Source organism: Rhinichthys klamathensis, unplaced genomic scaffold (assembly GCF_029890125.1).
Source record: "Rhinichthys klamathensis goyatoka isolate OS25496 unplaced genomic scaffold, OSU_Roscu_1.1 h1tg000068l_1, whole genome shotgun sequence".
Taxonomy (NCBI): domain Eukaryota; kingdom Metazoa; phylum Chordata; class Actinopteri; order Cypriniformes; family Leuciscidae; genus Rhinichthys; species Rhinichthys klamathensis.
The window spans coordinates 6,218,995-6,291,083 of record NW_026606611.1 but is presented as its reverse complement, the minus strand read 5'-3'; the positions used below and the strand labels follow the sequence as shown (position 1 = coordinate 6,291,083).

Sequence of the window (72,089 nt, the reverse complement as noted above, 5' to 3'; positions counted from 1 at the left end):
AAAAAAAAATACTATGGAAGTCAATGGTGCCAAAGTTCCAATCGTTCTTCAAAATGTCTTCCTTTGTGTTCAGCAGAAGAAAGAAACTCATACAGGTTCGCAACAACTTAAGGGGGGGTAAATGATGACATTTTTGGGTGGAGTATCCCTTTAAAATAAGACGAAACAAGAATTAAATAAAGATAAAACAACTGAAAATCAAGGTCTTTCTTATTTGAATTATTTGAAGAAATAATGTTCCCACTGTCTTGAAAAACCAGAGTCTATGAGGTATCCTAATTTTAAAGTGTGATAGACGTGTAAAATTCTTATAACATGGGCATTTTTATTATAATACACATTTTTCCAGTGATGGCAAGCTCTGAAATATTTTGCCAAGTAGATTTTGGGATAATTACACTGTTAAAAGTGATCAGTTGGCTTAACTTAAAAAAAAAGTGAGGAAACCCGTTGCCTTAAATCATTAAGTAAATAAACTTCATGGGTTTCCTCACTTTTTTTAGTTAAGTCAACTGATCACTTTTTACAGCTATAGTCAAATACATAAATATCCAGTAAATCACAAACAACTGGAAAAGTCATGAAAGCTTTAAACAAAACGTTGTCGTTACAGCAGATGTACGAGCAGAAACATATTAACCTACATGGGGGCCCTTTGAATATTGTTGTGAATGGGAGGCCTTGGAGTCAAAAAGGTGGAGAGAACCACTTCTTTAGGATGCAAAAATAAATACTATGCATACTGCAACAATACAATCACCAATGCAGTAATTAGCCCCTCACCCCTCCATTTTATATTAAGACGATGGCACACTAAATTATCTTTGTAGGTTTTTTTTTTACCACTGCTATGATCTCTGCGGTTATCTTTAGACAGCCTCTGGTCACCTCCACACCAATCATATAGGCTATGTGCTGTCCAGCTGTCCAGAAAGGCTTTGCTGTGTTGCTGGAATGTTTTGAGATGATCTCAGCCTCCTCCTCCTCCTCCATGTGGCAGGGTCATGAGATCACACAGGGTCTCCTCTTTCCCTGTCCTGTAATGTGGCTCAGCAATACAAGGGTTCACTGTAGACTGATTCATTCCATTAGGGTCACACAAGGGCATTCAGTATGACTCGTCTCACACGTCTAAACATAGCTGCCACTGAAATATATGTGGTTTAAGTTTAAGTGGTTATGAAGTGTGTTACACTGAGAGGTTCAGCTAGACTTTTTCTCTAGTAAAAGTATAGGCTACTATGACTCTCATCAAACATTTCTAGAACACATGTTAAGGGAATCCCGAGAGTGAAGGGCCACACGAGCACATTATATTGACCTTTTCCCTTAAGGCATCAGCCTCAGTAACCTGATCCTGTAACAACTAAAGTCTCTCAAATTTATTTCATTAAAATTCTCACAGCAGTTATTTTCCCCTATAAAAAAGCAGTATTGTGGCTGATATTTATACTTTTGTTGCTGCATTGTTAATGGATTTCTTTTCACGAAGAGTAGGACTGAAAAGATAGGCCTATACCGATCAGATTTGTTACAGGCAAGTTTCTTAATTATATTTATGGTTTTTGGCTTAATTGACTTGAAGACATACACCTGAACTGAATAAAAAATCACATTAGTGTCCATGATGACAGATTAGACTGTGCAAAACAAACACAAAGTCCAAAACAAAGGGAAACCAAAGGAACACCTATGTTTCCACTCTTCATTTGTTGTCATAGTAAATGATTATGTTGTACACCTGTTTCTAGTTTATTGTTTAATATCCATAGTATCCTGTTTCCTTATTTTCCTTGTTGTGTTGTCTTTGCTTTTGTGAAGCTGTTGCAGGTTTCCCTGCTTCTGTGTGTTTTGCCTTTTTGGATTTCCTCCTTTAATTTTTGTTTGTATAATAAAGTTAAGCAGCATATTGGTTCCACTTTTCATCTCCTTGCCAGCTATGAATAAAATTAATAAAAATTAAAAACATTTTGATAGTCAATGTTTTATACAGTTTATTTACTATAAATAAAGACAACTTTGAAAAACCTTAACCATTAAATGCATTAATGTTTCCCATTATTACATATTTGGGTCTTTAGCGACCCTGCAGATCTATCTAACATGGATCTCTTATACCTGTCGTGATACTATCTGATAGAGTAACAATTACAGGGGAATAAAATCAAGCCTTTTGTTACCTTTTGGTGCTTGTAAGGGTTCAGTTTGAGCAGGTGTTTTATACCATCATCAGTGTCCTCATCAGAACTCATTTCCCAGTACATTCAGCATCTCGTTCATATTCGCCATCTCAAACACATTCTCAAAACTATCATTTTCAACATCTTCAAAATCAATATTTTGATCACTGACAGCTTCTTCACCAGATCCACCATCAAATTACAATGATACTAATATTTGATTGTGTTTAGTACTTGGTCTGCAGTAAATCACTGAGCCATTTCAAGTTTTGCTGATGATAGTTCCTATTCTTTTGTTTTCTGCCTGCGGTAACTATGAGTGAAACTTCACTTCATCATTGTGTATCAGATATTTTCATCTTGTGGAATAAAGGTGAATTGCACTTATTTCAAATTCAAAGATTAGTCAGAGATTCTGTACAATTTTTCCAAAAAAGTTAATGGGAAAAAGGGCATTCTTTTATAATTTTAATGTTTTTTTCTTGTTATATTGTTTATAATTAATTGATTGAGAAATACTGTTGATGTCTAACTTTAAAAAATAAATGAGGAAGAGGGTAGTGAATGGCGTCCCGGGTCACTAAAGACCCGAGGTATGTGTTTAAGGTTTAATGTTTATTGTGATGTCTATATTTTCTGTTATGTACTAACAAAAGAAAATGCCCGAAAAAATGTATAAACACCCATAATAATTTCTGCAGTCATCAATGTGTTCTGCACATCAACACTCTGTTGTCTAATTCAGAAAATTAATTTCTTTTAAACGTTTTTTTTGTCAGTGTTATAAGCTTTTAGACAAACAGAAAAAAACAGGTTTAAACCTTAAGCCATGATTTTCAATTATATAATGCACTTTAAAGGCACACTGTGGAATTTTTGGCCACTAGGGTGCGCTCGACCTGTAATTTTCACGTCTAGTGCCCCTAGAGGCCACAAGCGCCGCAGCATTGTCGCAAAAGTCAACAAACAGTCAACCGGTCAACCTCCAGTGTCTTTATGTGTGTGCAGACGGCATTTGATTTGTATGTTGGAGAAAGTTAATCGATTCACTACTGACCAAAATAATAATATAAATATAAGATTAATAATATAAATCCTATAAAGAAAACAAATTGAATAAAAGTACCATACGCAGAAAACAATGTCTGATCAGGTAAGTCGCATTGACAAGGGTTGCCCAATCCTGCTCCTGCCGATCGTCTGTCCTGCACAGTTCATCTCCACTCCAACCCTAATCAAACACACCTGAAGCAAACAATTAACGTCTTCAGGATATCTTTGCAATGGGTTGGAGATGAAATCGAGTAGTCGGGAAATCGTGTAACAAAACTGATATAACTCACTACATATTTCCGTTATTTGTAGTCTTCAGTTTGTTTTTCCTTTTACACAAATACAAACATATATGAGCTGAAAGGAAAAAAAAAACATTTACATTTGTATACGGCAGTATGTTGTGACTTATATCAGTTTTGTTACACGAATTCGCAGTAAATATTACATTATATATACACTTTTATGCCGATGTTTATTTTAAACTCTCCCTTTTTCTTTTTTTGGTCTCCTCTGACAAAATCTTTGCTTTCTTCGCTTTCTTCCGAGTAGCTGTTGATTCAGTCATGACGACAACATACAGACGCCGGCAATCAAACGCGAGTTGAGCTCTCACGTTAGAATTTGAGGAAGTTGTGGGTGGTGGGGGAAGTGACGTATGCCGTAAAGCGGTTGAATTTTGTAGTTCTTTCGAAGTTACATAGTGCTGGTAAAAGCGATACAGACACCTTCAGGCTTCGGCAGACGTGTCATTCAACCTATTGTAAGTCGATGTACCATCTCAATGGGTTTTGGTAATATATTATAAAGGTTGAAAAGTTCCACAGTGTGCCTTTAACGGTGGTTTCACTTATTTCACTGTATGACAGCCCCTCTATCTAAACAGAAGTGAGCAATAATAATGAATGACGTGCATTTACTTGGAAAATTTTAAGTCACTTGAAGTATTAAGACCTATAAAAAATTAGATTAAAAGCCATATTACTCAGATACAGGCATAAACACAGACAATGTGGGAGGATGCAATCCAAGAAAAAATTGCAAAAATAAAATTAGGACATTTTGAGTACATTTTGAATTGTCTCCAGATTTCCGCCCAGCTGACCTCTTCAGCCGATTCATCGTCTGACTGGAAAGATGCTCTCGGATTGTTTATGGCAGGGATTCCTTGCAACTTATGGTGTAACCATGAGAATGTTCTCCTATATACAAAGCCACCTGTTATACATTTCTTTACTTTCATATACCGCAAGATCCAGTAACTCACTGTTTTCATGTCCATTTGGGATGTTTTCTTTTTAAATATTTTTTAGAGTCAGAGTTGTATTCTTGCTAAATTGTTTTCTGGCTTCAGTTAACCTGATCTTGGAAGCAGGAAGTAATGCCAGACAGTAAGGAGACCACTGGTATACCCCAAAGAGAGTGGAAAAACACACTTAATTGTTTCCCCTTAAGGTAACCCATTCCCCAGTCCCTGTGACTTGATATGGAAAGCTGCAGTGATACAGAATGCTCCATGGGCATTTTTCAATCCATTAAAATGATTCTGTTGACACACAAGTGTAGAATCACCAAAGGAAAGAATGATTAATTCAAAAAGTGTGAAAAGGGCAGGGAAAACACTGAGAAACGCATGCATGGAGTTTCAAAGGAGAGCTTGTAGCTCACACTAAATTAACACACAAAGGGATTGATATCAAATGTCTTGATGTGGAATGTAAAAATTCCACTTTCACTCATTTTTGTTACCTGGGCATCTGAAGCATTGAGGTATCAAAATTCAAAGGGCAAATGGATATTCCTTCTCCCTTTGGAGGTTTTAGTGCACAGGAATGTGCTCTTCCCTGGCTGAAGCTGAGCTGAACATTAAACACTAGGCCCCATGGCAACTCCTGGACATGGCCATAAAAAGTAATTGAAGAAACAGACCTCAACAAGGTAATGTGCCATACTCCATTTCTGACATGAAATAACAAATAAGAAATAGTGAGTAAATTAGACTGTCAATCAATGTTGAATTTTTTTTTTTTTTTTACTGAAGATATTTTTTATTAGACACTTTTTATTGGAGATTTTCTTATTGTTTGTGTAGAACACGCAGTGTATTAAACAGATGCCATTCACTGAAATGCTATTAAGATCAGATAAGAATTGGAGGCTGAATCGCATTATGTAGAATATAAAGACTTGTGGAAACATGAAAGATTTTATAAATGGTTCTCCAGAGAATGTATGCGATCAAAAAAAATGTCAAGAATCAGATTAAAAACTATCTCAACATACTCTTTGGCAAAGCAGGTAAATTATTCATGTTTTACTGTAAACGTCTAATTGTTATTTAAGTTTTCAAATTTGATATATCTACAAAATAAAATTATTAATTTAATCGCTGCAATACTACAAAATATGCAAAAAGATTCCTTTAAACTCATGCACTGAACAAAATTTAAGCAACTTTACTTTTTTTTTTTACAGTAATATATATTAATCAAAAATATTTCTGATGAGACTGATGTCTTTCTTGTTCAAACATGTTTGTCGGGCTGTATGTATGATATGATATTTGACGTGGCAGGCATCTGTGTTATGACCGTAACATGCAGCATCCTGGATCCCCGCTGCAAAGAAAGAAAATCGGAAAATAACCCCATTATGGTTTAGGTGTAACTCAGTAGATATTCTTGTTATTCAATAAACTTCAAAAAACAAAGTCAAGTATAAAAGTAAGACTTTACTGTAATGCACAGGCAGTGCAAGAAGGAAACCCCCTCCCCACAGCGGAATCACCTCTCTAAATACCACACAGCTAATGGAGCATCGGGCAAGAGGATATGAGGAGAGGTCATTAAGCACTGCTGCTAGATTTATGGGGTAACCCCAAAATAAACTTACTGTAAAATAAAATAAAAACAATAATATGTCCAAACACACCATCTCCTGCCTTTGACACTGTGTTTGTTTAAGATAATCTCTTGGACTATTGTCAAAATCTGCTGCGATTTTGTTTTGGGCGGCACAGTGGCTCAGTGGGTAGCACTGACTGTCGTCTTACAGCAAAGAGGTCTCTGGTTTGAGTCCTGGCTGAACCAGAAGGGCTTTCTGTGTGGAGTTTACATGTTCTTCCTGTCTCTGTGTGGGTTTCTTCTGAGTGCTCTGGTTTCCCCCATAATCATAAAAAACATTCAGTAGGTGAATTGGGGACGGTAAATTGTCTGTAGTAATGGGGAGGGTTGGGCAAGACCTGGAAACCTATACCCCGGAAAAATCATTCCCAAGAAAATTCATGGACAGTCTCTTGCATATGAGATGGTCCATAGATCACTAAGCGTCGGATACGGATGAAATGGTCAACGAATGAATTTAGTTTTGGAGATCTCCTACAATAGGTTGACATCCATCCAAAGTCAAAAATACTTACATTTTCTCATACGTAATATACAGTACATTGCACATCACCTCATTTCTCAAAGAGTCAGAAAACTGTTCATTAGAAGATTCAGGGGGCTTTTACACTGGGCTCGTTTGCTGCGGTCCGAGCACGTTTGTTCCCGGCGTGGGTTTTTGTGAGAGGAGTTTGATTTTGAGATAGCGGATTTTTGGTGATATAGTGACATTTAGTGCGATTTGTTTAGTTATATTTAGGCTTACATTTAAATTTACACATTGACTGATAGGCTAGAGATGGACAGAGTATGTAGTGACACATTACTGTAATAGACGCATAGCTAGAAATATAGACAGATAGATTAATAGATAGATACATATATATATACATAGATAGATTAAGATAGATAAATAGACAGACAGACAGACAGACAGACAGACAGACAGACAGACAGACAGATAGATAGATAGATAGATAGATAGATAGATAGATAGATAGATAGATAGATAGATAGATAGATAGATAGATAGATAGATAGATAGATAGATAGATAGATAGATAGATAGATAGATAGATAGATAGATAGATAGATAGATAGATAGAGATGCCGTACATCTGTGGTGTGGGAGCATTTTCATTTGGAAACCCCAAATAAAGTGAGATGTATGTATTGAGATCGGCAGCTACTGCAACAATTACATCATCCATGATGCGCCATTTTTAGGAGCACTCATTCTGCCATTTTGCAGGGTGCAGAGGATGGTAGCATTCCCCCTGTACCTAGGCCTGCTACTGACACTGCTGGGCCATCTAAGCAAGGTATGCATTGTTTGAAATATAATTATAATTGAAATATAATAACAAACTGTTGGGACACTGTTTACAAAAGGACAATAGGCCTGTGTCAACCTAACGTCCCACAACCTAACGTCCCAATCACAACTGCCAATCATGTTAAAAACAGCTTCACTATGAATATAATATAATATGTAATATTTTGTGAATATACATTTTATAGGTCTACATATGAGTACCCAATCTACAGCCAAGACATCATTTTCGTTTTCCTAATAGATTTCTGGATCAAAAATATCTTTGCATGCCAGCAACAAGTGTCCCTTGTGAGAGGATTTTTTCAAAGGCTGGAGAAATTATGTAGTTGGCTAAGTCCTTCGACAGCAGAAAAATTTATATTTTTGAATACAAATCTATAAAAACAGTGAGACATTGTGGCTTGATTTCTTTTATTAATATAATTTTTTTATGACCAAAATAACATTATGCACAGTGAGGAGCATACAGGTCACAAGCTTCACATATTAGAAAAATACAATAATAAAAAAAATAATAATAATTTTAATGGCTCGTTGTCAAGGTTGTTTCAGATCAACACCTGCAAGTGACCACTAGGTGTCCCCGTTGAGATGGGTGTCGGATTGTTTCCTCGATCTGCCCACCACTACGGTATCCCAGTACGCACCCGGGTCCCATGACAGCGTTCACATTAGCGATTTTTCATGTGAACCGTGCCCCGTTCCAAACTAAACTGCCAGTGTGAAAGCCCCCTAAGCCCCTCCTTTCACAAGCCTAATCTGGTCTCATTGGTCAGATGGCCCAGTTTGTTGTGATTGGTCGGCTGCTTATAGTGTGTCGGAAACGAAACGTCTATTATCATTATTATTGTCTATTACTATTTCAGCTCCGGAGGCTTCCTCAGTACATGAAACACAATGATACGAACAGTAACAATGGCGTCCGTTTTACCGTATCAATTCCTGTGCGAGTCCTCATCGCTCATCCTTTTTAAATGTATGCAAAGTGGATTCAGCGCTGATGTCAACAACATGAACACAACTCTTCCAGGCCAACAGTGTTTGAGGGCAGGTCAAAGTAGAGCTGCTCACCGCCAATGAAGACCATAGGCTGGCATTATGCAAATTTGTTACATTGTTAAGTAGATATGTAACAGTAAGTGATACTGAAATTACTGACAACTCGTTTCAGTAGATCAGAATCAATTCTTTCTTTTACGAGAAAATAACTTTATTTGTCATGCACTTTGATCTTTAAAATTTGGCAGACCTTTTACATTCCCAAACAGCTATATAACATACTTCTTCGTCGTCTTTGGGCAGCAAGCGTATTCCGTTATGATTGGCTGCATGGGATTATTTTGAATTCGCACCCTCTTTGAATGTACGTTGCCAGGTCTTCTTTGGCCTTCCTTGCCTTTGGCGTCCATTGGGCGCCATCCATTGTGATTGCCCCAGAACGTGACCTGCCAGTTTGATGCAACGCTCAGACAAAATGGGCAGACAAAGTCTGTGGGTTTTAGGCTTAGCCCTGCGCAGAATCTCTTCGTTAGTAACGCAGTCGTGGTATGTGACGTAGAAAATGCACCTGAGGCACCGCTGGTGGAACACGTCCAACTTGTGAACAACGTGCAGTGTTTTTACAGGTTTTGCAGTGTTGTGTTCATAAGTGAATTATACAGTGGACTACTATGTGGAAGAAGAAGCCTGAACTGTTGAAGTGTTGTGTTCTGACGTAATGTGTGTGAGAACGGAAATGAATAAAGTAAAGAAGATGGATGAAGATTGCTACTCCTGTCTCGTCTGTTTTATTGTTTAATAATTCCTGACAGACATTACAAGCTGGCATAGATTGCCATCGTTAACACAATGTAGAGGTGGATCTTGAGTGACATGCTAATGAATCACATTGGCTGCCTTGCCATTGCGTTGGTTTACGTCTGGCTCTGCTTTCCTGTTCTAGTATGTAAACCGGTCTATATCATTGAGCAGCTGGTTGCCAATGATGATTGGCATCGGTAGATCTTCATCTTCTCCGTTCATTTGCATCACTTGGGTTTTTTTATATTGATCCGCAGACCGATCTTAAGTGCACATCTTTCTAACCTGGTGGTAAGTTGCTATAGCTTCTCCTGCGACTCTGCTTGTAGTGCAATATCATCTGCAAAGTCCAGATCGGCCTTGGCGCCACTCATCTGGTACTTGTTCTTCTTCCCAATGTTTATTCATCAGCTGTGTCAGTGCTTGTATCACACTAGATCCGCCATGTTTCAGAAGTTCTGCGGGAATCTGGTGTCTTGTGCTATTACATTTTTTCACCGCTTTGCTCCACCTCATCAACTGTCATTGTGTCTGTTTTCACTTGCAGTTCTGGGGAGAAATCCCTGAGGTCAAAAACAAAAGTGCTCTTTGGCTCAGGCTGGTTCAAAGACTCTCGGAAATGCGCAAGCTGGTCTTGCTCTTTTTTCGTCAGCAGCATATTCACACACACACACACACACTACATAAAAGGTAATATTCGAATAAGCATCATTTAATGATTGGTTTTTCAGTGACACATTTATTAGTTTACAATAGTGGATTTGAAGATTATATAACTAACCTCATAACACACTAGATTAAAGAAGCTGTAAAAGTGTAACTGGCTGAACTAAATGTTGTTTTTAAATATTTTAATGCCCAAAGAAAAATCAAGTGTTTATTGTCCCATTTCCTCTAATGTGATCCAACTGGATTGGAAACTTGACCTATTTATTGTACAATTAAATGCTTATTGGAAACACATTTGAAAGAAAAGTGTTGCAGTAAGGAAAGAAAAGTAATGCAATTTGTGCTGCCATTGTGAGGGAAATGAGAGAAAAGTACATCGGTATATTATTATATATTCTGTTCTGTGATGAAAGTGAGTGCAAATGTTTCGAAGGGCCTAACACCTAAGCCAGACGTGATAACTGTTTTATTAAATCTGAAAGTAATGGAGTGCTGTCCAACATGTTTTGATTAAAGCTGGGGACACACATAACGACTGCAAGACCGATTATTAATGTAATTTGATACTTACGACTGATCAAGCCCAAACGTGCCGAGTAAGAGACAGTTGCGTTCAGTCAGTGTTCACAGTCATGTGTTTAAAATCTGCTCCAGTCATTGGAAACAGTCTGTAAGTGTGTTCAGTTCAGAGAATGTTTCAGCTAGTCGTTAAGTGTGTCCCCGGCTTACAAGTGTTTCTATGTTCTGTTCAAGTGAGGTGGAAGACATTTTGGAGAGGTTTATCAGGGAACGTTATAATTTCAGAATAGCTCATATTTCGTTTTGTGTAATTCATTCTTCTGTAGAGTTTTTAGAGGTCAGAGTTGAGGTTATTTACAGCATTATGCAAACCAACAAATCTCTAAAATGGAGGTTTGTTTTACCTTTAAAAGAAACAGCTCCCTTGCTACAATACCCCATCCAATTTAAGAATGCCACTAGCACAATATGGTAAATTATCAATGTATTATTCTTCTCTATGAAAAAAAAATGCTGGGTAAAAACCACCCAATTTGGGTAGTTTTTAAATGCAACTGCTGGTTAAATACAGGACAGAACAAATGCTGGATTTGTACCATCTCGTCCACTATGATGACGACAGCGTGTGTGTTTTTTCTTCTCTTCTCAGGGTAGGCATGCTTGTGTCTCCGCGTTGAGATCTTCCTGGAGACAGACCTCAAGGGACGTTCAAGAAATATTTAGACTGGGTTCTTCTAGTTCCCCCTTCACCATCTGCGAGAGAGAGGAGGAATTCAGCGCACCACCCGCAGCCATCGTCCCAACGGATGCTAAGCCCTAGCCTGACACGAACCAAGAGCCAGAGCCGATGCCTGTGCCCCAGATCGCCCTGGAGCCCAAGCCAACCATGTCAGATTGTCAGGTGCGTGAGCCGGCAACATCATACATCAGTGAGGGAATACTGTTGAAATAGGAGAAGATGGAATGGAGCCCTGTCCCTTCAGCTGAGGTGGTTGTAGATGCTTTAAACTCTGAGCCCCTGATTGATTTGGAAAATGATTGCACCCTGCCTTTTCCGTCAACCTGCACCAAGCCTGTTTCGTCACTCAGCACTACCCAGAGTTATTGATGTCTGTGTTTTCACCCTTCCTCCCACTCCCATCTCCTCTTCCTATTCCGAGTCGTCAGAGAGTGCCATTCCTGAAATGTCTGCCTGTCCTGTATCGGCCAAGGAGAAGTTCCTAAGAAGTCTGTCTGTTTTGGAAAGCTGTTTTGTAAACCACTGCCTGCACTGCCCAGTTCTTCAGGTGTTCATCTCCTGCTCTGTGCTTTGTGAATTCGCCTCAGACTAATTGTTCGCCAGTTCAGCCCTGGACTGTCGATCGGTTTGCTCTGCCTAGAACCTCTGTGCCCTTCAATGGCTGCTCGGCCCCACAGCTCCGCCTTGGTCTCCAGGACCTTCTGTGTTGACCGGTCTTGTCGGCACTTCGGCTCCGCCTGGGTCATCTGATCCGTCTCGGTCGGTAGTTCACCTGGTTCCAGCCACCAAGTCTTCACCATTGCTCCTCCTTCCCTTGACTCTGACATGGGCTTTCGTCCTGGGGTTCCTACTGGGGATTCCACCTTGGCTCCTCCCACTATCATCTCCGCCCTGGGTATTACCACCTTCAGCTCGTCCCTGGATTCTCCGGTTGTTTGCTCTGCCCTGGCTCCTGTGTTTGTCCCTTGTGCCTGCCCTGCACCCACTTCCTAAGCCCCCTCCCGCCCTCTTCTGTTGGACTCTGTAGGACGTGCCTTGCTGATTCTGGGTTTAATGTCTGTTTTGGGTGGGTTTCCTGGGTTTTGCTCTTGTTTTGGTTCCCGTTTCCTGTGGTTGAGTTTGGTTTTTCATTGATTGATTATGATCTGCACCTGTTCTCTATTTCGTTGATTAGTTTAACTTGTAAAAGTTTGTTCAGTTCATTGTCCATTCTCATCAGTATTATATTGGTTGGTCTGTTCTACATATTTTTGTATCCAGTATTCTAAGACGTGTTATTTTGAGTTTGTTTTCATTAAACATTCACTGCTTGAGATTAAATACAGCTTTTTATTACATTGTGCTTGCAACCAGCGCTGACACAGGCTGGATTGCACACTTAACCCAGATGGTTATTTAATTTTATCTCATGGTTATTACATTTATTGTTACTTACAGAAAAGTCCGTAAATCGCTATGAATTAACAGTGAAATAGAGTAGGCTATTGAGACACAAAATTACACAACATTTGACATGAAATCAAATGACTAGAACAGGTTAGATTGTTGTTGTTTTTTTTTTTATAGAAATCCAGTGTTTGTAACTTACAAATTGTAAGTCATGACAATTTCATTAAAATCGTTCAAATGAAAATAATATTTAAGACAAAAATGCATATAAAGAGGTCAGTTTTTATTCCATGTTTTATGGCCATCTTTACACTTTTACATTTTTTATGACTGTTTTAATAGTAGTGTATACAATTGAGTGTAAATATATATATATATATATATATATATATATATATATATATATATATATATATATATAGCCTATATATATTTATTTATTTGTACAAAAAACTTTTATAATGATTACAATGTATAAGAGCTTTATCATCATGGTCAAAAATTGTACTTTTAAGTGAAATGTGTCTGTGTCTGTAAAGTGAAAGTGTCGTGTTGCTGTCCTCTGTCTGAAGCCCCTCCCAGAGCACCAGAGCGAGGGGTCTCGGTATTTAAAGCCGGTCACTGCCGCTTCCAGCGCCGCTGTGGAGTGCGCGTGCACGGACGCAAAATGAAGCGCTTAACTTTGTTTGCTCTGGCTATCACATTAATCGCGACAGTTTTCGCCGCGAAATCCCCGTATCAAGCGGTTCTTCAGCACAGCAGGATAAGAGGAAGAACACATGGGTAAGGGCTGTTTTGCTGTGTTCGTACACCTGAGTCATTCATTGATCATTTTAAAGACTGATAGCCGTTCTGTTCCCTAAATAGGATTTAAAACAATGAGCACAATAAAGTCATATGACCCTCTGATTTATATGCACATATAAACATGGTTTTGAACAAAAGTAAAAAGTAGTAGGCTACTTTTTCTTTAATCCTGCACAATGCATTAAGCATTTGGTGAATGCGTGGAGCTTTTAAAAAATGGTGTGTTTATTTGAATTGGTTTGCAGCCCCAATGTCTGTGCTATGCAGAAGATTCAAGGAACGGATAAGAAGTACTTCACCAACTGCAAGCAATGGTATCACCGCAAAATCTGTGGCAAACCAACGTGAGTTACCACAGATATCTTAATATTGAAAATCTGAAATGATATCTATCTATCTATCTATCTATCTATCTATCTATCTATCTATCTATCTATCTATCTATCTATCTATCTATCTATCTATCTATCTATCTATCTATCAGACAGGTACATTTGTCAGGATAACATTATGCATTTTGCAAAAGATGTTCCAGTATTTTACTGTGCTGAAGTTTGAGCCAGTGTACCAGACATTATAAATATTTCTTCATAGGTAAAATAATACCATTGTCTTTTCAAGTTGCTAAGGAAAAATCTCTCAGAACATAACTAGATGGAAAATATTTCACCCATGTCATACCAGTCTTTTCCCCGCATTTATGGAACCAGATTGAAGTTTAAGTTAATGACTTATTGTCAGCATTTTCGTCTAAACTGCCAGAATGTGCTGAGAGATGAATATGTGATTAAACTTATATCACCTTGCCAACACAGTTTTCACAGGGGATTTAAAATGCATCATCGTTGTACTAAATAATATTTATTACGCTGAGATAAGTATATTCATAGCTTCTGATGACTTTGGTGAAGCATTTTCCAAATTGCAACCTTTTGAAATGATGAAGAGAAAATGTCTTGTTAAAGTGTTAATGACTGTTGTATGACACACTTTGACATCTTTCAGTCTCCATTTTCCACCAGCTGCATAGCTCATAAAGTTATAATTTTACACAATGGACAGATTCACTTTTTTTGGTAAAGGCCTCTTTTCTTTTGTATGAAACAGTGAACAGGGTATTTGAGTTCAAGTTGACGGTAGATATAGAAGAACGTTGTGTAGTAATGGTTACCATATGTCTCTTGGTAATTGGCTTCAGTCTTCACAGGGTTAAATTGCCTAACATCCTGAACAGTGCATTAATGCGAGGCTGACAAATCGGTGTGCCTTTCTGTCTAAAAGCTCCTCAGTGCTCCAAGACCTGGATTATACAATTACAACTTGTAGAAACACTGTTTGATTGACAGCCACTTAATGTCCCCGCAGGAGGGAAAGGTGTTATGAACATTCCACGGACAAATATATATTCAGGAGGAACCGCATGTTCAGTGTCTACAATACAAGAACACAAATGATACTTTTAAAAGACAAATAAAAACCATAGATTTAATGGGAGAGTTTAATGGTGAAGTTGCCGGCGTTTTGGTACAATACGTTCCATGATGGATGGTTTTTAAGAATGTTGGAATCTGGAATGGAGTCTGGAATGTTTATTTGGAAACATTATGTAAGAGATGAATGTTTCTTACATAAGGTGTGCATGCTAAAGTAGGTGCACCAACAAGTTTTGGGAGTTTTTTAGTTGCAGAAGTTTTGAATAATCCCATGTGTCCTGGCTGATGATACTTTGAATTACTGAATTACGGTTTACAACACCATATGTTATGCATAATACAGTACCATTCAAAAGTTTTAAATGTTTTTTTTAAATAAGTCTCTTATACTCGCCAAGGCTGCATTTATTTGATGAAAAATACAGTAAAAACGCTAATATTGTAAAATATTATTACATTTTAAAATGATTGATTTCTATTTAAATGTATTATTTAAATTTAATTTATTCCTGTGATGGCAAAGCTGAATGTTCAGCATCATTACTCCAGTCTTCAGTGTCACATGATCCTTCAGAAATCATTCCCATATGCTGATTTGGTGCTTGAGAAACATTTATTATTCCCTTTCAATTATGCTGCTTAATATTTTTGTGGAAACCATAGATTTTTGTTTGAATTGTTTTACCCTTTGATGAACAGAAAGTTCAAAAGAACAGCATTTATTTGAAATAGAAATCTTTTGTGACATTATAAATGTCTTTAATCTCACATTTGATCAGTGTGATGCATCCTTGCTGAATAAAAGCATTCATTTATTTAAAAAAAAACTTTTGAATGGTAGTACATCAAAAATTCAATTCTGTGAAAGAGTGACACGATTTTTCCCATTTGGTAAATATAAGGATGTTAGCATAGATCATTTAGAAAGACTTATACTTATACTTATTAATTCATTTATTTATGTAGCCTGATATTTGTTATTATTCATTATTTCTTTATTCAAATGAGTAAAAGCTGTCTGTTTGGCAACCCTGATCAAGAACAAAATTTAAGAGTGTACAGCGAAATCTTGAGATAGAGAAGGATTTGTTTTTTAAACAGAGTTTCTTTCATAGCAAGTCTCAAGAAAGAAAGAAGGAAGTCAGAGTTGGTGTGGGCGCTTGCTTCTAGGAAATGATTACAGTTGGGAGTCCTGTAGAAGGCCTTATATCCCCAAACGCACACAAATCATTGACCAGGTCTCAATGAGTTTTGCTGATGTCTTTCTGTGTGAAAAAAAAGAAAAAAGAAAGTCTTGCAGTGAAAGGATGTACCTTCCTCAGGAAACCCCAAGGTTGTGTTCTGTGACACTGAAGTTCACTTGATTTACAGAGTTTCGAGGTTTTGGGGTGGGAGGAATTTTGTGGGAATAACTGCACTCTTTGTATGACTGGTTTATAAAGGTCAGTACTGTGGAACATGATGTTTCCAGGTCACTTGAGGCGAGACTAATAACTTTCTTCAGCATATACTCCCTAGTGCACTCTTTTTGCTAGACACCCGGTTCAGGTGCTTTATTTTGATATAATGGTGATAATATGGTTTGATAACTTCAGCAAACCTTTAAAATGTTTGTGCTTTTAAAGATATAATTAATTCATTAAGATATTTAATCAAAGAAATTAGGAATGATTGTTGTCATCTCCTTTTTCCAATTTAAGAAGAAGTTATCCGAGAAATCATGTTGTCTCTTTTGATATCCTTTATAAATGGGAAGTGAGACGTTTTAGAAGACGCAAATGATAAATCAGCTGACCATTCATACACTGAAAATAGATTTCAACATAATCTAGTATAATACAACTTTCACAATACTTCTGGGAACCTCTTGTCACACCACTTGAAAGTGCACGATATGTATGCGGCCTAGCTGTTTATTTAGTCAGAAATCCATGGCTACCATCTTTGCTTATGTTGGCAGAAGACAAACAGGAGTTGAGTTACCATCTGTTTTGATAATCAGTTCAGTCTGCTTTCCTCTTCCGTGCGTTTTACAGGTCTACACCATGCCTGAATGTCAGGATTGTTGTCTTTGTTTAGATTTGCTTTCTAGTCTTCCACTCTCACACTCTTAAGATGCTGTGGGTTACTCAAGCTAGTATGCTAACAATTTGTTGCAATTGGTAAGTGAGCAACCTTTAAAAATATATAATTCAAAGGACTTTGTCTCTAAGTGGTCATACCACTCATACCACATCATCGATGTATCCTCAAGGATTCTTCGGCAAAATATGTTAAACAAATAAGTCAAAGAGCTGTTTTATAATACGTCAAGGAAACTATGTAATAGCAGATTCTTATGTTGCATAAGCATATTGTTAAAATAAGCACATATTTTACCTTTAAGTCTATAGGCTTTAACCCTCATGTGGTGTTCGGGTCAATTTGACCCGGAGAAGATTTTCTTTTTCCCGAAAATACTAGTTAATGTTGTCGCTTTGGACTGAAACTTAGTGACTTTGTTCCCAAACGGTATAACTAAATCTCAGTGTTTTTTTGAAAATTTTCTTATTTTTTTGTGGGAGTATTGTTACCTTGTTACACTTGTGGTGTTCCCGGTCAAAAATGACCGGCCTATAAAAAATAGCTTATAAGTCACTCATTATACCATATTTTCACCCAATCTTGGATTCAATCTTTTTGTCAACTTGTTCTCTTTCAATTAGGACTGGTTTTATATTTCTGTTTGAATCTGATTAATCGTGGGCCTCATTTGTCTGAGAGTAGGCATCTCATTTTTTGAGTAAAAAACAAATAATTTATGAGTAAATTTGGAAATATGAAAAAAAAATATGGAAAAAATGGCTACGGTTGATCACACTAGTCTACTCTAATGTTTCACCAGGAATTTTGTTTTGAAACTTTTGTTTTGTAAAAAATATGGCACATAGTCACACTTGTGGTGTTCCCGGTCAAAAATGACCGGCCTATAAAAAATAGCTTATAAATCATTCATTATACCATATTTTCACCCAATCTTGGATTCAATCTTTTTGTCAACTTGTTCTCTTTCAATTAGGACTGGTTTTATATTTCTATTTGCATCTGATTAATCGTGGGCCTCATTTATCTGAGAGTGGGCATCTAATTTTTTGAGTAAAAAACAAATAATTTATGAGTAAATTTGGAAATATGAAAAAAAAATATGAAAAAAATGGCTACTGTTAATCACACTAGTCTACTCTAATGTTTCACCAGGAATTTTGTTTTAAAACTTTTGTTTTGTAAAAAATATGGCACATAGTCACACTTGTGGTGTTCCCGGTCAAAAATGACCGGCCTATAAAAAATAGCTTATAAATCACTCATAATACCATATTTTCACCCAATCTTGGATTCAATCTTTTTGTCAACTTGTTCTCTTTCAATTAGGACTGGTTTTATATTTCTGTTTGCATCTGAATAATCGTGGGCCTCATTTATCTGAGAGTAGGCATGGTCAAAAATGGTCACAATGGCCGACCATTGAAAGTGAATGGGAGAGACTGAAAATAACAGAACAATTTAGTTTTCAGGAGCATTTTCATTATTTTCATGTACACATATGAGCATGTGTGCTTGCAAACATTGAGCCCTTGGACCTGTGCATGTATCGATACATTTATACACACGCTACCCAGACACACACACGTTAAAACACACAAACTTTTTTGAGTATTACACACATTCTTTTCCACAGAGAGAAATTTGATCCTACCCTAACCTGCATCTAATATACATTTATCCATCTGACATTACCACACACACACACACACACACACACACACACACACACAAACTGGCCGTGACTGCAGTGACCCGGCTTCAAAAGAATCTTTCTTTCATGGTCTTGTTTCATCACAGCTTCCAGACAAAATATTATGACATTTTGTTTTGGAACTGTGAGGTTCTCACACAGAACTAGACAATATTTACAAATATACATCATGTGATAGCACAGGCATATATAAAATGCCTCACAGCATTTTGCTTGTCATTCATTTGTGGCAGCACAATGGCAAAACAGCTCTGCACATGATGTTATTCATCAGATTTTTGACTCAGAAACTAGTGAGGAGGAGGACATGCAGGATGCATCTTGCAGTGAAGATGTTTCTGAAGAGGAAGGCCTTCAGAAGAAAACCTGCCTTGCCTCATAGGTGGGGATGAAGGCCAGGACAAAGTTCCATCTTTTGACCAGAATGAAACGGTAACCTCAGCTGGGCCCTCATCACTGGAAGACTGCTCCTCATCAGTTGTTTCAAGCTCCGTAGCCGATTCAGTGGTGCCTTCCTCTTTAGAAACATCTTCACTGCAAGATGCATCCTGAATTTCCTCCTCCTCACTAGTTTCTGAGTCAAAAATCTGATCACGGCCTGTGTGTGTGTGTGTGTGTGTGTGTGTGTGTGTGGTAATGTCAGATGGATAAATGTATATTAGATGCAGGTTAGGGTAGGATCAAATTTCTCTCTGTGGAAAAGAATGTGTGTAATATTTAAAAAAGTTTGTGTGTTTTAACATGTGTGTGTCTGGGTAGCGTGTGTATAAATGTATCGATACATGCACAGGTCCAAGGGCTCGATGTTTGCAAGCACACATGCTCATATGTGTACATGAAAATAATGAACATGCTCCTGAAAACTAAATTGTTCTGTTATTTTCAGTCTCTCCCATTCACTTTCAATGGTCGGCCATTGTGACCATTTTTGACCATGCCTACTCTCAGATGAATGAGGCCCACGATTATTCAGATGCAAACAGAAATATAAAACCAGTCCTAATTGAAAGAGAACAAGTTGCCAAAAAGATTGAATCCAAGATTGGGTGAAAATATGGTATAATGAGTGACTTATAAGCTATTTTATATAGGCCGGTCATTTTTGACCGGGAACACCACAAGTGTGACTATGTGCCATATTTTTTACAAAACAAAAGTTTCAAAACAAAATTCCTGGTGAAACATTAGAGTAGACAAGTGTGATCAACAGTAGCCATTTTTTTCATTTTTTTTTTTCATATTTCCAAATTTACTCATAAATTATTTGTTTTTTACTCAAAAAATGAGATGCCTACTCTCAGACAAATGAGGCCCACGATTAATCAGATGCAAACAGAAATATAAAACCAGTCCTAATTGAAAGAGAACAAGTTGACAAAAAGATTGAATCCAAGATTGGGTGAAAATATGGTATAATGAGTGACTTATAAGCTATTTTTTATAGGCCGGTCATTTTTGACCGGGAACACCACAAGTGTGACTATGTGCCATATTTTTTACAAAACAAAAGTTTCAAAACAAAATTCCTGGTGAAAATGTTAAGTTGACTAGTGTGATCAACAATACCAATTTTCTTCAGATTTTATTTAATATTTCCAAAATTATTCAAAAATTTAAAAAAAATTACTCAAAAAATGAAATGCCTACTCTCAAATAAATGAGGCCTATGATTATTCAGATGCAAATCAAAATATAAAACCAGTCCTAATTGAAAGAGAACATGTTGACAAAAAGATTGAATCCAAGATTGGGTGAAAATATGGTATAATGAGTGATTTATAAGGTTTTTTTTATGGCCCGGTCATTTTTGACCGGGAACACCACAGGTGTTATAGGGTTTTGAACACCACATGAGGGTTAAAAGGGATTTAGTGATCATTGTTTAGTCCCATACAAGCACTTTTTTGTCATGAAATAATGCAATGATTATTTCTTAGAAGAACAAACAAACAAAACAGACACAGACTCATTTTTTAGTATTGAATTATTAGTAGCGACCTAAAATGATTATGCATATAAAGATTAACCGCATTAGTAAGTGATCATAGCATTTAAAAGGTATGTGTCAATCTCTTGCACCTTTGTATGGTGGTTCCTAGGAATTTCCCATTGTTTTTATTGGCAGAACTACTGGTGTTAGAGTTCCCTCTTAGGAGTTTCCCCCTGGCCCATACTGTGCCTCTGGATTCTTCTGCATCTAAAGGAAATTCGATTTTATGACCCTCTAAGACCAACTCAAGCACAGACCTTATTTATCATGGAAATATCTGGCGAGAAATAAAATGAAGACAGTATAGCTTAAGCCATGCAGTTTAAAACACATCGAGGAGTGTGTTGGTTGTCTCCAATTCAGCCCTCGCAATAATAAAGAGAGAAATATAGACCTGATTTCCTGCAGAAGAACTCTTCAAAAAACTCTTGCACCGAATCTTCTGTAAAACTCAATGAAGTGTAGAGCAATGTTTTTTGACCTTGTTCAATCTTTTTGTAGGGTGATCAGCTATGAGTGCTGCCCTGGCTATGAGAAGGCCATTGGAGAAAAAGGCTGTCCAGCAGGTATGTAAATGGAATTGCGTGCATTAAAAGAGGTTTGTTATGATATTAGCAATAAAAAGTTGATTTGTTTTTTCACAGCTTTACCTCTGGCGAACATCTATAAAACCCTGGGTGTGGTTGGAGCCACTACTACTAAGATGTACTCTGAAAGAGCGAAATTGCAGGAGGAGATCGAAGGACCCGGCAGCTTCACATTCTTCGCTCCCAGCAATGAGGCTTGGGCTGCGCTTCCCACTGTGAGTTCCCAGCAATGCGTCTCCATAGACCATGTAGAACAAATAAAGTGTTCATAGCCTGTCGTATTCAGGCTATGTAGGCAAAGAGTTCCCAGAAAACGTTATGTATTGTCTACCAAACTGTAAAAATAGCAAGAAATATCAAGATTAGCTCAATGTGCTGTAGGAAATTCTGGATGCACTGGTGAGCAACGTCAACATTGAACTCCTCAACGCTCTGCACTACCACATGATCAACAGACGCTTGACGTCTGACGACCTCAAGCATGGCTCTTCGTTCTCCTCCATGTATCAGGACTTTGATGTTCACATCCATCATTATTCTAACGGAGTAAGTCAAATGTGAATGAAATCGGTTTGCTGCTTTAACCAAGTCTTGTTTAGATTTTCTCACTGGAAATGTGTTTACTTTATCTATAGTTAGTTAATACTATGTTGACTAGCGTTTTTGGTTCATAGTATACAGTAATAAAGTATTTACAAATCATTTGCAAACTATTAGTTTATAGTGAATTAATTGTTAATATATTATAGTCTCTACATTGTTAATATATGAATAGGTTATAGACAAATAGTGAGTTCTTCATTCATTGTCACTGTAATTAACCCAACTATTGTTTAATTAGCCCATATGTTTAGAGTTAGAGTTGTTTTTAATGCTTTGTTAACTTATTAACTGTAAATAGTTCTCACTTTAGATTAGGCCACTGAAAATGGGAAAATGTCATTAATTAATACTGCTTTAAACCAAGTATTTAGTGTTCCTTAAAAAGTGTACAATTACATTAAGTGTGCGTGCGTTCGTTTGTGCATGCGTGCGTGTGTGCTTAATGTATTTTTAAACTTTTTAAGGAACACTTAATACTTATGTAATTAATGTCTAATAAAGGTTGGTTTAAAGCACTTAACTAATGACATTTTCCGTGGTCTAATCTAAAGCGAGAACTATTTACTCCTACTTCCTCCTGTTAATCAATTAACAATTTCTTTACTACGAGCTAATTAAACAATAATAGTTGTGCTATTTACAGTGACAATGAATGTAGAACTCACTATTTGTATATAACCTATTAATATATTAACAATGTTGTGACTGCAATATTTTAACTATATATAAACTATGATAGTTTGTTCATGATTTGTAAGTACTTTATTACTGTATACTTATAAAGTGTTACCATGTTTGTTTTCTTTATTACAAATGATTTGTTGTGAAGTTGTCTGTACATTACCAAACCATATGTTTTGTTGCAGATTGTGACAGTGAACTGTGCGAGGCTTGTGAAGACAGACCAGCATGCCACCAATGGAATTGTGCATGTCGTTGACAGAGTCATCACCGCCATTACGAACAATGTCAACTCTTTGATTGACACCGATGATGACTTGGACACTCTACGGGTAGATTGAGGGAATTTACTGGTTCAGAATAGGCATTAAATTGAATGTAGTGTAAATGGTACAAAGTACATTGAATGAATTTTTTCCCTTTTCATTTAGACTGCCGTTGCTGCTGCTGGTCTCACAAATCTGTTGGAGAACGAGGGTACCTACACCATCTTTGCTCCTACCAATGAAGCCTTTGAGAAGATTCCTTCAGAAACACTGACCAGGATTTTGGGAGATCCTGTTGCTCTTAAAGGTACTTTTGTTCTTCTTCAGCATAAGGCACTTGTCACAACCCATTTTACTTCCATAATGTGATGCATTTCTGAGTGAAACGAGATATTCTATGAGGAAAAAAAAAATGTTGAGTGGGACAAAATTTATCCATTGGGAAGTGATTGGATTGTAAAAAGTTGGCATTATAGTGCATACCTGATTGGAGCCAGGTGGTGGGAGGAGGTAAGAGAGATTCATTTGTAACATCGGCCAAACAGAAAAATGTTTCAGAAGCAAGAAAGCTATTTCATTTTGCTAAAAGATTACGAAGATAAACTTTTTTTTTTTAGTAATAATGTGCACTTGTGAATCTCCCAGATGCTGCAACAGCAGTTTCATTTTATTCTTCCAGAACAATTATTATGGTATGTCTTTTACCAATTGCACAGCTGTGCTGATATTGATATGTGCTGTCACCTTGTCATCATTTTTTTGGACTCAATCCACTTTAGATCTGCTGAATTACCACATTCTGAAGAACTTGCACTGCTCTGAGTCCATTGTGGCTGGAACACCTCTGGAAACCCTGCAGGGCTCTGTGCTGGAAGTCGGCTGCGATGGTGCAGACATGACCATCAACGGCAAAGCCATCGTCATGCAGAAAGATAAACTTGGAACCAATGGAGTTGTTCACTACATCAATGAACTCCTCATCCCTGACTCAGGTATGATCTTCAGGAGACTTTTAGATGCTGTTTTATGACACATTTTTTAATTTTATTGCTCCCTTAAACACATACCTCGGGTCTTTAGTGACCTGGGACGTCATTCACTACCCTCCTCCTCATTCATTTTATGAAGTTAGACATCAACATTCTTAGTATTCCTAAATCAATTCATTCTAAACAATATATAAAAAAGAAAAATAATATATTAAAGAATGCCTGTTTTCCCAATAATTTTTTGTAAAACTTGAATTGGGTCACTAACGACCCCAGGTTTGTAACAGTGTAAGTATATTTTTTCTTCACAACATTAATTGAATATATTTGATGACTAAATAAGTGCAATTCACCTTTATTCCACAATGTGCCAATATCGGATACACAATGATGAATTGACCTTTCACTCATAGTTACCGCAGGCAGAAAACAAAAGAATAGGAAGTATCATCAGCAAAACTTGAAATGGCTCCATGATTTACTGCAGAATAAGAACTGAACACAATCAAATATTAGTGTCACTGTCACTTGAACACTGTCAATTGTTTTTAAAAATAGTTTTTTTTCTTTTCGGTGTCATGGACACTCTTATTTTTAGTTGACCTTTTAACCATGTTGTATTCAATGCTTTACTGTGCTTTCTTGTTTGTTTTAGCCAAGACCCTCCTGGAGCTTGCAGAGGGATCAGTAGTTACTACAGCCTCAAAGCTTTTTAAAGACGCTGGTCTTACTGATCATCTCATTGGTTCTGAGGCTGTGACCTTATTAGCCCCACTGGATGATGCTTTTAAAGGTTGGATCACTCCATTTTCATTAATCTAGCAAATGAGCTTTAAGAAACTCTGAAATAACTGTAATTGTATCATTTATGTGCAGACAAGAGCTTGCCCATGACACCCGACATGAAGAAACTGCTGAGAAACCACATTCTCAAGGAGAGGTTTTCCTCCAAGAGCCTTTACCATGGGCAGGAGTTGGAGACTCTTGGTGGATTGAAACTGAGAGTGTTTGTGTTCAGAAATGTAAGTCTTTACATGTCAATCCATCAAACACACATAAGAGCCACGTTTTTTTTTTTTTTTTAGCCATGTTGTAGCTGGCAGCGAGGGTGGTATAGTTCTGTCTGCGCTCTCACATTTCTGCTTTGTAATGGAATTCCCAGACCACCGGAAACCTCTCCTTTGGATCACCTTAACGTTTTCCACAGCCCACTTCATGCATCATCAGTCTTGTGAGAAAAGAGAGCTTTGAAACAAATGTGCTGATCTGTATTACCATTAACCTTAACCGTTTCACTTGCTTGGACGTTGCAGAACCTGTGCATTGAGAATGCTTGCATTGCTGCCCATGACAAAAATGGACGCTATGCGAATATGTTCGTCGTTGACAAGGTCCTGGCACCCCCCATGGGAACTGTCATGGACGTCCTGAAGGCAGATGATCGTTTTAGGTAAAAAGATCATAAACATATTCATATATTTAAAGAAAACTCCTTACAGTGAAGTCTTAAAGGGATAGTTCACCCAAAAACGAAAATTCTATCATTTACTCACCCTCAAGTTGTTCCAAACCTGTATGTCTTTGTTTCTTCTGCTGAACACAAAATAAGATATTCTAAAGAATATAGGTAATCAAACAGTTGCCATTGACTTTCTATAGTATGTTTTCCCTACAATGGAAGTCAATGGCTACCGTCAACTATCTGGTTACCAAACATTCTTCTCAAATATCTATCTAGCAGAAGAAATAAACACATACAGGTTTGGAACAACTTGAGAGTGAGTAAATTATGACAGAATTTTCTGAAATGTTAGCCGTTATTCACTGAATCTTCCCTTCCGCTGTTGCTCTGAAATCAAATATGGCATTTGGTCAGAAGACACATGAGAACAAATGGCGTTTGCTGTCAAAAGGCACCAGCACACCAAAGCTAATAAGTCGTATAGTCTACTTTTATGATGTTTTTACAGTTACTTTTTGGATCTTGACACCCAAACGACCTTGTCCTTATATGGAAAGAAATGTTGTCTTTGTCTTTGTATTCCACACAAGACAAAGTGGGTTTAGAATGACATAAGTAAATGATGGTTTTGTGGTTTATTAAATGATGACAGGTTTTTCATTTTCCTTTTAAGTAAGATGCTAATAACTGTTTAAGCCTATCTAGAGGTATTTAGAGAGAATAAACTTCAGTTAAAAAAAAAATGTAACCTCACATCAGTGGTGCTTTACACCAAATGCCCTATTAAAAAAAACTAGTAGAAAAAATGTTCCACCATAAAGGGTGTAATTGTTTTCACAGTCTTATTGAAAGAAAATATGCAGCTGTTTCTCACCCACATTCAAAGACCTCAATGTCAGTCTCTCAAAACGTTTTTCTTTTTTCTTCTCATAATGATAATGTAGTTGCATGTTCAAACTTGAGGCTGTAATTTCTTCAGATTTCCGATGACCTGGGTGGAATTTGACCTGTCAGTCTAACTGTCTTTATAGCCTAAAGATATACTCTAATAATGTGCTTTAATGAACTTTCATCCATACAGCACCTTGGTTGGCGCCATTCAGAGAGCAGGCCTGACTGAGCTCCTGAACAAAAAAGGGACCTACACCTTCTTCGCCCCCACCAATTCTGCTTTCAGTGCAATGCCCCCCGCCGACCTCAACAAACTCATGAGTAATGTCTTTCAAGTGCCACTCATGTTTCACCATATGTGTTCATAAAACAGATGTTCAGTGCATGATTACACACAAGCTGGTCAGATTTGGGAATTCTGTAAGGCAGCAGTATGAGTGTTTGTGAATGTGCAGCATATACTTACATCTGTTGTTTCCCTGCTACTGTATGTTGTACATAGGAGACCCCAAGGAGCTGGCAAACCTTCTGAAATACCACATTGGTGACGAGTTCCTGGTCAGCGGCGCTGTGACCTCACATACCAGAATGAAGCCCCTTGCAGGCGATAAACTGGAGTTAGGCACTGTCAGTACTCACTACTGCAATCAATCTTATCTTATTATTGAGTGAAGAAAATAAATGCTTTTTAGATTGTGTATCTTCGATAGAAGTAGAATATATGTACACTGCCGTTCAAACATTTTTATTTGATCAAAATGCAGTAAAACAGTATTATTTTGAAATATTATTACAATTTAAAATAACTGTTTTCTATTTTAATATATTTTAAAATGTAATGTATTCCTGTGATGGCAAAGCTGAATTTTCAGCATCATTACTCCAGTCTTCAGTATCACATGGTCCTTCAGAAATCATTCTAATATGCTGATTTGGTGCCTGAAAAACATTTCTCATTATTATCAATGTTGGAAAAATAGTTGTGTTGCTTAACATTTTTGTGTAAAGTGTGACACTTTTTTCAGGATTCTTTAAAGAATAGAAAATTTCTAGAAAAATCAAAAGAACAGCATTTATTTGAAATAGAAATCTTTTGTAAAATTATAGGTCTTTACTTTTGATCAATTTAATATATAATTTCTGAATAAAAGGATTAATTTCTTTAAAAAAAAAATCGTATTTACCCTAAACTTTTAAACGGTAGTGTATTGTATATATATAAAATTTCGGTCATTTACTCACAGTTGAAACTATATGCTGTTATTTTGCAGAACACACACACACACACAAAATCATGAATCATCAAAGAATTAATGAATCTGCTGAATCTTCACATTGAAGATTCATAACTGCCGTTCTGTAGAGAAGGTCTGTTTGAAGATTCTTTAAAATTCTCCTTTTGGAGAAAAAATAACATGTTTTTTTAATGAAGTCAGGGAGAGTAAATGATGACAGAATATTAATTTATGGGTAAAATATTCCTGATTTCATCTGATAATGAATGAATTATTTTTTGTATGACTTTCAGCGTAACTCCACCATATACGTGAACAGGGTGCCTGTTGTGGAGGGTGATCTGATGGCTACCAATGGAGTTGTACATGCTGTTAATGTAATCATAAAGCCACTGCGTAAGCCATTAGACACATTTTCTAAAACATTTTGATAATAAACATATCTTATTTCAGAGCTTCATAACAGTGTGACATGCCACTTTGTTTTAGCTCCTAAAACTGTGAGTGACCAGGCTGAAGGCTCGACAATCAGACGCACCTCTGCTGTTAGGGTTAGTAGTATAATGTCATACACAGTTTTTTTTACAATAGATCAGTGCCTCTATTTAATTAAAAGATTTTATAAATATTAATGATTGTCAAAATAAATGAAATATATCTTCTCAATTTTCCATCCCAGGCTGGGACTCATGTAATGAAAAATGGTATGCATTGTTCACTAACTTTAACTTTTTTTACCCCCACATAAATAAAGAGTCAGATATATTTCATATTTTGCTTGTGATTGTATTGAGATGAAAAAATAATGAATCTTAATATATTTCTTGTCACATTCCAGATGATCTCTTCCAGAAGGTCCTGAGAAGTCACAGCAGCAAAGCAATGTCTCGTGTTCAGTAAACGTAGCTCTGCAAAGTAAAACTGCAATTCATTTTAACCTCCACCCCTTTAAGAAGAAGGAAACACAGTTCAATGTCTTATTTTGCGCAGTGGAGAGATAATCAGAAGACTAAGACAATCCAGCCAACAAAATACAGAATTCTGAAAATGGAAAACAGTTTGCATTGCAAAGCATTGTAACTTTATCACATGCCAAAGACCCTTGGATGAACAGCAATGTTTTTTTTTTTAAATATCACAACTTGATGACAGCGATTTGTTACGGCACTTCATATGTTTTGGATATTCATTCGACTTCCGTTTTGGACTTTCAGTCTGAATTATTTGAATCAGATGTTGGTTCAACACTTTTTATTACCATTTTGTATTTCTTTGTATTGTTTTTGGTTGTTGTATTTGATATACCTGTAGCATGTTTGCATGGTTTAAGCTTGAACAAATGCTATTTGGGCACATGAAAACACAGACCAAATGTATGTCTTCATTTACCATGATCTACAGTGTAAAACCTGTAACTTGTGATATTTTGTAAAGAACCAAAGATCCCTTTCGGCATATTTCATAATAAAATGACCATTTTGTAGCCACAGAGTTATAGTTTACATAACTAGTCCAGTGCCCTTGAATGTAGTTGCTCTGTCTGTTATAAGCCAATTTGTCAGTTCACTGAGCTGACTTCACAATGTGGTGGATTGTCATAACGTGGTGATTAATCTGTGTGGTAATTAAAAGTCTCACTCAGATGATCATTTAAAAGTCTGCTTGCTCCTCTTATTTTTTTGACTAAAGAAGTTTTTTTTATGTTTCCTGTTTCTTTCTTAAAAGCACATTTTTATCAATCCAAAATATACCAGCATTGAGTGGCTTATTTTGCTTCCAGACCTGGATTTTACATTAAACATCACCCAGAGACCAAATATTGCTTTTTGCAAAAAGTAATAGAAAAGTCCATCATTCATTAATATTAAGTTTAAAAGTCAAGTAAATAATCTCTCCATGTTTGTAGTGTTGCCAGGTGCAGGTGGTTTTAGTGCTCTCTCTCTCTCTCTCTCTCTCTCTCTCTCTCTCTCTCTCTCTCTCTCTCTCTCTCTCTCTCTCTCTCTCTCTCTATATATATATATATATATATATATTAATTAATATATATTCAGTGAACCACTGGAATCTGAAAACGAGACAGTTAATGGGAGCTTCTGTAATGACTGAAAAAATATATATTTTTGCTGCTTGTTCAAATTGGTTAGTTAAAATGAGCTCCAGCAACACAATTGCTATTTGTCCTAACTTAATTTGATTATGTTCAATCCACTTAAATATGTGTAAAATGTAAGTGTACTTAATCAGTTTGTGTTGGGATTACATTATTGATTTGTGTCGCATTAACTGAAACTGGCTGGTGCTTGTTAGTTCCCAGCATGCTTTCCATATGGCTGAATCAGAGAGTAAATGTTGAAATTAAGTGTTATTTTATGTGTTTTTGAGCAAGATGAGAAAAGGAGGAGACTTGATAGTGTGTGTGTTTAATGGTCAATTATGTTGGAATTATTAGAACCATTTAAATTACACTGGGTTTTCCATTGTGGAGAAGAGTGGAGCATTTGCTAGGCTGTGGACTGATACAGCAAATATTAGAACTGCCTTGCTTAAGGAGTACTTAATGCTTAACATATTAGATGCTAATGTGTGATATCGCTTGTTAAAAGTTTGATTACTTGCTAGGGCAGTCTTGTAATTCAGACGTGTGGCATTAGAATATATGAAATTAAATGCATGAATCATGACAGGGAGCTCTACAAAATTCACTTTGAGACTACTTTATTGATTCACTTAAAAATGACTTCATTCCATGATATTGAACAGATTATGTTTGTTTAACTTATTTGATTCATGTGGGACAGATGCACAAGATTTAATCATGTAAATCCAACACAATTTTGTTTTCAGTGTGGGAGGGGCATTCTCATTCTAGAGAACATCTGATTGGACAAAAACCTGAGGTGCAGGATGAGTCATCAATTCTTTGTTCCTATTTCCCAGAAGAGAAATAGGCTTACTATACATTTGAAATGCATATATCTTCTAAAGGTGAATTTTGTCAGAAGATGTTGTTTATGGCTGTACAGTAGATGACCTTAAAGCTAATGGACTAAAAGCAATACAACTTTTATTTACATTTCATGGGGTCTATTAAAAGTTGTTAAACCTATTTAATTTGCTATAAACTCATAATTCTATAGTTCATTGCATTTCATTATTTCCATTTAGCTATAATCAGAACAGACCTGCCATTTTTGGATGCCAACCAACAACTGGAATCTGAAAACGTGACTGCCAATGGGAGCTTCCGTAATGACTTAACATGAAAAGATGCCTGTTTAAACGTGCCATTTCGCTTCACTGTGCTTGTTATATCACCGCATACACTAGTTTGAGGATGTTAAACGGAGCTTTTGTACCCCGCAGTGGTCCTGGGATGGGATGTCTCGAGTTTCCCACGGAGCTGGAGTAGGAAACATATGTGCACAGTAGGCCTACCCTTTCTCAGCTGGCATCCCAAACGAAACATTCCAGCAGCGTTTTACTTCCAGCAAGACACTGGCAGACTGTTTTGTGTCGGAGATCGAGGGCGGTGAGGTTTAGTGCTACTGAAACCTGCTGGCAAACACGCTTGTTAAGTTATTACAGTTTGCAGTATTTAGCAACCAAAGGTCAGTGTGCTGAAAAAAATACTGAAGATACGCTCATCTCCTCTTAGAAATGTTTAACCACGAAGTTAAAATCATTACAACACTGCGCGGAAACAAATGTCAAGTCTAATAAGTCTGTATTAAATCCAGGATTATGCCTGAGACCTTTATAAATCATTTGATGTCTGTTTTCCTTTTGTATCAATCCAGAGTAATCAGACATGTTTTGTCCACTATTTTGACCGCCTGCATTTAAATCAATCAGATAACCAGTTTAAGAGTTGTTATATAGCGATATCAGTGGTGATTTACGATTCTCTCCACTCAAATTGAATTCTAGTACACCTACGCATGGCTATTGTATGATATCTATCTCCTTTCTAATGGAAAACACATGTGTGGCCATTGATGGCTCAATATAATGTGTTCTTTCACTCTCAAATCAAAAAATGTGCTTCATATTTGGTCACATCTACATTTACTGGTACTATTTAAGTCAAAAATATTATTTCATTTGTCTGATTCTATCTGACTTCATTTGGTTATACACCAAGCAGTGATTTTTAAGGGTTAGATCAAGTATAAATTTAATGTAACAACCACAGACGCTATTCTCTTTTTACAGTGTATTGATCTAACTATCCAGCAGAGACACAAAGTATGCCAAAATGTGATTGTTTGACAACTTGAACCTCGCTTGGAATATGCACAATTAAGGCAGAGCTTACTTTCAAACATAAGTGGAACTTATGGCAGTCGTTTCATGCTAGTAGTCATGAGTTACAAATTAAATCTTTGTATTGCGTGCAGCTGTTCTCTTTTAGCCTGAGTGATAGAGGGAGAGGCTTACAGTAACAGAAACCAGCCAGCTTCAGTGTTCCTTCAAAAAGGCAGTGACATAAAAGAGACAAACTGTTTAGATGTTTGAAAGAAAAAAGAATAAGTCCTTCTTCTGTCCTTATAGACAGACACAGATGTTTTGTGATCTGGGTGGATGACTTTGACATAATGCATGACCTGCTCTACATATGTTGCCCTCTGATTTGGCCTTTTGCTGTGTGGGCTTGACCCACAATAGCTCCCTTATATCACATTCAGGACACCCAGTGAGAACAGATTGTAGAACCAGGTTTCCAGTATCCATAAAACTCTCAGCTTTGTGAAAGCCTGAACCCTGTATGAACAAAATCTGCGAGGACAAGGGGGAGACGCAAAGTAAAACAGGAACAGAAATTAAACTTAATCGCCTTAAACTGCACAAAAAACATCTCGCTCCACTCAGGAAGAGTAATGGTTCATTCAATACCACTTAATAAACTTGTGGCCTCTGACATTGTTGTTTGTTACTTCCAGAGGTGGGTAGAGTATCCAAAAACTGTACTCAAGTAAAAGTACAAGTACTTATAGAAATATTTACTCAAAGTAAAAGTAAAAGTAATAATCTTAAAAGTTACTTGAGTAAGAGTAAAAAAGTATCCAATGAAAAAACTACTCAAGTAGTTAGTTACTAGTTACTTTGGAACACATAGGCCTATATATATATATATATATATATATATATATATATATATATATATATATATATATATATATATATATACTGTATATGTAACATGATATTATTTAGATATTTTTTATTGCCTGTCCTTTGGTTTGTATAATAGTATAGTAACTTATACAACTCCATTTGGATTATTAGACAATGTCGGAATAAAGTGACTCTATGAAGTTTTGCATTCAAGGGATGGGAACCATTGACAGATTAGAAAGTGTTAAAACTCTGCATATGTGCTCGCAGTCATGTCATGCCCAACATAAACAATGATCAAATGCACTGATCTTCTTCTGTCTGTTCTCCAAAATGAATTTAAATGTAGGCTATATTTATGAAAGCATCTTTAAACTGGTTAACTGAGTCACATAAGGCAGGCAAAGGCATTCGTTTTCAAGTCGAGTTCGCACGCCACTGCGCAATACACACTCATTGTGTGTGTGTACACATTCATAAACTGGACGATGATAGCTTATTTAATGTATAAAGTAATGTATATGTCCGAAAAAAAGGGTAATGTCATATTTTGTAGTAGTGCGATATGGCGTAATAATCTGTTTGGTTGTAAAATGTATTACCTGAATGAAATCAAATGTATCGTCGTGTGGAATAATTCATTCACACACAGCTTACGAAGTAGCTAACATACGAAGATGTTCAACTAATAAAGATCTTCATCGCTGGCAAAAAATATGATGCATTTGCAGATTTACTTTCTAGACTGTACTGTAGACCGCCACTTCATACAACGCGAGAGGGGGTTCAGCGAAAAATCGGCAGCTGGCAGCAGGAAGTAGCTGCCACTGGCAGCAGGAAGTAGCTGCCGTTGACAGCTGACCGTACCTGCCAATAAAACCGGACGTCAGCTGCCGCTATAACCGGAAATCGGAGGTGTATGCCGCTTTTAGCCAGGCAAATAATTATTATATTAATTTATATATAATTTTTGTACTTATTTACATTTTATTAGTAATTATTTTATATAATTTGATTAAAATCAAGTTACGAAGATCATAGAAATAATAAGAAACAAAAAAACAAGCTACACTTGAAATTATGCATTTGTACGTGTATAAATATAACTTATGAATGAGTATACATGTTTGTTAAATAATGAAATATATACATGCATAAATTAATTCCTATGTACATAAACATTCATTAAACTTAATGAAAGTCCTGTCTAAAAGAAAAAAAGAACATTGTCTTATCAATGACCTTTATTTAAAATCATATTTTGCTATCATTAAGTTCAGTTTTACATTTGCAGTACTTAAATACATTCTTGTATTTGTTTAATAAAGCAGCTGTAACTTTTGAAACAGGCTTGATATTTGGGGCATGAATGACATCAGTACATACATGTTGGCTACTTCTGATTGGCTAAGAGAAAAGTCTAAACAATTCTACACTTATGGATAGATAGAAGATAAGCCGACATTAATCAAGATAATTGTCATCCGAGTCCAAGACTTGGTTCGGTGATGACCTCGGAGGTCGTAGAAATGCATCTCGGGGTCTGTTGTTGCATATCACAAGACCTGCACAGATCATTCAACACACACACAAAAGCACAAGGGAATCGCAGTTCCTCCAAGGTTGTAGAGGGCCTAAGCTCATCATTATAAGGACAGACTACCAAAACATACTGATAAAACACTCCTTCCTCAGATAGTACGGACAATGATCACTTTATTCATTAAAGAAATACACATACAATTCTGTGAATCCGATCACATAAGTTAACTTGGTCAGCAGAAAACAGACTGATGAGGGTCTTCCTCAGACTTGAGCTCTTCTATTAGCTTATTAGCAAAGTTAGAAAGAAAGAATTTTAGTTAAGTTAAAGATTAGTTAGAAAAAAAGAAAGATTAGTTATAATAATAATAATAATTTATTGTCATTCCAGTGATACAACAAAATTACATTAGGGCATCAGTCGACAGTGCAATTTCATGAGGTATAAGAGATCAACAAGGGCATATTTTGTAAACAGGACACAGCGGCAGATATCAACCAAGAAAAAAAGAAAAAAAAGAAGGTGTATGAGGCGGAGAATCAATAGTAACCAGGAAAAGAGAGTATACTTGTATGTGCTGCAGCGATGCAAAGTCCGGTCACAATTATTGCAATGTTGGATAATATGCATAATAGACGGATAAACGAGATTAACAATAGCAAGGAAACAGGGAAAGCGACATAAAACAAACAAGGAAAGGGCATATGAGGCAAAGAATCACTATTAACCAGAAAATGTGTATAATTGTGTGTGCTGCAACAATGCAAAGTCCAGTTCACAGTTATTGTAGTTGTTGGGTAGTGTTAAGTGAGTGGATTAAGTGAGAGGAGGAGGTAGCCGGGGATGGTGTTATTCAGCAGTCTAACTGCCTGAGAATAGAGGCTGTTGGCCAGTCTGGCTTGAAGGGACCTGTACCTCCTACCCGATTGTAGCAGGACGAACAAGCCGTGTGCTGGATGGAACCGATCTCATGATGTTGTGTCCTACGCAGTTAGATGAGTTAGATGATTAAGTAGGCTTTTAGACTGGAACTGGTAGAGTGAACGAATTTGCACTCTCCAGCAGCTGACACCAATCACTGCAAAACCCTGGATGGGTGTTTTCCGAGTAAAAACCTTGCATTTCTCCTCGTTTTCCTCTTCCAACATAACCTAGAGGATTCATAAGAAAATTGTGAGATTAATATCCAAATTACCTTATTAACAGTGCACATGGATGCAGCCACATGAATGACTATTCTTATTGCATTTTGTCATTAAGCACATTTTCATTCATAATTGATGCACCTGGTAAGCAGTTCTTGTAAATGTCATTGCAGTGTCTGCAGGGCTGCAGTGTGTACATCTGATAATATTCTTGACATGTCTTCTCTCTCCAATTTGTTACACCTGAATATTTCAATTTGAGGAGCATAAAAATGAGCATGATTAAAAAGAGAATAATTGAAGACATAATTACATTTACATTTATTCATTTAGCTGACGCTTTTATCCAAAGCGACTTACAATTGCTATATATGTCAGAGGTCGCACGTCTCTGGAGCAACATACCAATACATTTCTCAGTTACCATTTTAAAACCACATTTCAATCAAATGTGTAAAAGAAAGTAAATACAAACATACTGTCAAGCCAGCAGAAGTGTGCCCTCCTCCTAAACGAGTCTGTATCCACCAGACTTCTGAATTTAGAACAAACTAAAGACAGATTTAACAAACCGGAATCACCCTCCTCAAGGACCACGTGAAGAAGAATTTCAGACAGGACAGCGTCTGGCAACTATTGGGTATTACAAACAAACCAAAAAATGAATACTGCCATTTCCAAACATCATGACCTAACCTCCCTTAAAACAAAATGTGCATCCTATGGGTGCAGGTAATACATGAAAACATTTAATTTAACAATAAGATATGTCATAAAGCTACTAGTTTGTGAGAAAATAAAGGCTTGAAATCTGTTCGTTCTTTGCTTCTGTCATATTGAATGTACTACTACCATCAAGATTTCGATGTTCTGTACTTGTCCTGCCTCCTCACTGATCGACATGGCTGATGTGCGCTTCTTCTTTCTAAAAACAAAACAAAAACAACATGCATTTCATTACCAAACATTACTTAGCCAAAATAGTTTTTATTTACATATTCTATCTATACCTTCCATTTGTCATTTTTGACAATAGCAGATTCACCCACCACCGCCTGATATGGGCCATATCATTCTGAAAAGCAAAAGATAAATTTGGAAATGGATGTTTAAAATGTCCAAAAATAATACCTTTCCTAAAAAAATATTAAGAGAAGGGATAGTGCTTACCTGGGTGAAGTCAAACTCCCAGTTAAACACCTTGTACAGTGCATACTGTCAGACAGATAACACATTTTTAAAGGGGTGGTTGATTATGATTTCACTTTTCTAACTTTAGTTAGTGTAATGTTGCTGTTTGAGCATAAACAACATCTGCAATATGAATAAGTTACGACGATCAAAGTTCAAAGCAAAGGGAATTTTCTTTATACAGAAATCACTTTTTGAGGACTACAACAAACAACTGGTAGGGAATACACAAGCTTCCTCCTGGGCAATATGCTATAAAAATTATCTGTAAGGTATTTTTAGCTAAAATTTTCACATACACGCTCAGGGGAAATCAGAGACTTACTTTACATATTGTAAAAAGGGGTATTATACACCCCTTTGATAATTACAAATATAGATCAAATTATTCACTTGTCAATCCCTGAAAAAAAGAAAGAAACTCTATTTTCATTGGGAACAGCCTGATAGTCTTTTGATGACAATTATGGATGTTGGGTTATCCTTAAGATAAATGTTATGGGGGGAAAAAAAACACCGTAATTACTTACCATTAGCATGAATACTCCACAGTCCACAGATCCTAACTGTGCTGGAACACCCTAGAAAAGAAATCAAAATGGAAAAATTTACATTTTATTTATGCACTAAAGATGGCAAATAAATCAATTGTTGTAACATGAAATCAATACCTTATTTTTAACAAGCTTCCAAGATCCTGGAACCATCTTTATTGCAATTGAGCTTAAAAAGAAGGGAAAAAGTTAATTATTTTATACACACGAGAGAGAGAGAACAAGAGGGAAAGAGAGAGAGGGAGAGGGAGAGAGGGGTATAGACAGGTATAGTCACATGACAGTTACCAGAACTAGGGAGCAGGTGTATTTTTTTTTTTTTTTTTTTATGCCACTGTCTATGCCCATCTAAAGCCAGAGAACAAAGTGTTGAACTGAACCACTGGACTTTAAAACTTTGAAACCCAGTTTCACAGACAGGGTTTAGATTATGCCAGGATTAGGCCTTAGTTCAATTAGGACATTGAAGTAGCTTTTATAAACAAGCCTTAGAAGTTTTTTTTACTGTTGTGAATATTAAAAGAAACAATGGCACTGACATTTTAAGAAGTTGCTTTCAGTTAAACCTGCATTTTAGTCTGGGACTAGTTTGAGACTTGTCTGTAAAACTGGGGGTGAAAGTTATATGGAACAATGAACAGTTCCATTATATTTTGTATAGATTTATATAAAATTAAACAAATATTAACAATATATACAGTATATAGAATGCATAAAACTTCAACTGGAACACAGAACAGTTTTTTGCCCCACGGAACTCCATGGAATGGAATTATACAGTATGTAAACCTGAACATTGATACACAGTCAGTATCTCCATAACCTCTAGGGTCAGTGGAGTCGAGGACATGTATCCTTTTAAGTTTCGGGAGTAATACCTGCAGAATACACAAAGCAAACTTCCTACAATATAGCCTGCCTGTGTGTAGGTTGGTTATTTCTTGTTTTAATTTTTAAGTATACAATTTTTATTAAGATAAAGAGGGAATACAATTAATGTCTAATTATGATTACCATAGAAATGAACAATATCAAATATGGCTGTCAGGCAAAACCTTGGATGAAAACAATGATTAAGATATTTCCAAAATTAAACGAATGGTATTTGAAGAAATCAACAACTTACACACAGGGTCCAGTGACCTGATTTGCATATAGGAAATAGGATGCAGTCTTTTGAGGATGCATCAGTCTGTTGGAGTGAACAGAGGAACAACAAACAGAGCATATTGTTGGAATGTGGCAATTCATCTGAGAAATTACAATAAGTTAAACTACTTTAAGTTAAATAAGATAACTTAAAATTGATACTTCTCCCCAAATTTTAAATTATGTCATCATTTACTCACCCTCAACCTGTCCCTTTAAAGGAGGATATCAAACCTACTTTCTAAAACTACTTACCGGCAGGGACAGAAATGGATCACAATTCAAAGGTGGTTGCCAAGTGGCCACCACATATGAATCAAGAACATGAACATCCTTGCCCTGTAAAAAAAGAAAAAACACGTTACAACTTAATTTTAAAAGCACAAATATGTAATATCATTAATACTTTATATTACACAGGTTTGTCAATGACACCCATAATACCTTCTCTCCAGCAATGTGGGATAACTGAGAAAGGCAACAGTTCATCACCTATTGCATAAGGATCAGGAATGTTAGGTAAAAAAAATAGATCACAAGTTACTTAAAATATATTAAAATAAAGTTGTGTAACATATCCACTAACTGTTGCCTCCACTTCCTGGTTCAATCCTAAAGACATCAAGTCAGATCTTTTCAACACTGTTTTACCCACGGCACCTATGATTTCATCTGGTGATTGGGTCCCATCCAAAACATGATCAAACTAAAACAGTAACAATAGAACAGACTAATTTTAGTCAAATGTTAGTTGTCAAATGTCAATGTCAAATTTTAGATAAAATCTAAAATCAAGACAGTTTATAATACATTTGAACATTGTGTTCCTTATGTGAAAACATACCAGTGGGTTTGGGTGGTTTTGCAACTGGAAATCTGAGGTTTCCTTCCTGGCACGTATGTTTGTCCGTCCCCAGCAATCTGTGTCAGGCTCTGGTGAACTTGGTGGAACTACAAAATACAGAAGTTTAGAATATGGTGAAGTAATATGATTAAAATGGATTTATGGTTTTCATTCCATCAGGTATTTTGTATTAAAACATGGCACATTTGGGATATTGGCTACCAAATAATGATTTATATAAAAACCTAAACCTGATATTTACAATTACTGAAGTGATTCAAGTCAACTTTACCTTCTTGAAGTTCTGTGGTACTACCTGTAGAGCACACAAAAAACATTAATGGCTAATTGAAACAATCTAAAGGGCATTAGAGGCAATATTGAAAATCAGTAATCACTAAAACTACCTTCATTCCTGAATGTCAATTTCCCATGTAGGCCAATGTGGATTGAATGCTTTGCCTGCATCTTCAAAGTTTTTGTGTATTTTTCATTAACTCTTTTGTTGTGAAGATGAAAGTACAGTCGTAGGGAGAACATATAATGTTCATCCCTCATTTGACACAAAGAATATCTGCTGGAAGACAACTCCCGGTTTAGCTGTTCAGCTACGGAGGAATTAACAAGAGAAGCTAAGTGTGGTGCAAATTTCAAACTTCTCAAAACCTCCTCTTGTCTGCTTTGATTTTTTTGATGGAACCGATCATACAAAGAGAATCTTGCATTGGTTCCTGTCACAGGATGCAGTGAGGACAAAGTGTCAGAAGAATAGGTGGCCTCATTTTCAGAGACTTTTCTTGATGAGAAGCCAACACTTGTCACCCATGGGAACCGGACTTCAAGTCGTTTTTCCGCTGCTGCCTGGATGTGTGCAGCAGTGTTTTCACAAAGTCGTCCATCATATGGCTGGAAAAAACGTTGGTTGGTGCGATTATTAACGTGTCTTGCAACACGTCCAGCAATGTCGGACACATACACTGTGGGAGGGTGTTTAAAGCTCAAAAGAGCATCTCCATGATCACGGGCTGACTCTTGCCACCACAGTGCTGACTGGTAGTACACCACAGAGTGTGGGCAGGTCATGTGCAAAACACCACCTCCATTTGGCAAAACAAAGAAAAATGGTGTAAAATTTTAAAATTAAACATCCTCAAAACATTTCATATGCATGACAAAAAAGAAAGAAAGAAATGTAAATACAATTTAAAGGGTTGGTTAGTTCCCCCAAAATCGGGAATTTCTGTCATCATTTACTCACCCTCATGTCGTTCCAAACCCGTAACAAATTAAGATATTTTTGATGAAATCTTAGAGGATTCTGCACCATCCATAGACAGCAATATCATTGCAACATTCAAGGCCCAAAATGGTAGTGAAAAACACTTTAAAATAGTTTAACCTTAACGGTTCAACCTTAATATTATGAAGAGAAAAGAATACATAGTGCGCAAAAAACAAATATAACATCTTTATTCAACAATTTATTTTCTGTTTGTCTCCCGACATGGTAAACAGTGCAGCACTTCTGGGATCCACGGCAGAATGCCATCTAATTATTAGCCGACACGGTTCACGTGATCACCACGACACATGCGTGTGATGCTGACGCAGGAGACGGCCAATAGTGACGCGGCATTCTGAAGTAGAACCCGGAAGCTTTGCACCGTTCACACTACGTGAATAGCTGACACAGAAGAGAAGATAATCATTATTTTTTGAAATAAATTATTTTTGGGTTTGCGCACAAAAAGTATTCTCATTGCTTCGTAACATTAAGGTTGAACTACTGGAGACAGACTTTTTACTACCTTTCAGGGCATTGAAAGTGGTTATTGCATTGCATTCTATGGAGGGGTCAGAAACCTCTCGGATTTCATAAAAAATATCTTAATTTGTATTCCAAAGATAAACAAAGGTCTTACGGGTTTAGAACGACACAAGGGTCAGTGATTAATGACAACATTTCCCTAAATGGGTGAACTAACCCTTTAACATATGACAATGTCTTACCACCAGCCTTTTGAAGCTTAACAAACATTTTGGGGTACAAATCCTTGTACAGGAGTAGCTCCTCAAGTCTGTTAATTAAGTCAGTGGTACTACCCACGTGTGATACTCCCAGGGCATTGCAGGCTTTCACCAAGGCTTCTTTCTTTGGCTAAATATAAAAGTCATGGTTAATAAAGAAAAAAAAAATGGTAGAAAACATCATTACAGAATAAGGTACACTACATACAGTTTTGGACTCCAGCACTTGCAAAATGGCTTCTTCATCTATCTCCAAGCCACAGCTAGAGGTGAAAGCACGATCTTTCTGAGACAGACCTTTGTACACTTCTGTCTTTGGAACAATATCGCTTACCCTAGAGCAGTTACCCAGCCATGGAGTAAAGGCAGTGTATGTCAAGGGATGTGAATAAGGATTGGCAAATGTGTTGCCTAAAACGCAAAAAGGAAAATAAAACTTTCATTTCAGGATGTAAGCTATGGGTGCCCCCACTCCACCCCCAAAATAGCACTTACCATCACAGAACCCAGAAGCAGTCATTTCCTTCTCAAGTGTCTCCCATCTTGTTCTCACATTGACTTGAGTATCCTCTTGGCAGATTTTGTCCAAATTTGGCCGTTTAAACAGATGTGCTAATACACAACCAAGACAATGAGCAAAGCAGCAAATATATATCAAGACCAGTCATTATATGCACTCACAATTAACAATACACTCTCACTTACCAGGTAAATCAAATGCAATTTTCCAGTTTCCATCTGCAACCAAAACTGGAGGGCTGTGGCCACATCGAACACATGAATAGTCATAGGAGTACTCCCTCAGAGCAGAGAAATGATAAAATGCCTTTCGTATCAAATTGTGTGGAAGAGTGATGTTGGCATGATCCTCCATTGTTTGCAAAAAACGTCCAAGGGCAATATGATTCTATAAACACACACACAGACACACACCTGACATGTAGAATTATTTGTAAAATTCAAGTCATGTTTTTAAGTCACTCACTGCCAGTCCAGATGTCAGAAGAGAACAGAGGGGAATGGTCAAAAAGGTCCTGTTTTCATAATTGTGGAAACCAGACTGATATTCTTGAAACCTCACTGGACATCTACAAACAAGGCAGTCCTTCACATACACTGGCACATCTGGAGAAGACAGAAATTGTTTAAAAGATTAAATGTTAAACACATTGTGGAAAATACATGAAAAAGAGATCTATACATTTCTGAAATTAACCTCGAGTCACTGAAGATATTCCATACACTGTCCCATGCCGTGTAATTAGTACCCTCTCCCCCAAAGCTGGTGGAGTGGGACCAGGGCAATAAGGACAGTTGGACTCCAGGGGTTCAAAGAAGTCTGGTATTTGGCGTTCTTTTGTTGACAAATCCTGTGGAAGGTTTTCTGGCACCCTCTTTAGCCGCCACAAATAATCTGTCAACTTCTGTATGTCAGTAGAAGCCAGTGTTGCCACTTCTGTCTCTGCAACATCTCTGACCCTTTCATCCACATCACTGTCTTCACCATTTGGGTCAGTTTGACAGGAAAGGAGGTGGGGTTTCTCTTGAAACAGCCACCACATGCACATGTATCTGTGGACGCAGCTTCTCATTCTATTGCGGCACTGGCAGTGCCACTTGCCCAGATGGCTATCAAAAGAGACTCTGGTCCTTTCGAACTGACACCAGCTGTCTCTTACCCCAGTAAACACAGAAAAATAAACTAACCTGACAGAGGTATGCTCATGCCAAAAAATGGGGAAAACACAATCCACACCACCAGCAATACTTTTGTTTCTTAGCTGCACACATTCATCTTGTCGGGTTTTGGACAGCAGGCCACTGTCAACCATTGACTGCAAAGAGTCTTCCCTAAGTGCTGCTGGTGCAGAATAGCACACAGCTCTATTGGTTCTCTGAAGGTGATCGCATTCAATGCCTGGATTGCCACTTTCTACTCCAATCCTCATAAAATCTCGACACAGAGGTGACTCACAGCCAATAGACCCCGAGACGACTTGTTTCTTTATGTGAACAGGGACTCTAGGTCCATGGGCATCTTTTGGGGTGACAAAAATCCCATTTCGTTCATCAATACAAATGACAGGTGGCTGTTCCTTGACCTGCTGCCCTGCCTTTGGTTTTTCTGATGATGGCATTTCTGAGGGACAATATAAACATGTTAAAGTAAACAAAGATCAACAAATATTAAACATTCTTAAATACCAGTATCAAAGGTACATACTGTCTGGCTTGTTGGTAATTTTGCATGTAACTGAAAGATCTGCAAAAAGGACAAAAGATGAGGTGAGTTAATCATAACATGAAATAAAAATGAAACAAAACTTTAAAATTTAACTAATTACATTGCACATACTATGATTATGTAGGTGCTTTTTAAAGTCAGGGGCACGACACAAGATGTGCTGACACTTAGGGCAATGCCAATGGCACCTATTTTTTTGTCGGGCATTCAAACAAAAGCAAGGAACACAATATTTTTCTAGAAAGACAAGAGAATGTTAATACATTTTAACTTACAACAAACATGTTAAATGCATGCGTGCTTTGTACAATGCTTACGGATGCCATTGTCCTCAAAATATATGGCATGCTTTACATGCTTTTCCTGAAAGTGCTCAGGACTCGACATCACCCCAGTTGTACAGTAGGGACAACTGCCTGTCCCAGAAAAGACGACATCTTTTCCAAAAGCAAAGGGTATTCCTACACATGCAGTGTATACGAGAAAATAACATATCTCAAATAGCAACACAAATTCATTCACATATAAAGGTAGAACATTTTAGAAGTCTAATTACATCTTTAACATGGGCAGGTATTTGCATGTTCTGCTCAAATGAACTTTAGTTAGTAAGATTTTGGTAAATAATTGGCTTCTTACCTGCCATAATTGATTGGCAGTTACACAAGAGGTGTAGAGCAGGGTGTACACAGAGTAAGAAAAAGAAAGGTAGTTCTTAAAAGAACTGTTTTGTCCAAAAATGCAATAGTAATAAAAAAATCAATAAATGGTTGGATATCAGACAATCCCCTGAAAAATTAAATACACAAAAAACGACATGGTTATTAGTGTTGCACGTGTAACGTTAGGCTGAGCTTGTCAATAATTCCAATAAATCAGCATTACCTTTATTCTAATCAATAGATTAAGTTACCATGTTAACAAACGCTAATATTTAATGGTGATGGTAATAATAACGTTGTATTTAAAGTTAATGGTAGCCCCTCACAAACCAGGACCACACAGTGCACAAGCTGCGTTTCTACAATAGGCACAGATACACTGTCTCTAACATAAAAAGTTAAAATTTACAGAGCAACAAATATTTATAATCTGATAATTCATTTACGAACTTACCACGCCAAAAACAGCCGCCATTGCTGAAAATTCGCGGGCGCCACCAATGAAAATGGCCTGCTGTCGAAGTTACATATGATTGGTTGCTGCTACGTTGGACGACACTGATTGGCTGCCACGAACTGGCAGGTCCCTCCTAATTTGGCAGGGCTTCCGGCTGTCAACGGCAGCTACTTCCTGCTGCCAGTGACAGCTACTTCCTGCTGCCAGCTGCCGATTTTTTAGCTGAACCCCGATGTTCTTAAATCTTCCTGTTACGACTCCGAGACGATTCAGTGCGTGCAGGAAACTGAACAGATCATTCAAACTGATTCGCGAACCGATTTAGACAGATCTGCCCAACTTGTTTGATGAAGTCTTTGAACAGAATCGACTCAAAAGAGTGATTCATTTGTGAATTGAGCATCGCTCATGCCCAGAAAAAAGAGAGAGCGCGCGCTTAGAATAAACTACGCTTTTAACAACATATTGCATTGAAATAAAGTAACGAGAGGAACGTCGCCAAACGTAACGAAGTAAAAGTACAGTTTTTTCATTAGAAATCTACTCGAGTTAAAGTAAAAGTACCCACAATTAAATCTACTCTTAAAAGTACAAATTTTCCAAAAAAATACTCAAGTAAATGTAACGAAGTAAATGTACTTCGTTACTACCCACCTCTGGTTACTTCAGGTGTCTTCAGTCGTTGAAAAATATTTTCCAAAATAAACTGTGAAAAATAGTACTGTATCTTAATATGCATTACTGTTGTGTGTTTTAAAGCACAGTTTTTAGTAAATCTTTAAAGAATCTTTTACATCAAGTTGAAAGATTTGTTGTTGTTTTTTAAGAGAAAGACTGACCCCTGGTGATTACTTCAGGATGTGTCTTCATGATGTCCCATCCAACAAGAAACACAGAAAACCTGGATGTTAGAGCAATAAAAAATGTTTTTATTTGGAGTAATAAATGTGATTTGAAGCTACTGGATTTCCGTTACTGATATAAACATATACAAATATAAACATGTAAACATAAAACAAATTTAAGTATTCAAAATATTTATTATTTTATAATTATTAGTGTTCTTGTGATTAAAAAAATTAAAAAATAAATGTTTTTTATTGGAGGGGGCTACAAGGATAAGGTGTAACAATGGTCAGCCTAAGTGGACGGGTCATCAGGGGCGATTATAGGATTTCAGTATTAGGGAGGCTCAGTCCCCAATGAGGGTATGATTTAAAAAAGTATCATTATATATTGTTTGTATAGGGTAGGCATGAACAATACACTAGGCTCTACACTACAATCAAGTCAATCCCTGAATATTGAATTAATTTCGAATTTAAAAAAACAGCTAATATTCAATAACATTCATTAAGAATATAGAGAAAATGTATATTAATGTAATTGTTTAGATTGGCAATGTGTGGGTAAAATATTTTTTTCAACACATGTAATGTTTAAAAAAGATTTAACTACATTTGTGCAGTAAAATGCACTTGAAGTTATTGACATTTCTCATTTTCCTTCATGGAGCTAACATGGACAATGTCATGGATAACATCACCTGGTGGAAAATAAACACATTAACATGAAAATGACATGAAATTACCACTATAACCGGATGGCTGCAGTGGACCACTTATAGCTAATTTGCCATTTACTCTACTTTTATAGTGTGTTGTGGATTTATTATAAATTGAATATTGTAACAAATACTTTGCAATTCTATTGCACTGAAGTAAGCCTGAAGTATAGCAAGAGTAGGAAAAGACAGTCTCATGCCATTTAGATGAAAGGAATTTTATTAAATAATTCAATAAATACATATTTATTTATATTTTTGAAGTGCTCACGCATCATATTATGAAAACTGCATTTATGACAAAGAACTACACAGATGCAGACATCATAACAATCTATCAATAAATGCACACACCTTGTCCTCTGCTTTTGACACTGGCCCTGCGCTACAGATTCAAGAACAAGCTGAATAACGCAGCCTAAAACGGGGATGAGCCGAGCCCTAAGCCTACCGTCGGAGCTTTAAAAGGGAGTAAGGGACTGAGGCGATCATGAATTAGTGTAGGCTACATATTACATACTAGTTAATCGCAAATGTTTAGGGGGCCTTGGTGGAAATTTAAGTGGTCCTCCTAAAATGGCCCTAGTGACACCCCTGCAGGTCATCTTGTATAGGACATTTAATAAAAAAAGCCAGTCCAAAGAGTGCATAAGTGGGATCACAACATCAGGGGAACAGAATGTCAACACAATGTTCAGATAAATGTGAATCATGTGAATTTGAATCCAAACTTACCCCTTGGCTCATTCACAATTTCATAACCCTATTTGAGATGCTTCCTCATTCACTTCTTGAAAAAACAGAGAAACCCTGAGAAAAACTCGGTGTCAGTTAAAGGTGTTTTCACATCTGTGCAGTCAGTCGAAAGCAACTTTATTATAATAAGGGTTAAGGTTACCATATAGTGTGAAACTTACTTTTAAAACACTTTCTTATTATTTATCCAAGAACTAGAGGTGTTACTAAATGCTAGATTATACATACTTATAATAAACTTAAATGTATTTGATTATAGATATATTCGTACAACCACTAGTAGACAGACAGACAGACAGACAGACAGACACAGACAGATAGACAGATAGACAGATAGATAGATAGATAGATAGATAGATAGATAGATAGATAGATAGATAGATAGATAGATAGATAGATAGACAGACACAGACATATAGACAGATAGATAGATAGATAGATAGATAGATAGATAGATAGATAGATAGATAGATAGATAGATAGATAGATAGATAGATAGATAGATAGATAGATAGATAGATGGCCTACTGTGGACTTTAATATAGGCCTAAATGTTTCTACTCGCCCAATAATACAGATGGGCTAACTAATTAATTTGAATATGACCTCGTGTGTATGCGCGAGTAAGCAAACACCGCGTAACTCACTCTCTATTGGCTGTTGCACTACTGAAGTTTTAAAAGCCAGACAGAGTGGAGCCAAGTTTCGTGACGTCACCTGACCGTAGCACAACTTCAAGACTGCCCAGGCATAACATAGCAACCAACTGTATCCTTCCGCCTTTATATCTAGAGTAGACTGTAGACATGAATGTATGTGGTATTCGCTCATGACACGTTTGATTGTATGCTGTGCACACATAAGTTGTTTTGTCATATAATTTTCACATAAATAGATAACAAAAATTAAGCCTATAGCGCCTAATGTTGAAAGTAATAAAATGACAGAAGCCCTTTTTAAAATATCAAAATAATAACATGCCTAAAATAATACTGTGTTAGAAATGCATTTCTGTCTGTTTTTATAAATTGCCAACCATAAAACCAGGGGTAAATTAACTACAATTTATTCACTTCGTTCTGTCAGTAGGCTATTGATGACTTTATTATTTTTGATTGGATAATTCAATGATATCTGTCTGTTGGAAACATGAAAACCATAAGCTATATATGGGGCCCCACACAGCAATAAATGCACATACTAGGAAACTGTGAATGCTGAGTTACCTGTATCACTTACAATTACTTTCGCCATCATATAGCCTAGTCAGTGCCTTATGATCTAATTACAACAGGCATTTTCCTCGAGTAAATGCCTTCTGATGTTGTCCATCTTTCAGCCACAATAGAGAAACCATCATACTCACATAATACTATACTCCATTTATCACAGACATCTTTCTTTTGATCATCATCTCAAGTGCATCTGCAGGCACTGAGCTAACAGTGTGAGAGGAAGAAGAGTGGTCGGTTGTCAAATGGGCGGATGGATATGCACTAATGTGCTTCGCCTCCAGTCTGTTTGACGCCAGGACGGGTGAGAGAGAGAGAGAGAGACGAGGGAAAGAGAGGCAGGAAAGAAGGGAAAAGACTCCTTCATGTCGGTGTCTGTTAAACAGAGCAAAGGTCGACAGACTCTACACCATTTCATGAAAGGTATGCAATCTAATGATAATACATCCAGCCGATAAAGACGGTTCAGCGGTCACTTATCAACTTTATTCCAGTAAGGGATGGTGGCTTTTCCGCAGGGGGTGTTGAGAAGTGATTGAAAAAGTTTCCTTGCTGGGTTTTTCTTTTAATTTGTGTACGAATGAGGTGAGGAAAACACGTGAACGAAGTGTATTGACATTTTATACAAATAACATTTTAAATATGTATAACATGTTATATGCAGCATTTTGAGGTTGTAATTGTTATTTGGGTTTAATTAAACCGCAAATGTAACTGGCTAACTGGCTATGTAGCAACTCGGCTAGCAGTAAGTTAAGTTTTTACACAATAGAGAAAAACAAACGAAACAAAAATGTAACCAATAATATATCGTTATGATTTTTCGAAAGTTTTGCGAACGGATAATGTTATCAAAAAATAAAAGCGGTTTGAATTTAAAATTAATACCCATGTTTTGAACTCAATTCCACAAAGTTGCGGCTAAAATGTAGCTTAGCTTCACTCCTCTCGTTTATTGAGCCAATAAGTTAACGTTACATAGTTACGGTTTAAATCTGATCCGCACATATCTACATACAAAACCCCACGAGGATCAAATAAACAACAGTGTATTTAATAATAATTGGTGTGTAGTAGAAGAAAGTGACTGTTCGCATTCTTGTGTGGAGAGATGTGCGTGTCGTGGCGTGTCTTTCTGGCTGTGTCTCAAAACCCAGTATGCTGCCCACTCAGACAGCATTATGGGGCTTTATAATCTCAAAAACTGGTGTTGTTCTTCCTTGGCTCAAACTTTCTAAACGTGCTTGTGATGCCCCAAGATGCTGTCTAGATGGGCAGCTAACTCGGTTCTGAGGGACAGTTAGTGAGTCTGTCTGATATTAACCCCTTGAAAGCACATTCAAAGAGCTTTGTTTATCGTTTAGCGATCAAATCGTTCATGGGTGAGGGATAAAGTAAAGTTTACGTTTTTTCTCTTTGGTCGAGCATTTGAGCTGGTGTGATGAGCTTTTATCATTGAATCATCCACATTTGAAGTATTTGGGAATATCCATGGTGTCCTTCCCAAAGTTCATCATTGAAGCAGTTGTGAAGATGAAGATTGTTGTCAAGATATAAATAGGTGTTTTTTGTTTGTTCTGAGGTTTAAATATGTGGTCTGAGACTTGTTTATTGCTGGAGCGTTCCTTGAACCTATTAGATAAAGAGCTTCAAAAAGGTTTTCCCTGGCCTTGATGCACAACGACAGATGCTACACTTTAAGTTTTTTTTTTTTTTAAGTATCAATGTCAATCCTTTGTAGAAACAGCATTTGAAAGTCATCAGCTTGTTTTTGACCTTGACAGAGGGGAGGTTTAGAAACGGTCAGCTTGTAACATGTTAACAGAGATGGAGTGCATTTAAAGAGCAGCATCACCATGTTCCTGGCTTTCATGCATCACATAGTAAGATTCTGATTTGTAAGTGTAATATTTTTTTAAAAAAATTCGTTTGTTTTTTTGCATGGTGTTGCATAAATATCTATATTTTACGTCTGTCTTAATTTACTTAAAGGGACAGTTGTTCACCCTCAAGTTGTTGCAAACATGAATTTCTTTCTTCTGCTGAACACAAAAGCAGATATTTTGATGGACCCCATTGACTTCTATAGTTTTCCCATACTATGGAAGTCAATGGGGACCCGTCAACTGTCTGGTTACAAACATTCTTCAAAATATCTTCTTTTATGTTACACACAAGAAAGAAACTCCTACAGGTTTGGAACAACTTGAGGGTGAGTAAACGATGACAGAACTGTCTTACTTAAAGGTCTTACTCCGCTCACTTTTTAAAGAAAACAGTCTGGGTTGGTAAACATTTTGAACAAGATTAACAATGTACATATACAAAACAATAAATAGCCAGTGAATGAAAATAAACCTTACAGACAATGGGTCTCTCATTCACTAATAATTGCGTGGATTATTTGTTTTTATTCTGACTAATTCACAACACGTGCATACGCACATTACGCACATGGATTTGTGCTTACGTTAATGAATTTGGAGTATTCTAAATGAGCGACCGCGTGTCCGAGGTTAGAAATTTTAATATAACATGATGCCAAAACGATGTCCATATAAGGGCTTTCCTTTTGTCTCTCTCAGTAAACATGATGCTCAATAGGACGCACTCTCGCAGCAAGATCTTCGGGCAATGCCAAGTGTACCATCCTCTAAACAAGTTATCACACAAAAACCTATTACAAATATAGACCTCTGATTAACCAGCTGTGTATCTGCATTTTGCACAGCTATAGCTATATCGACGATATTAGTTCGTATTTCAACATGTCAGGGGAAAACTTACGGACACATTATCCTCTCGTGCAGTTACAGATACAGCATTTTACTGTACTTCTGTATGAGATGAGAACACATTTTTATAATTTCTTGGGTCAAGAATGAGTCGGAGATTGCTATATATTTCCTCCTTCCTATAGCTACCACAAAAAGCTCGCTCTGTCTGGATGCGCAGTAAGGAAGCTTTCCTGTCATATAGCCTATCGCTATAGGCACACTTTAATAAGGCCAAAGAAAGCAGGTTAATGTTTACATGCCGGGAGAAATCGGGGGTATGGGACAAAAATCGAGCTGTGTCATTCGGTTTATGCTTAAACCGTTTATTAATTTAATAAGCCGTTGCCTTATTAAGCATAATCGAGTTAAGAGTGTGCATGTAAAAGTGAAAGCAAAAACTGACTGAGCTTTTGGCATCTGCCTCTGCATTATAGGCGCTTTCTCTGAGACGACGAGAGGAATATACCTCAACATAAGCTGTTAACGGTAGCCTATCAACTATCTTAATGTACTCGCTTAATAATTTTCTTGTTGACCATACTTAATGACAGTGAAACAATGAGAAGAATCAGTATTTCTTGTTAAACAAGTTTTAAAGCTACGTTTGATTTCCACACCTAAAGACTGTTATTAGTGATATTATTATTATTAAAATAATTTGTAAATGTATTGTTACTAGTGTCATTAAATGCTTTGTTAATGAGCCGTGAAAACAACAAAATGCTGATGAACAACGCTGCCATTTTTATCTTAAACAACAGTTTTGTAGTCTGTTTTAAATAACATTTTCTTTGAGGAGTATTCAATCCTCATGTGCGTGTCACAAGTGTGGTTATGTGGTGATTAGGGAAGGCACACATACAGTATATATATAATGAAATATATTTAAGATGTAACATGTAGGCTATGTTTAAGATTTCATCTAAACCTGTTTGTAAGACCACCCCGAGATTTTTGTGAACGTGTGGTTTCAGTTGTTCCTACATTTAGAACGCATGTTATTAATGAATCATGATTTGTTCGTAAAAATGTTCGTACGCACAAATCATTATTTGCTCACGGTTAGTGAATGAGACTCATTGAGTATGCCACATTATCAAGCATTTGTTTAGTAGATGATAATATGATATTTGGTTAAAAAATCTGGTTGTATTTTGCTCCTACAGTTTTAGCCTGTTCTTAGCGCCTAGTTTTTGCAACAGCAGAATTTGTTTCCATAGAGTCTCTGAATATCTGCCAACGTGTAACATCTGTCACATAGATGTTCATGTGAGTGCTCACATCTGTTGTCGATCTTGAGCTGTTACCTGATCATGAATAATATATCTGTTGAATTTAATGTAATCCATTGAAGATGTATATCATTACAAATGTGTTTTTCTCTGCATTCTTGATCGTATTTGAGCCAGTGAGAACAATAGGGTGGTTATTGTTGTGCGCAGCATAAAGAGGGTCTATCTATTAGTGTCGACGATGTAAGGCTCCAGGGATGGAGAGACTGGATGGTGTCAAGCAATTAAACAGCCCCCCTCGTAACGACTGCATCTTTGTCTTGGATGGGTGTGACCCTATTTACAAAAAGAGAAATGGTCTTGTTCTGGGTTTGTAAGAAAGCCTTATTTGTCTGATCATAGTCAAACTGATAAAATTGTAAGGCTGTGCTTTTGTCTTGCCTCTGTCCTGCTCTTAAATGTCACTGAAATGTTAGATGGCTCTTTCAATCTGGCTATTATACCTAATTGTATACGTAATTTGATTTTAAGGATAATGCATGGGTTGAAGCCCACTAGAGGCATTGCGACTGCAAGACACGACAGTCCTTGTAATAAATCAATTGATCCAGTAGAGAATAAAAGTGCCTCTTCCTTGGTCTGGAGCTCTACATTAGTGTCAAAATGTGACTCCATTATGATTTAGAAGGCTGACTTCATGTGTAATTTCGCAAATGGCACTGCCCTTGAATGTATATCATAATTATGAAGCAGCATTAAGATGCTGTTATGTTGCAGTTGTGGTCAGAATCTTAACATTATTTTCATTATTTGGGATGAAGCAGATGACTGTCAATTTTCATTTTAATGACATTATTAGACTCACGCCAAACATTTCTTCTTCGCTTTTTAAAGCAAAATTGCTTCCTCGCCATGAAATAAGAGCACAGAAAGAGTAAAAGCTTTAAGTGGGAGGCTTTAGTGACTGCTAGAAAATCAATACGGGTAATGCTTTCTGTGCTGCTTATTTTGCAAGTGGAGCAGCTGAGTGTGAAGGCAGGATGGAGATAGGGAACAGGGAAGTGTGTGTTTGTGTATTGAGCCTCTATATTGCTGATCTGAGTCCTGTACTTCCTATTGTTAAAGCTTTGTTATCATCAGTCCCTCAGCAATAAAGGCAGAGTGTGCTGGTTACAAGCTGATTGCTCGTTTCTGCTGATTAGCAAGACGTTTTGGTGTGTGCCGTGACGTCCCATTGAACATAATCTCAGGAAGATTTCAGGAATTCAATCTCTAGTTTTATTTTTACCATTATCGAATGTTTGCCATTGATCAGACTTGGAACAGTTTAAAATAATGAATTGTAATATGTTACGCTCTTGGCACAATTTGCCAGCATAACATTCATTACCACAAAAAAAATCTTCTGTTTTTTTTAAACATAGCCTAGTACATGGGCAGCTTATTGACCAAATGTTGACATGTTGCTGTTTTGTAGGTATAGCGTCAAATTATACATGCTTCCATCAGTCTAGTATGAAAATACACTTGCCTCCAGTGAAATGCAGGTACTATTTCCACAGTAATGAGTAGTTTTTTGCTCATGTCATGTGACTTAGGCTACCTACTTAATATTACACATCTCCAGTAAACATTGTAAGCAAGCACTGGTCTTACTGCAAATGCAATTTTTTTTAGCAAATTTTAAATAAGTACATTTGAATGTTTATTTTTAAAACTTTAAACCCTTGAAATGCATATCCCCATATACTTGCTAGTAACTGCCATACTATTGCTCCAATTTTTGAAGTAACCGTTTTTCTAACTTTGGGATCAATTTAAAAAAAATAATTTAGCACATTCATTCAGAAGGATGCATTAAATTGATCAAAAGAGACAGTGAAGACTTTTATTTATTACAAAAGATAGCCATTTCAAAGAAATGCTGTTCTTTTGAATGTTCTATTCAAAGAATCCTGAAAAACGTTTCACTGTTTTCAAAAAACATTAAGCAGCACAACTGTTTTCAGCATTAATAATAAATGTTTCTTAAGCTCCAAATCAGCATATTAGAATGATTTCTGAAGGATCATGTGATACAGAAGTAATGATGCTGGCTTTGCCATCACAGGAATAAAGCATCAGTGCACACTGTGTCTGCACAGCCATTTTCAGATCTCTCCAGAGATCGGGTTCAAGTCTGTGCTCTGGCTGGGCCACTCAAGGACATTCACAGAGTTGGCCCATAGCCACTCCTTTGTTATCTTGGCTGTGTGCTTAGGGTCGTTGTCCTGAGGTCTAGAGCGCTCTGGAGCAGGTTTTCAACAAGGATGTCTCTGTACATTGCTCCATTCATCTTTCCCTCAATCCTGACTAGTCTCTATCCACAGCATGATGCTGCTGCCACCATGCTTCACTGTAGGGATGGTATTGGCCAAGTGATGAGTGGTGCCTGGTTTCCTCCAGACGTGACGCTTGCCATTCAGGCCAAAGAGTTCAATCTTTGTTTCATCAGACCAGAGAATTTTGTTTCTCATGGTCTGAGAGTCCTTCAGAAGCCTTTTGGCAAACTCCAGGCGAGCTGTCATGTGCCTTTTACGGAGGAGTGGCTTCCGTCTGGCCACTCTACCATACAGGCCTGATATGTGGAGCGCTGCAGAGATGGTTGTTCTTCTGGAAGGTTCTCCTCTCTCCACAGAGAAACGCTGGAGCTCTGTCAGAGCTGACTAAGGCCCTTCTCCCCCAATCGCTCGGTTTGGCCGGGCGGCCAGCTCTAGAGTCCTGGTGGTTCCAAACTTCTTCCATTATGGATGATGAAGGCCACTGTGCTCATTGGGACCTTCAATGCTGCAGAACTTTTTCTGTACCCTTTCCCAGATCTGTGCCTCGATACAATCCTGTCTCGGAGGTCTACAAACAATTCCATGGCTTGGTTTGTGCTCTGACGTATACTGTTAACTGTGGGACCTTATATAGACAGGTGTGTGCCTTTCCAAATCATGTCATATCAACTGAATTTACCTCAGGTGGACTCCAATCAAGTTGTAGAAACATCTCAAGGATGATCAGTGGAAACGGGATGCACCTGAGCTCAATTTTGAGTGTCATGGCAAAGGCTGATGTGATTTATTTTTTCCCGTTTTTTATTTTTAATAAATTTACAAAGATTTCAAACAAACTTCTTTCACGTTGTCATTGTGGGGTATTGTTTGTAGAATTTTTGAGGAAAATAATGAATTTAATTCATTTTGGAATAAGGCTGTAACATAACAATGTGGAAAAAGTGAAGCGCTGTGAGTACTTTCTGGATGCACTGTATATGAATGTCACAGCACAAAATGGTGCATGCGCACAGCTAGTGTTAAGGCTGTTTCACACTCACAGGAGACGAGTCTCAAGTGTCTAGGTCATTTTCAAAGAGAATGCATTTTTTTTCCATTCCACTGCACATTTTTTAATCGTTTTTCTATGTAAACGGTAGGGTTGGGTACCGAAACTCGGTGCCAATAGGGAACCGGTTCCGACGTAAACGGTAGTAACCAGACCGAATAAGAACGAAAATTTCGGTGCCTGATTTCGGTGCCTAACTTCATTAGGCACACACGCGCACACACACACACACAAGGTCTCTCGCTCGCTCTCTCTCCGCCGTGCGTGTGCTACACAGTTTGGAGCGCAGTTTCTTCTGTCTCGCATGCGCGCTCTTTCTCACAAGGTTTGGCTGCATTTCAGGTGTAAAATTACGTGTCAGAACGCCCTCTGGGTGTGCCGATAGTCTGAATCCCATATAGAATCAAGCCAATTCATTGGCTGATGGCGCGGGCGCCGCCTCGACGCACTTACGTCGTCATATTATGTTGGCGCGCGCGCGCCATCTGCTCCGTCCTCAGATTTCTCTGCCGAAAAAGGAAGCTGGTCGGCAGCGCGAGGAGCTTGGCAGCGTCCCGTTCCCAATTGAGAGATGTTACACCAGTAACCAGAGATGTTCTCTTTCATAGGTTCACTCAACGCTGCGTAGCTAAGAAGCAGTGGATTTGTAGGCTGCTGTATCACGTGCCGTTTGAACTGACGCGCTACAGCGATCTGTCACATTTCAAAGAGCCAAAACGTTATTTATTGTGTGAATCTCGTAAAAATATTGACAGAATCTGACAGCTGTGGATTTGTTCCATATCAAAAGTAACCTTCTCTGTCTTGTCTGTCAGTGTCCTCTTTGTCCGCGATTTTTCTGTGTAAAAAGGGTCATTTGCGTGAGTCTCACGGTCAATGCGTGAGAGTTGGCAGCTCTGCCTGCTAGTAATCTCTATTAATCTCCAGTATTATTACATTGTTTGATACAATATTGTTTCATTTGATATTATGTAAATATTAATTTTTATTTTATATTGGTTTTATTATTACCATATGTTACTTGTATTTATATTGTTTAAAGATTTAAGTTAATATTGTGTCCAGTTTGGCCCTGTAAATTAAAGGGTATTATTTTTTGATAAAGTGTGTGCGGTTTCATTTTCTTAAGTACCGATTTAAGAACCGTTTAAGCACCGGAACCGTTTAAAAAATACCGAGTAGGTACTGGAATCGGATAAAACCCAAACGATACCCAACCCTAGTAAACGGACATGTCTTTTGCAGTATCTCGTGCATAACGGCATCATAATCATGCAATCAAGTTAAAGTAAGTTAAAAAAAAATTAAACACGCCTCTACAAAAATAGTTTTATCTGCAGATATGGCCTGTCGCTCATATGAACATCTGAGTACTAAGTAGGGTTTGTGTTTTTCAGCAATAGTGTGCACCCTTACTTCACTGAGAAAAGAGGGTCAGGTAAAAATCTGTAGAAGGAAAAAACTTAAGTCCCTTCTGTGCATTTGCAGGTGTTTTTTCCTACTTGTTAATTGTTATCTTTTTGTTAGAAAATGTTAATTTATTATTATTATTTTTTTTATAATAAGTTTATTTATTTATTTATTTTTTGACAGCATTTTCAGTATATAAATATTCTTAAGAATTAAAATAATTGTTGACCATAATATCGTTTATTTCAATTATTTCTGGGACAATATATCGCCCACCTAAATGACCCACTGGCCTACCTAAACCATTGATTTCGTGTGGAGCATTAATACTGTAAACAACTCGTAACCTGCATGCATGTTAATAATTAAAGCACTGCGCTTTACTCTGAAACCTGCAACGTATATATTTATTTAACTGAATTGCAGCCTTTGTGATCTAATAATGTGGTTCATGGATTCTCGTCCGTGGAATGCGACACTTCAAATTGACTACGCGGGCAAATTGAAATTGAGTTTAAAAAAAAAAAAGTACTCAAATTTATTCTCGGAATATTGACAGCCCTAATTGAACCCCTTTTTACATTTTATCTTACGAACTGCAAAATTTGATTTGTACTCCTGGTGGAAGACAATGACATGTCAATTAAAGCTTGTGCTATTAATGTCAGAGCTTGTTTGAGTGCTCCTGCTTCCGTTGTATATACGTGCCTGTACGTAAACAGGGCTTGAACAATATAGGGGCAGCTCTGCTGTACTAACACTGATGGCGAAATGTGAAGAGATTACCTACTTTACCTACTTTTTGTAGATGTTCGGCTGTTGCTCGCCCATCTTAACTGTACCTTTCACTAATAATGAAGTGATCCATCATTCTCATTTTACAGAACGCATAGTGTGGTTTTGACAGGACAAACACCGTAGTGGTCTGGGAGTGCTTTGAATAGTAACATTTTGTCCCGAAGAGCCAATGGGCTGATGTTTGGCAGCTGAAGAGGTCAAGGGGAAGGGATGTGGCTACAGGAAGTGCCTCTCAGAGGTTTTATATCCTCTCTGTCCTGGTTACATTTGCAACATTTTCAACAGCTGTGCTGTGCTCCCGCTCACTCTCACCCTGGGAGCTCCCTGGGTGGGGCAGTGGGAGGCTGTTGCTTACAGATCCAACACAATGAGTCTGTTGTAGTTCACCATAACACATGGAAGATGGGTACATCCTAACAGTTATCTGCAAGACCCCAGATGTGCACGTACGTGTGTTGTTTTTATAAATTGATAGATAGTAGCTTTTTTGTGCACATCCTTTGGACACTGTGATTTTATTTATTTTTTAAGATGGCTATAGGCCTAATTATCATTGTGGGGACAGTGGGCACTAATATTGTGGTTTTAAATGTTTGCTCAAAAACTCGTAAGGAGTCTAATTGTATTGTCAAAACAGTGAATTTTTGACAACTGTGTAGAGCTGAATAGCTGGAAGGTAATTTTTCGTCATCCATAAAAGGCTATGTACTTTTTTTTTTTTTGTCCACATCAATATTTGAAGGATCATATAGGCTATTTGGTGTAATGACAGTTTGTTTTTGTTTTAATGTGCAGTAGCTAGAAGTGTCCATAAATTAAAATAAGAAACTAAAGTAGTTATAAATAAAATTTAAATAATACAATTTCAGCTTTACAAATAGCTCAATTTTCTTCAGGGATCCCAGTCTGAATATACATGACTTTGTCGTTTGTGGTTTACTGGAGAATTTTCATTATTTTTTTAGGTTTAGAAACTACCCTTTTTAAAATGAGGCATACCTCCTATATCCAGGTTTTCTAAGATACAAAAATATTTTGATGAACAGGTGCATTAAAATAAGAAATATCTTGATTTTCAGTTGTTTTAGCTTATTTTAAAGCTTTTGTCTTAATGTAAATAAATGAAGTTTGCTGTAGTCACCATTTCACCATTGTTAGTCTCCTTTTCCCCCTTAATTAATTTTAAAGTAGATAATAGCCGCTTTCCGACCGGAGGGACTTTTGCAGTTCCTATAACCTTTTTTTTCGCGTGTTCCGACCGGACTAAGTTGGGGATTTTTTTGTTCCTCAGACCGTAGTTCCTATAACTCTTTCAGTACCTAGTCTCGAGCGAGGACTTTTTTAGTTCCCTTTCCCTAGGTCTACGTTGATTGGTTCAACTTATAAGTCACGCCCACTGTCATTACATTTTCTTCACTGTCTGTTGCAATTCGCCTATGTATGCTATGCTAACTCATAATAACTTAAGACAAACATAACGCATTCAACCAGCTAATTGCTATGCTTGCTAAACTTACCCGTCGTTTTGTTTGCCTCCTGCGCTCTGCTCTTCTATCTTCTTCCATTATATAACTTAAGATCATATTACGCTGGAGCCTTCTTCTGTGTTTCTCTGTACAGAACTCAAGCATAGTCTTTAAACGCCGCCGTTCGTACTCGTTATTAAGGTCCCAGCAAGGCAGAACAGGAACATTCCGATAGCCTCTTCCATGCTGGTTTGTTGTTGTTGTATGTGGCGGCGCCGCCGCCGCCGTGCTTGTGTCACTCCCTTACCCCTCCTACCAGTTCCTATGGCCACTTGGCCAGTGCGAACGCAAACAGCAAAACCGAGTTTGGGGGAGAGTAGTTCTTAGAACTGTTTAGAAGTGGACAGTTCCTATAAGTTCCTATAAGTATTCCTATAAGTTCCTGTAACTACTTGGTCGGAAAGCGGCTATTGTAAGGTTATGAAAGAAGGCTGTTTTTTGTTGTTTTTTGTTTAAACTATTCTTAGATGGAGTCTTGAAGATCCAATCAAGTCTCTCCTGTCAGATATTTGTCATCATTATAAATTGCCTATGCACATATTTTATTTCCAAACTTATGTCAGTTTCTCTTTTTGTTGCAGGTGCCCCTTCTTGAAGTTTCAACCTGGCCACAATCCATATCTGGCATGGATTAGTCTCTAATATCTAATAGCTGTCTCATCCGTGTTTTCAGCCTTAATTTCTCAATTGCCCTTTACACTAATTTTCGGAGTAGTTGTGACCCAGTTCCACCCCCTGCTTCACTGCAGGCCTTCCTGAGCACCAGCAGCTGCGTCCTGCCTCAACTTCCTGTCCTTGGTCCTGCAAGGCTAAGCTTGTCCACTCCCCACCCCCCCACACACACACAAACACACGCATAATTATCTTCCTGGCACACTGCTGGTCGAGAGCGCTTCAGATCCCACTTTCTGGTGCAGCTCGGCACTATGACCTCCATGTCCAGTCTGTTCTCCTTCACCAGCCCGGCGGTGAAGCGATTGCTGGGATGGAAGCAGGGTGACGAGGAGGAAAAATGGGCGGAAAAGGCTGTGGATGCCCTGGTGAAGAAACTAAAGAAGAAAAAGGGTGCCATGGAGGACTTGGAAAAGGCCCTCAGCAGTCCTGGGCAGCCCAGCAAATGTGTGACCATCCCCCGGTCACTGGACGGGCGGCTACAGGTGTCCCACAGGAAAGGCCTCCCTCACGTCATCTACTGCCGTGTGTGGCGCTGGCCTGACCTGCAGTCCCATCACGAGCTCAAACCCCTCGAGGTGTGCGAATATCCGTTCGGCTCCAAACAGAAGGAAGTGTGTATCAACCCATATCACTACAAAAGAGTTGAAAGTCCAGGTAAGTCATGACTGGTGTGTTCATATTACTCGTGACATAAGTCCTTCTACACAAATGTTTTGTCATATTAAGAATATTATTGACATTTTATGGAAGAGTAATACAAGTACACCACAGTTCAAAAGTTTGTAGTCAGTAAGATTTTAAAAAAAAATTTTTTTTGAAAGAAGTCTCTTACTGTGCGTTCACACCAGACGCGAATAGCACGTCAAATTCGCCTACCGCATCTAGTTATACGCTTGAACACTTTGAATCCATTCGCGCGTCAAGAGTGAAATTGACTCCGAAATTTCGAATCCGACGCGCGTAAATTTCGCTTTAAACTTTTGTTTTTTTACACGCGTCGGATTCGAAACCCGTTGGCGGCCATCTTTTTTATGTTGATCGAGCATTCATTGAGGGAGTTACCGCTCTGGAGAGCAGAACGGCGGCGTAGGGGTCATCGTCGCCGTATTTGTGTCCACCAGACCCTTCGGAGGCGAACCCAGTTTGGCGAGTTTCAGAAAAATAAAAAAGTAATATTGTGAAAAATTATTACAATTTATAATAACTGCTTTCTATTGTAGTATATTTTAAAATAAATGTAATCTAACCCTATGATGCCAAAGCTGAATTTTCAGCATCATTACTCCAGCATTTAGTGCCACATGATCCTTCAGAAATTATTCTAACATGCTGATTTGTAAGGGTGTCACGATTTCGATCTTAAATCGAAATCGATCGAAATTAATTTTTTTTCGAATCGATCAAATTAAAAAATGGAATCGTCGATGCTGCCACGCCCCCATGTCCGGTCGGCGTGCCAAGCGGGGAAACAACACGCGTGTTGAAAAGCTGCGAGTCTATGGTCAACCTCCTCTAACTTAGCTATTCAAAAGATAGCATGGCAACTGCAGATGCATCGACAGAACTTGAACCCCCTCCTCTTTCATTGAAGTCGCAGGTGTGTAAGTTTTTTTGGTTTCCAGTGAGTTATGTTGACAACGTTCGCGCTTCAAAAAAAGCCACAGTTTACTTTGCAGACATTCCAAGTCTCGCGGAAGTTCCTGGAGTCTCCCGCATATTGATAGCGGCTCCCTGATGCCCGCAAATTAGTTAAAATCTCCCGGAATCTAGAGTGAGCGAGCGAGGAAGAGCGCGCAATCGCGCATGCGAGACAGAAAAAACTGTGCTCCAAACCTTATAGCGCGTGCACGGGAGAGAGCGAGAGATCTTGCGTGTGTGCCTCATGAAGCGCATGTAAGACAGAGAGCATCATGATTGGCCTGTTTCGGCTTTAAAAAAATAAATGTAAAAATCATCGAGAATCGAATCGAACCGTGACCTTAGAATCGAAAATTTAATCTAATCGAGGATTTGGAGAATCGTGACACCCCTACTGATTTGATGCTCAAGATGCATGTATTATCAATGCTAAAAACAATTGTATTGCTTAGTTTTGTGGAAACACTGATGCATTTGAGTATTCTTTGATGAATTCCAAAGAACATTTTTATTTCTTTACTGTCACTTTTTTATCAATCTAATGCATCTTTGCCCCCCCCCCCCCCCCCCCAAAAAAAAACTTGCTAACCCGAAACTTTTGAATATTAGTGTATTTTTCAACCAATCGCTATTTAGTCTCAGCAATTTCATATTTTTTGATGAACGGTGTTAAAACTCTTTTGACCAATCACACATCATTAAATCCTTATCCTTAACTGATTTCATCTGTCAGTTTTTTTTCTGAGAAGCTACCGTTGACTGCAAGCAAACAAAAATCAGACAAAATAACAAAGATTGTTCAACATATATGTACCCTGTGAGGATATGTGGCCTGTCATTTCCTTTGCATATCCAGTGGTATAGACCGTGTTGACTATCAGATATCTTTAGCCTCCAGAGGCCCTCTGATCTCTGTAACCCCTGTTGCCCTCTGCTTAGATTGAGATGTACACTGTATTGAGCTTTTCAAGGGCAGATATCACATGTCACTCAGGAGAGAAAACACATTTCTGTTGAAGCTGGAAAACTGATCTGTTGTGCCTTAGCTATTACCTTGGAGCCCAAGCCAGCCAATTGACACACAGATGTCAAGATGCTGTTTTTTTTTTTTTTTTTTTTTTTTTGCCATAAATATTTTAAAATAGAATGTCAGAATGATATGTTAGGATGTTTAAAATGTTATAATCTTTTCTCAGTGCTTCCTCCAGTTTTGGTGCCACGACACAGCGAGTTCAACCCTCAGCACAGTCTTCTAGTGCAGTTCCGCAACCTGAGTCACAATGAGCCTCACATGCCTCTAAACGCCACCTTTCCAGAGTCTTTCCAGCAACACAGCGGAGGGAGCTCCTTCCCCATCTCTCCAAACTCGCCCTACCCTCCGTCTCCCGCCAGCAGTGGTACCTACCCCAACTCTCCTGCAAGCTCTGGGCCATCCAGCCCCTTCCAGCTCCCAGGTACACACGACACCAGTCAAGATATTGATAGACCTTTCGGGATATCTTTGCCAGTGGCAAACTGATATTTTTATTTTCTTTGCTGCTGCAATTGCAAATGGATGCTTGACACTGAATGATTAACCCGTGATATGACGGTGAGTAGTGCAGTGTTGATTGCTGTCCGTAAACAATGGAAATGCCAGCTAAGCACCACACTAAAGCCCAGGGACTTCAGTCCTGCTGGTGGGTGCCCATCACTTGGCACTGGCCCGCACTTCCTCTATTCTACATCAGAGTGATTTGCTGATGCCTGCATCCGTAGGCTGGGTGCACTCAGGCAGGGCAACAATGTTTTATAGCACTGTGGGTTAGAACTAAAGCTGGATTTATTCATAGAAATTGCTCGATTCATTGCAGCATCTGATCTGCTTCAGTGATTAAACAATGAAAGTACTTGAAGCTTTGACGTATATGGCACGTACATTGTGAATATAAACTGTTATACAATATAAGGTCCTTTTTGTGTCAACAGCAGTCTTTAGTGGGATAATCACCAGTGCGGTCCAGCATCAACATTTAAACATTACTGTGCAAAAATAATGTATTAGTATTTCACAATATTATCCTTGATGAGCATAGGATACTTTTTAAAAACTTTTTTTTTTTAAATTACTGACCCAACTTTTAAACAATAGTGTAATTCGGTGGTAATGATTTATTCCGATAATTTTAATCAGTTTTTCTACAGCAAAAATTCAAAGGAAAAACAGCATAATGTTGTTTTACTTGTTCATGTAAAAAAAAACAATCTGATATAGCTGATCCACCAGACGAGCAATGTGACAGCACTCTTTTCCTTTGGCTTCATTGAATTTGTCTGGAAACTTAAGTACCGTAGTAACTAACTCATCAAACCCTTTTTAAAATTCTTCTTGCATTAGATAACGTCTTCCAAGGATTTATTTAGAGCCAGAGGTGTTTTCTTTTATTAGCTATAATCAGTTTCTGGAAGAGATTGTATTTGAATGCAATTTGCTGTTCTATGGGACATTCAGTTAGCCTGGCATGCCAGACCTACATCAAGATGTTAGGTCTGGGAACTCTCCATTGACATGCCTTAATCCGAGGGGCGGGATAAACCTTTCAAAATCCCTCTGCACGCAATAGGATAACGCTACAACCAACCAGAGCAACGAACGGTTGTGGATGAGTGAGTCCCATGCGTTTTTCCACCAGCGGAGCTAATTGATACATTAAACTTTTGCCGTATCAGGTCGGCAAAACTCCGAACACATCTTCCTTTTTTAAGAATGACTTAAGTGGCGTTCTCTTAACTCCAAGTCCTCCAGAGTCGTGGCCAAAGCCGATTCGAAAGACCGCTGCATCTTCATTGTTTTCAAGTAGCAGGGAAATCACCTATGGAAATCACGCGGAACGTCATGAACTGTGCCGTCATTGTGTTAAGCCCACCCGCCGACTCTATACACGATGTGATTGGCCTGACCAGTTTTTGGTTTTTCCAGCTCAAAAGCCTACGGAGAGTAGCTAGACCACACTGGCTGCGAAATAATTTTCGCTGCCGCTAGGGTGCGTCTAGATCAGCCTTTCTCAAAGTGGGTGCCGCGGCACACTGGGGTGCCCCCTGACTGTGTCAGGGGTGCCGCCAAAAAATTACGTAGGCTAAAAAATAAAAATAAATAAAAAATCTGACATTTCATATATAAATATATTTACATAAATACATTCTTCTTCTTTTTAAACATATGAACGTATTAATAAAATTGTAAATTAATTTTAGATAAATATATACGAAAATATATACGGAAAAAAAACGGTGTTGCCTACACCGTGTTATCCTCTTTTTAAAATTTGCACCCTGTTGACTTAAACGGGGCAAGTTTTAAACCTGCTTTTAGCCTCTTAACAACCTTAATGTGTCATTACAAGTGCACAGCCATGTGAGTGAACACGGTGAATCTGACTGCAGTAAATGTGAATGATATGAATAAAAATTATGTTTATTCAGCCAGCTGCTCACATACCCGTATTTTCTTCCTGTTTTCGGTCGAAGTCCACAGTAGGCGATTGTCGAGTGCGCGCGCGCGATCATTGGTAACTAAGCAACAGTGGAGACTCAGACTGTCAGCTGTCAGCCGATGACGGTGCTGTGTGGTGTTCTGAGAATATCAGCTCAAATGCATAGTTCATCCGAATCAGATGTTGAACACACGGAGGAGGTTTGATCGCGCGCGCGAACTCGACAATCAACTACTGTTGACTTCGACCGAAAACAGGATAAAGAGATTATTCCCTGCCTTCGTGAAAGCTCGGATCACAGTTGAGACTGATATATCAGCCCAGGCATCCACGATCCATTGGCAGATAGTGGCGTAAATCGCCCGGCGCTGTCTCCCCGTCTTGGTGCACGTATGTTCACCATCCGTATATAAGGCGCTCCGAGTCCGGATTATAAGGCGCACTGTCGTTTTTTGAGAAAATTAAAGACTTTTAAGTGCGCTTTATAGTGCGGAAAATACGGTATATAAAATTAACCATAAAAATCCATCTCACAAGACCGAAGCAAGACACACACACAACTTGACGCAAGTGACGCAGCGGCAACCCATAGCGACGCGTTATTATAGCAACAACACCTCAGACTGACAGAAACGTAAAAATAAACGTGAATTTAGGCCACTTTAGTTTTGTACACATTGTCATGTTAATTATAAGCAAATAATTTTTTTTTATTGACCACAATATTCCAAAAGGTGCTATAAAATTTTTATTATTATTGTTATTGTTATTTACAGTTCGTATTATGCTCTGTTCATACGGTTCTGTCTAAATAAACAGGACATTTGCATTTACATTTGGGTTATGCAGTGTTTTTAAATTATATTTTACACTGGGGTGCCTTGAGATTTTATGCACTTTTGAAAGGTGCCCTGACTGAAAAAAGTTTGAGAAAGGCTGGTCTAGATTTCTAGGCTAACATTCAGTGGTTGCATTCATAGATGGTAAAACAAACACTTCTAAAGCAATATGTATGTACAAATAATAAACAACCCTGCAATCATGTATTCACACTTGCTCAAATTATACTGTCAACAAAAATCTTCTCTTTAAGTGGTTGTTTCTCTGATTGTTTCCACATCTTGAATATATGTATGGTGGGTGTTTTGATGTAAGGGATTTGTGAAATCTGAGACTAAAAGGTTTCCATAAGATGTGAAGCAGCTTCCTGTAAAGAATAATCACAATTGAGGCTCAAGGGGATTGCAGTGGAAGCCCATTTGTTTGCAGCAGGCTTCATCGTCTGACCTCTCTCTCTTTCTCTCTCTCTCTCTCTCTCTCTCTCTCTCTCTCTCTGGTGTCTTTTTACCAGCTGATACCCCTCCTCCTGCCTACATGCCTCCAGATGAGCAGATGGGACAGGACGGGTCTCAGTCCATGGAGACTGGCAATAGCAGCATGGTTCCTCAGAACATGCCCAGAGGGGGTAAGAAACTATTAACATCCTAATCTAAAGTGGTCTAGGTGTGATATCAAAGAACATATAAAGAACTCCCACGAATCTGAGTATCATCATGTAGCTTGTTCATTTCAGTAGTATTTGTCATAGCTTGTTTTGTAGAGGAAATATTGCCCTATATTGCCAAAGGTCATGCAGAAGCAGACTTTTGAATAAAAGCATACAATTTGAAACGCTTAAGACGGCCCAGTCTGTTGTGATTGGTCTACCACTTACAGTGCGTGTCGGAAACGAAACGCCCATTGTCATATCTGAGTTTCAGCTCCGGGGGTTTCCTCAACACTTGTATATGCAGTGAGAAGAACCGTTACGATGACGTTGGTTTTACGGTATCATTTCGAGCCTGAGTCCTCATCCATGCAAAGTGGATTTGCTTTCACGGTGCAGAAAACAGCGTCTTCTCGACATGGCGACAACACAAACTTTTCCGGGCCTCAGCTACTGCTACAGTGTTTGAGGGTCAAAGTAGATGCTGTACGGGGGCAGCTAATAAAGACTATAGGCTGGCATAATGCAAATTTGTTACAAACCTATGCATGATAGATTCTCACAGGAAATAAGACTGGAATTACGACTCATTTCAGGAAGTTCAGAATTGTTTCATTCTTTTGGGAGACAAAAACTAATTAACTATAATTTATCTGCACTTTAATCGTTTGAACTCTGCAGACCTTTTACGTTCACAAACCGTTATATTACACATTACATGAAAGGTAATATCTGAAAAAGCATAATAGGGGCACTTTAAACGATGGCTGTCATAACTTGTTGTTTTCGTAACGAATTTATTCAAATATGCATTAGGACATCACTAACAGGTTGAAAGAAATATAATGATGATTACGTAATATAGTGTATTTAGAAAATGCTCCTCTAGGTTTTTATCTTTTTAGTTTCATATCAAAAGCACCAAGTTTATGGCGATTTATTGAATGGTAGGAGCACTACAAATGTTTAGTGAAGTTTTGTTCATACTTCAACGGAAAACAGCTTTAACTAAAAGGATTTAAAGGTACACTATGCAACTTTTGCCGCTCTAGCGGTTCATAAAGAGAACTGCATCAGTCTTGCGGAACAACATTGCAGCCGGAGCTACTTCTCTCGTTTATGCGTAGGTTTGGAAGATGGATTCATGATGAACTCGCTGATTATATATTAAAACTTTTGAACAAAAAGTTACATTGTGTAACTTTAAGAATCTGTATTGGTTCATCAAAAGGTGAATTGATTAAAACCCAGCCCTAGTAAAAGGACTAGCAAAATGACTAACAACAGTTCACTCTTTGTACATAACATCTGGGGGCGTTTAGCAAATCAAATGACTACTTGTTTCTCAGAAGCACTCATTGTAGCAACCTGGTACTTTAAAAACACAACTTTGTTTTGTGGCAGACCAAAATAAAACCTGTGCATGGCAATTGTGTAAAAACCAGACAGTGTAGGTAGATTGTAGGTCACAAAATTGAGAAAGCTCATGCATGTTACACAAAAATGGCAAGTCTCTCTAACAACTTCTAGAGTTAAAAACATTGTCGTCATGACTTGTGCAACCTGAATTTCTAACACCGTTTGCTTGTTGTAATCATTAAATCCCTCTGGCAGGTATCCCCCTCTAATCTCTCCAGTATGTTTATCTAGCTGATGTGGTGAAGTATCTGAGCGAGTTGAAACAATAGATGGCTTAAGCTCAAGGTCTTGTTTTATCTTCCTCTTTCAGATGTGCAGCCAGTGGAGTATGAAGAGCCCAGTCATTGGTGCTCTATTGTGTACTATGAGCTGAATAATCGTGTGGGAGAGGCTTACCACGCTTCCTCCACCAGCGTGCTGGTTGATGGATTCACCGACCCATCCAACAACAAGAACCGCTTCTGCCTGGGCCTGCTCTCTAACGTCAATCGCAACTCCACCATTGAAAACACCCGCCGCCACATTGGCAAAGGTATGCATGCAGTTGTTATGCTCAAAGTGCTCCATTTCACTCAATCCTGGAAAACCAGTAGGAGTTATGAAACCCAGTGTGAGGGGTGAAAGCTGTGCTGTCGTCAACCAAAATATTTTAGATGATGAAATAAAGCTGCAATCAAAAAGTGTTTTAAGAAATATTGTATAAGTAAAATATACTAAAATTACTAACTGAACTAAAACTGAAAATCGATTAAAACTATTTCGAAATATTTTATCTAAATAAACATGACAACAAAAGCACAATAAAAATACAAAAAAATGTAACTAAAATGAATGTGAAAACTGAAATTATTAAATTAAAATCTAATTCAAAATATTGCTAACTTTAATAGTATATAAATGCAAAAATAACACAGCAGCAAAGGTTTGTCAGCATGATGACCTAGAATGATGATCTTTACCATGTTTAAGGCCCATTCACACCAAGAACATTAACTATAAAGATAACTACAGCGTTAACTATTAGTGTCCACATCAACACATGATAACTTTGTTTATTAAAGCGCGCACTGCAGTAATGCCGTCTGGTGCTTTAAATGCGGAAGCGTGTGGATTCTAATAATCTGTTTTATTGTTCTGGAAAAAAAACTGCTAGAAAAACGCTTTGTTCCTCTGTGTTTTCTTTATAGCTGTTGTGTGGACTTCCCTATTCTATAGAATTAGAACTATTATAGTTATCATGCTGTATGGCCTTTTAAAAGCTTTCAGATGATTCATGGTGGGTGACCTGGTTGAATAACAAAGAAGACCATTATGTGTTAATATTACAATAACCATTACTCATCTCCACACCTAACAAGGTAAATAAATGTTCTCAAAGAGAATGTGTGTGATTACAATGATGAATCATTGTTGGACTGTTATGGAAACTTTTTTTTAGTTTTACTCTATAATAGAATATTTCAGTACTACATCTTTCCTGTATTTGACTCCTCAGGTGTCCACCTGTATTATGTCGGAGGAGAAGTTTATGCAGAGTGTCTGAGTGACACCAGCATTTTCGTCCAGAGTCGGAACTGCAACTACCATCATGGCTTCCATCCCACAACTGTCTGCAAAATCCCCAGTGGCTGCAGCCTCAAGATCTTCAACAACCAAGAATTTGCTCAGCTGCTTGCTCAGTCTGTCAACCATGGTTTTGAGGCCGTCTACGAGCTCACCAAGATGTGCACCATTCGCATGAGCTTTGTAAAGGTACGAGTATCACCACAGACGATTAGTATTCAGATGGTCATTCACCATTGAAAGTTCAGGGCGGAAGAACCAGGGGCATTTCCTTCAAGGAGGCAAGAGAGGCAGTAGTGCCTCAGAAAATTGGATGAGAAAATGAATCCATATTACAAAAATAAAACAATGCAAATATTACAAAATGTGAAATTAAAAAAAAAAATTTCTAAAGTAACACTATCCGACAGCGACACCAGCAGGTAAAGTTACAGTGAGAGTCCAAGTGTCTTGTGCCTCCTCTGCTCCCATTGAGTTTTAACAGACACCCTAAAGCGTGCGGTGGGTTTAGTGGGGGGTAATTGAGAACGAATGGGGGAAAGTCACGTGAGAGGAGGCAATGTCTCCATCACGCTATGATTGGATGGGATTGGTTGGTGCTATAAATCCTGCCTCTTGTTTTTGTGCGCGTTAGCGAATCGGTCTGAATCAACAAAATGATGACGTTAATGGGAAGAATAATTAGAAATTAAGTGAGCAACCGTTCTTTGTCATGTCAAAATCAAACTTCAAATGGCCTGAGAACATTTTTTTTTTTTAATGAATAATCAGCTTGGTGAAATTAAATAAGCTACATATTCCTGTCCGTGACCCCCTTTAATGAGATTGATGACTGATGATAAGAAAATAATTTGACAAATTTAAAAAGAACAGCTGAACATCAGTTCACGAATTAAATGTATTGTTTAAATTGTTAAAGGGTTTGTTCAATTAAAAATTAAAATTATCACATAATTTAGTCAACCTCAAGCCATCCTAGGTGTATATGACTTTCCTCTTTAAGCCAAACACAGTCCTTTTTTTTTTTTAAGCCAAAAAAATGTCCTGGCTCTTCCAAGCTTTATAATGGGAGTGAATGGTACCTTTAGACTTTGAAGCCCAAAAAGTGCATCCATCCATCATAAAAGTAATCCATACGGTTCCAGCGGGTTAATAAACGCCTTCTGAAGCAAAGCAATGCATTTTCGTAAGAAAAATATCCATAATTATAACTTTATAAACTGGCTTCCGGCGAAAGAGTGACCTCTGACTCGATGCATGACGTATTGATGAACACGGAAGCGCAGAGGATAGAGCAAAAAAAAAAAAAACAGCTGGTCACGAATTAGAAGTCTAAAATTAGATTTTTTTTTTTTTTAAAGAGAAATGTCGGAGGAGCTTGAGTTTGTTGCCCAGCCATATTTGTTTGAACCGCGAGAGGCGTCGACTCTCACCTAAGCTTACGCTACTCTACATCATACGTCATACGCCAGAACTCGACTCTCATGTGATCGCACGGGCGGCCTTTACCGGATGCTAGTGATTACAGTTTATAAAGGTATAATTATGGATAGTTTTCTTACAAAAATGCATTGCTTCGCTTCAGAAGGCCTTTATTAACCCCCTGGAGCCGTATAGATTACTTTTATGATGGATGGATGCACTTTTTGGGCTTCAAAGTCTAAAGGTACCATTCACTCCAATTATAACCCTAACCTGTATTTTTTTGTGTGTGTTTTGATTGTGTTTGGCTGAAAGAATTATGGGATAATTATTTTTGGGTGAACTAACCTTTTAATGCCTTTAGGTAATTTTTTTGAATAAATGTATAAAATCTAACTTGTTTTTAATATATTTGTTTAGGGCTGGGGCGCAGAGTATCACAGACAAGACGTGACGAGCACCCCTTGCTGGATAGAAGTGCATCTCCACGGCCCCCTCCAGTGGCTGGATAAAGTCCTTACACAAATGGGTTCTCCTCTGAACCCCATCTCTTCTGTCTCATAATGATGGGCCCCTCTGGGCTGGGAGGATTTTTTGTTTGTCTGTTTGTTTGTTTTTTTAGCATTTTTCTTTCTTTTTTTTCACTTTTGAAAGAAAATTAGGTCTTAAGGGCTGAACTGTTTACACTACCTGCAGAAGGGTTACCGAATCCTGCAGCGATCAGAACGAGAAGAATGAACTGGGGCCACAAGCACATCTGGCAGAGGAAAATTCTAGGCAGTGACACGAAATGGACTAACTACTGCTTTAGCAATTGCCTTCATGTTTGTTTGTTTTTTGCATACAATTGTTTTAAAATTATGCTTGTATGACTGATTTTCTCTAACTGTAGGTAATCTAGTAGATGAATTTGACATGCTTTCATGTATCTCTACTTCACTTTACACCAGTTGAAAATGGCAATTTCCTAGTTCTATGAGAATCTTTTTAATTGCTGTCTAATCCCTGTTATTCGCAAGGCATTTCCCCCTTTATATGTTTACTGTTAAGACTCAAAGCTCATTACAAATGTTTCCTTTTTTATAGCATCTGTTGCCTTAAGGCAAATCAAAGTTACTGCTTTTAAATAAAGTTCTTTTATCTGATAAAGTTTACACGTACAGTAGATTTGTATTTCATTAGCGTTGCATGATTGTGTTTTCTATACAAATTCCTAAAAGTGGAATGCTTGGGCATGGAGACTGAAGTGGACCATGATTTCTGTTATTTGGTTCCCTCTACTGGACAAGTAGTATTTTTTATTGTAGTAGGCATTTCTTTTAAAATCACCGTTTAGACATCAATTTGAGGAGCATTGCAGACAGTCTCTCCAAAATAATAAGGCAACACTTTATTTTACTTGGTATACATGTTGCATGCACTTACTACAGAAATAACTGTAAATTATTCACAATTACAAGCAATTAAACCTAACCATACACGTTGTTAGTGTATATTACTCAGTACTTG

General features: G+C 37.7%; 3 protein-coding genes across 5 annotated transcripts; 2 read left to right on the top strand and 1 right to left on the bottom strand.

The window, feature by feature from the left end:
• Positions 1 to 13,185: 13,185 nt before the first annotated feature.
• tgfbi (transforming growth factor, beta-induced) lies at positions 13,186 to 28,817 on the top strand. The gene is made up of 17 exons (XM_056250372.1): positions 13,186 to 13,350; positions 13,620 to 13,718; positions 21,095 to 21,159; positions 21,238 to 21,395; positions 21,562 to 21,726; positions 22,650 to 22,796; positions 22,896 to 23,037; positions 23,510 to 23,722; positions 24,375 to 24,512; positions 24,596 to 24,741; positions 25,033 to 25,169; positions 26,263 to 26,393; positions 26,575 to 26,699; positions 27,601 to 27,703; positions 27,797 to 27,858; positions 27,987 to 28,011; positions 28,146 to 28,817. Exons 1-17 carry the CDS (start codon positions 13,235 to 13,237, stop codon positions 28,205 to 28,207), a joined length of 2,034 nt encoding a protein of 677 aa, XP_056106347.1. The 5' UTR covers positions 13,186 to 13,234; the 3' UTR covers positions 28,208 to 28,817.
• Positions 28,818 to 42,037: 13,220 nt separating this feature from the next.
• Positions 42,038 to 43,767, bottom strand: LOC130084891 (uncharacterized). Its single transcript, XM_056250422.1, has 3 exons — positions 43,761 to 43,767; positions 43,101 to 43,139; positions 42,038 to 43,016 (listed from the first exon to the last, which is right to left on the bottom strand). Exons 1-3 carry the CDS (start codon positions 43,765 to 43,767, stop codon positions 42,088 to 42,090), a joined length of 975 nt encoding a protein of 324 aa, XP_056106397.1. The 3' UTR covers positions 42,038 to 42,087.
• Positions 43,768 to 48,057: 4,290 nt separating this feature from the next.
• smad5 (SMAD family member 5) lies at positions 48,058 to 71,729 on the top strand. 3 transcript variants are annotated; one of them, XM_056250379.1, is made up of 7 exons: positions 48,058 to 48,215; positions 59,486 to 60,233; positions 62,414 to 62,671; positions 66,042 to 66,155; positions 67,906 to 68,127; positions 69,091 to 69,347; positions 71,001 to 71,729. In XM_056250379.1, exons 2-7 carry the CDS (start codon positions 59,831 to 59,833, stop codon positions 71,142 to 71,144), a joined length of 1,398 nt encoding a protein of 465 aa, XP_056106354.1. In that variant the 5' UTR covers positions 48,058 to 48,215; positions 59,486 to 59,830; the 3' UTR covers positions 71,145 to 71,729. The 3 variants fall into 3 exon arrangements, with proteins under 3 accessions (XP_056106354.1, XP_056106356.1, XP_056106355.1); XM_056250381.1 differs by having other exon boundaries at positions 48,096 to 48,215; positions 59,578 to 60,233; XM_056250380.1 differs by lacking the exon at positions 48,058 to 48,215 and adding an exon at positions 48,281 to 48,377.
• The last annotated feature ends 360 nt before the right edge of the window (positions 71,730 to 72,089 follow it).

Coding starts and splice junctions, on each gene's coding strand:
- tgfbi (XM_056250372.1), top strand. CDS start 13,235: ATGAAGCGCTTAACTTTGTTTGCTCTGGCTATCACATTAATCGCGACA. Junction 13,351..13,619: donor ATAAGAGGAAGAACACATGG/GTAAGGGCTGTT, acceptor ATTGGTTTGCAG/CCCCAATGTCTGTGCTATGC. Junction 27,704..27,796: donor TGTAATCATAAAGCCACTGC/GTAAGCCATTAG, acceptor ACTTTGTTTTAG/CTCCTAAAACTGTGAGTGAC.
- LOC130084891 (XM_056250422.1), bottom strand. Junction 43,017..43,100: donor AATTACCAACAAGCCAGACA/GTATGTACCTTT, acceptor ATTGTCCCTCAG/AAATGCCATCATCAGAAAAA.
- smad5 (XM_056250379.1), top strand. CDS start 59,831: ATGACCTCCATGTCCAGTCTGTTCTCCTTCACCAGCCCGGCGGTGAAG. Junction 60,234..62,413: donor CAAAAGAGTTGAAAGTCCAG/GTAAGTCATGAC, acceptor ATCTTTTCTCAG/TGCTTCCTCCAGTTTTGGTG. Junction 69,348..71,000: donor TTCGCATGAGCTTTGTAAAG/GTACGAGTATCA, acceptor ATATTTGTTTAG/GGCTGGGGCGCAGAGTATCA.